Here is a 60,948-nt window from a genome sequence, read left to right on the forward strand (position 1 = left end):
TTCTATTATGCACTGATGAAAGAAAAAATCCTTTACTGTGTAAGATGTTTATTGTGCCTGCCATGAAACAACCCTCCTGAAGTGTCTTCAACACGGTCACAAAAATTCTGTCTTCCACTGATCTAATTTTAGCACACTGAGCATCTTATGACAAAGTGAGCCAAGAGATGTACCCATACGATGTAAACCTGGCATGCATTTAAGAGTGAAACGAATCGTTTAAGTTGAATTGAAGCTTTTGTTAACGGCTGAATCCTGGCCAGAACAAGCCAAAGAGAAGAAGAGTAGCGAGCACGCTATTTCGGTCATATGCACAACCAGTCACTGTCAAAAGAATGCTTTCCTTAGCAAACTATGGGGATGTTCCATTTTCTCTCCAGCAATTTATACAGATTACAGGATGTTCTTAAAGCACTACTTTAATTTGCCTACTGCACCCCTCAACAGAACATTATCCTTTCACAGCAAAAGAGAACACTAGATTCCTTGATGAAAGCATAACTGAACTTGCCTATAAATGCTTGTTTCACAAGAAAATGCTTCAAATGCCCATTCTGAAAAAAATAGCCTACATGTTTACCTTGACATATGACTAGGGGTCAAGACAAGCCAGAAAATTTACTATTTAAAATGTCAAAGTAGTAAAAACAGTTCCTAGCAAATACTGGTTTTCCACAAAACCCAGAAGTAGCATTTAAAAATTAATCTTAATTGAGAGGCTTTTAGTAGCAGGAAAACCCACCACACTACAGTTGTATAACAATTTAAAACTATTTGCACACAAGCCTAAATGTAAGAGGCTAGTTATAATGCATGGACAGCTGACTTGATAGCCCAAAAATAACAAGAACACAACATGTAGTACTGTGTGTATGAGCTACAGATAAAACGGTGTGTCTGCTGATGTCCAATTACACAGCATGTTGTGGAACTTTAGTGTTCCCAGGGATTCACAATTCAAGACACAGCCAATTAACAATAGTCTCCTCAGCAAAAAAAGTGCCTTAAACGCATTAAAATGGCAACTGTAAAATACACAATACTGAAAGTAAGGCCTGTGTTTTTCTGACAGAGGTCATTTTCATTTGTTTTTAATTAAGCTCATTGAGGAAACCCAGAACATTCACTGAGTTTAAGTGGTTTTTCGTTTCAGTAATAAACCGTCGACAGAGAAAGGCCTTTCTTTGTCTACCCATCCCTTAGAAGGTCTGATCTGAGGCGAACACTCTTGGCAAGCTTAAAGAAAAGAAAACCTGTCCACTGCAGCCAACTCTAACAGGAGACTCCCCCCTCCCCTAAAAGTGATTTTGTAGGCGCTAGATAAGAATGCACCGTTCTCACTTTTGGCCCCTTACCCATCTTCCGTCCTCTACTTAACTTGCCTTAAGTGATCAAACTGGCTGGTTCGTCTTGCTTCAAACACAGAATATTTGTCATTTCTAACTTAATTTGCAATGCAAAAAAATGGTGGTTCCAGTGCCCTTTTAAGAAAATGGGAATATACATTTTTTGCAAAATGTCCCAGGGACACTGCTTCCCAGTTTTAGGCAAGTTTTCTCACAGCAGTTATCACAGTTTAGGAACAGGCCTACATATCAGATCAATTAGTCTAAAAAGCTGAACTGAGCATTTGAAGCCCATGGCTTTACCTACATGACACTGAACCTCCATTTGGAAGCACGGAAAACTGACCACATGTACATGTCATTTTCCACAGTTAAGCTGAATGCACTGCGTAAATACAACTTCAAAAAATGGACAGTTTACAGCTAGTGAAAGATTCCACACACAAGACTGGACAGCAGCAGAGCTGGGTGGGTTAGGGGCGGGGCAGTGGGGGTTGGTGAGGGGTCAGACCCAGCAAATCATTAAATGGGGAATCACATAACGTAGCCTATATGAAGCATCAGGCCATTCCAGGACAAGTTTATTTCTGAACCACAGAGCTGCCAACTTGTCACAGATAAGGATAAAAATAAGCAAACAGACAAATATTTCCACAACTTCAGACTTGACACAAACAAAATTCCATCAATCAGAAATTAGAGAAACTGAAGTCTTCCTAGTTCGTAAGTCACATAAAACAGGACAAATAGGACGTTGGTATCTTTCCCATTCACCAGAACGGTGCTACTCTGCAAAGACTAAATTTCACAACCAATTCCTACCAGTGATACAGAAAGTGCCTGTTGGAGCAATTATTGGCCCTTTAAAGTCATGCCCCACTGCAGGTGTTAAGGTTTTAAACTGTAGCACAATCTCACCTACAAGGTTTTGCAGAGTCATGACAAACGTCACCTGAGGGCAATTAAGATCTCACTGCAAAAAATTAGTGTAGTGTGTGGCAGGCTTTAGTGAAGAATACACCAATGCTACGCATTTATATGATCCATATTCAGGATACTGTTCATCAACAGTTGAGGCTTGACTCCTGGTCGTTCTGTCACAAGCAATAAGAAAAAAAATCTTGGGAGGCGTTTCTTTAATAAAAAAACACTGGAATCATAGGTGTGTGGAGGGGGCGTGTGGAGGGGACAAAAACGCAGACTTGGTAAAAACATGCACTCAAAAAGGACTTAAAAAATGTGCTCAAATACCAAAAACACTGCAGAAAAGTATATGAAAGATTTTTGAACAAGTTACTAGGAATTTTTGGTTTAGAAGTCTTTTACAGCTATCCAAAACGCAGGTATCACAGCTTTAATAGACCCATAGCATGAATTGACTGAGCTTCCTTCGAATAAGCACCTGCATAATCACACACAAACACCACAACCAACATGCTAACAATGAGCAAGATTTACCATTAAAAAGCTGCATTCCGCAAAACCACTGCTCAGACCATCACTCCACATGAAGAGGAATCAAACCAGGAACATTCAGATCACAGCAAATGTCTATCACCGCCAATCAGCAATGATACCCTGCCTGTGGAGTGATATCATCGCTAATATGACCGCTAAGGGAATTCCTCTGCCGCGTTTCACGGAACGTGAGGGTTTTTCACAATGTCATATAATAGCATGAAGAACGTTTGTTTCATCTTAAGACCATTCAGGCTGTTCACATTTAATGTTTTACTAGCTTTTCTATGCATGTTCCATCATATTTTGCCTTTCCACTGTAAGATATTAAAGCCTGGTGACGCTCCAGGAAAACAGGACATTCAGACAATTGTAATACACAACAAATACACGACATTTCTGTCAGCATCACCTTAGTTAGATGAATACATGCATTTCAGTGAGCCTAAAATTCCAATGTGTAATCTTTTAAATGACCCTATTTATGGTTTTGTGGTCTCCTTATTTTGTTTTTTCTACAGTAGAGATCCAAAATGTTTAAAATGGGCACTCATCATAACGGCAATTTGCCATATGAACATATTCAAATTTATAGATTATAAGGTTGTTAGCAAGCCATTTCTAATTAATCAATCCCCCCCCCCCCAAAAAAAAAAAAACAATGAATTTTCCAACAAGTAATTTCAGTGCACACCAGTTTCTTGCTCGAGCAGTTGAAAAAAACATAGCAATTAAGAAACAAACATTTCAACATTATACTGGTAAACCCGACTTTGAGGAAAACTACCCATTCTTGTGTTCAGTACTCGTGCAGAGACCAGAAGCAGCCATTAAGATTTAAAAAAAATAATAATAAAATTTATTAAAAATTCTGCAGTCTCTAATCCCAGCCCAAGCTCTCTGGCAATAATTTGTATGTCCACAATTTCCTAGTAGTACACCACTTCACATAGCCTATAACGTTTAATTGTCTTCATAGTGTCTAAAAGCAAACCCCTAACTTACATTTAAGAGTCATCACTTAATTCAACTGGCATAACCTTTTTGGGGTAAAAAGCCCAATAGTTCCTCCGTTTCACAATATACGAATGATGCGGAGGGAAGGCAATAAAATGTTAGAAGTATGGAAATTAACCTGGAACGGTAATTAGAACGCAAGTTCCACCAACGCGGCAATACGTAGGCTATGCCACGCTCCATTTACCTACGAAACGAAAACAATTGAAAGTTTGCAATACTGATTGAGAACAAGACATTATCTTAATAAGGCCGATCATTTCAATTAAAACGTCAAAACAGTTTCAAAAATGGCTCAAATGTCTGACTTCTATTATTGATGATGCATGTGAAAGAAGATTAACAAGTAGCCTAGTTGTACGAGGCGGTGGCCGTTTAATAGCCCAGCAATGACATCTCGAGCAAGACGGTTTACCACCCACTAAATGTACAGTGCAATAAAAAAATGTAATGGTAGCATACACTTCAAACATGATCTTAAAAAGAAAAATTTCCCAAATCAGCAGGGAGTCACTGTACAAGCAAGCCGGGCAGCAGATAAATCGTTTATTCCAGTCCCTTCAGGCCACAGAAAGTGGTCAGGGTGGACCCAGTAGCCTACAGAAAAATGATTTCCCGTTGGAGAGATTTCATTTAAAACGCACCTGCCAAACGTCATTCTGTGCATATGAGCTTGCTATGACTGCTAACAAGCACAATAAATCAAATTACCCAGTTGCTCCGCGTTCAAATCAGAAGCAATCTACTCATACTCAGATTTAAAAACGTCCCGCACCATCGGTTGCGATTAACAAACACATGCATTTATGCCATAGTTTTGTGCTGGCTTCAAATGTGGCGCTATTCAAAACGCATACTTGGTTCTCTTTTTCATCACAGTGACATGTTACATTCGGACTTCCCTGGGGGTAGACGAATTCCAGCCAAATGTGTTTCCCCATAAAATTAGTTTAGCCAAAACCCTAAACAACTGACCGTAATAATGACACTCAAATCGTCACCAGTACATTTGAATGCTGTAATTAGAAAGTTTCTTATTCGCGCTTTCAAACCTATTCCAAGACAAATATAGCCAGCCGGTTTCCGAACAGGTACTACGAGACCGAACACCTACGCGACGTTACCCGTGCTGTACAGAACGTAAGTTAAATGCAGCGCTCAGACACATTACCAAAAACACAACGTGGAAAAGGACAAACGAGACCCTGATTCGTGGGAGACGAGAATCTCCGTATATTTCATATATTAGGTAACGCATGCTGGCCAAAGGTATGGGGATGGACACCGAATTAAATTCTCGCAATTTTTTTCCAAAAAGCAACCTACGTAGCAGCCCTGATAATTAAGGCTATTGCCTTTTAAAATGACAATTTGGGCCCAGCGACAATGTTCAGAGCAGTACCGGCCCAAAGCCGCTTAGAGTAAAGAGGAAACACACAGGGGTTGCACAGAAAACGATGCGTGCGTCTAAGTTGGCTAACGTTAGCTGGCTAAAAGCAGAATGGTCCACACAAGTCATGTTTTGAAAACACTTAATGAAAAGCTCACATCGTGTATTAACAGCAGCAACACAACAACTTGCAAGCGCTATTATTATTGGAATTCACCTTACCGCCAATCACGGAAACGAAATCATTACCAAATTTAAGGCATGCGCGAGTGACTACAACAGCCAGGCTACTAAGCAAACTTAAACGATTCCACAAGGAACCACAATGAGCTAGCAAACTAATTGTACCCAATACTAATTCTAGCCACAAATAAACTGTCCAAGTCCATAAATCTCCAACTTTTCTCCAACAAATGTTTCTAATTCTGATACGCCTATTAAACATAGTGCGTCACCTTTAAACCGGTTTAGGTTGCAGAATCTCAAAACTACCGGTTAGTAAACTAGTCTGTCCATTCACGTAAAAACACAATTTAGGGTTTTGCGTAGATGTACAGCAAATATCCACTGAACCCGCACAAACCACGTGTCTCACTGAACATCAGCTAGCTTCTAAAACCAGAAGCCGAGGTCGTCAGACCAGCCTTGTTATGCAAACGAAGCCTTCGCTCTGTCCTAACCATCAATCTAGTAAAGTAGCGCCAACGTTACACAGAACAAAGATCTAATGTTAGCTCAAAGCCCTCTCAAAGCACCAGGCGCTACGTGTAGGAAAAGTCCCAATAATTAGAAGCACTTGGATTTTACAGCACGGCATTTACCTGCAGTTACAAGTTTCATTGCATGAGTGAACGACGAATCCAAGCTGTCTTTTTCTGCCAGCAGTTCTGGAAGATATTTGCTTTCGTTCTCCATTTTGTTATTGTTACTACTCGCTTAATATGTCGAAAATGTTTTGATCAACACTGTTTTGTCCAGTCTTACGGCGTCCGCTGCACCAGGGTTTGGTAAGATTTCACAGACCACTCTGTAATGGCTACCTTCTTTCCTCGCTGCTTTGGAAATGGTAGAACAAAGCCTGCGACGGAGGAAAAAGAATTTGACTGCCGGATGTGGCGTCACAAAGATAATCTAGTCGAAGTAAAGACTGTCTTCATTACATTTTCAAAGACTTAAAGCGACAGAAAAAAATGGTTAGTTTGGCATATTGCTCTAATTGATATACAGCTGTTGTTCTAAATATCTTTGTTGCTAAAATAATTTACGCGACTTTTACTGTGTCTTGTTGGGAATAACCTTTAAATATGTTGCATTTCACCAAGGTTTATAAAACTGCGATATATATGGTAATAATCCATTTAAACCAATAGGAGATGATCCTTCCAAGAAAATAGCAATAGTCATGTGCATGTAGAGTCCACATACGGTACAACTACCAATTCAAGTTAGGCACTGCATGGGGAAATACGTGGATTGTGATCTGTGGACTGTGATTTGAGAATGCAATATGAAGTGAAAGCATCTTTGAAGATAGATAGTGAAATGAAGCTCATGTTTCTTTCAAGACATAAAAGAAAATGTGAAGTGCCAAAGAGCTCATTTCAAAGACCGATACATAGCTGTGATTCAATATGAAATATAAACCTCAACCCAGCAATAACTAATATCCACCAAACAAATGTTTACTTCACATAATGCTGAGAATGTCAGTGCCTAAAAGTACATAAAAGCTATTCCCATCAATTCTAATGGACCCAAAAGTCAACAATCAAATCAGTGCTATTCTCTGTTACAAAATAGGTCAGAAAACGCCCTTGCAGTATTACATGTGCATGTATGCCAGCTTTAATAGGTCCCCCTCTCTTCCAAATAGACACAATGACTATATGCACAGTATGTGTATATTTCATGTTAATAAACCCCCCAGGGTAAAAACCGTAAAACACCATTACACATAGTCATTTAGCACACACTCTTATCCAGAGTAATTCAGATAGATTACTTTTTTTTTACATACAATCCAACAGCTGGATATTTTACTGAAGCAAACCAAATGAAGTTCATGGGGTTTGACCCCACCAAGGTATCAAACCTGCAATTTTTGAGGCACAAGCCCAGTTTCCTAACCATTATGTACAGTGGCTCAGCAATAACTGAAATAGAGCACACCAACGCTATATTTAGACAAATGATAAATGGAAGATGATCTGAGAAGTGGTTCAGATGCCTTTACATTGGTTCAATCCCCAATGACAAATCCAGACGCTGTCGCTTGTATATTGTCCAGAGTTTATTTTGTCTGGGATGTGAACCCATTGAATGGCACTTATTGGCTACAAAAGGCCTCCTGCTCTTGTGTTTTTGAGGTTACATACCTACCTGTATATCTTCCAGCTGCCAAATGAATAAGCAATGAGCCTCTTCAGAGGGATCCAAAAGAGGTTGGAGGCATTATTCAAAGTGTGCAGGATTAGTGTTATAACTAAGCCTATCCTCATGTCTTTACCTTCTAAGTAATTTGCATCGAAATGAGGTTGTGTATTTTTTTCTCTCCAGCATCTGTAGCTTCTTCTGCGGTGAGCAGTGTTCTCATGTCACTGGTCATAAAGGGGTAGCTGTAGCATTCAAATTCCAGTCAATCTGTGACAAAATGAAATTGTGTGGTCAGCAGCATCTAAGGGCGAAGAAGAGCATGCAGGGAGAATTGGGGGAGGAGTGATCATTGAACAGGTGTGTTTGCGCCTGCTTTTCTTCCCTTTCTTGTTGGTGACACTTCCCTTGCAATGGTTACCTGGGCTTGAGTTGGACAGTCTGACCTTGAAGCCTAGAATATCTTCAAAGTGCTAAGTACAAAAAGGGGTGTGTGTGTGTGTGTGGGAACCAGAATCATGTGTGTGCATGTGGTCACCTGTCTAGTAGAGCCATAGTGGGAGCTCGATCGTGTGCAGATTACATCAATGTGCAGTGTGTGAGGTGCACAGGTGTGCTCACATGTGCTGTATTATTCAGGCTAGTCTGAGCATGAATGTTGTGTGGTCCTTGTTGGCAGGGGAGGTCAAATTTGTCTGTAAGGGGCCTTCTTCATAGGAGCAGAAGTGCAGCAATTTTTCAGAAAGGAACAAAGTGCATACAGTTACCCCATTATGTGACTCATGTAATTCATGAATTGGAAAATTAAGAACTAGAACTTTTAAGATTGAGGCGGGGGGGGGGGGGGGGGGATTATTGGTGCAAAGACTGGAGACTTACTCCTGGTTTGACAGATCACAGATACTGGAAGGTTATCTTAAGATGCAAATTCTGTACACTGATAGATGGACTGATATGCTGATGGCTGGTAATGACAGAGTCTTGACTGTACAAGTCATTCTAATGGAAACTTCAGCGGTTTTCGAAACAAAAGTCAACCTGCCTCCTACCAGAATGTAGCCTGGAAAAAGATGATGATGGTGAAAGCAGTGTGATCTCACTGCGACAGTGTTCTCAGTCTCACTTGTGAGGTCATTTGCACCCTAGTTTAGTGTTTGCTGACAGTGGTGCATGTTAGCGCCAGATGTCTGTTGTTAATTCACTGCTTTGGGTGATATTGCAGCTTCTTGCAGTCAAAAGCTGTGAAGTGCTTTGGGCTCTGTCGTGTTGAAACATTGTCATGACATGTTCATGTTCATAACATGGTCCTGTGGGGCCTGCCTCCTATGAGCCCTCTGCACATAAGAAGCAATGCACCCATACATGTTCAACATACATCCCATTTATACATTTCTTGAAGACAGCAAGGAGATAATAGCACCCAACCACCCCCCCCCCCCCCCCACCACACACACACACACACACACACACTCACACCACCACCACCACCATCACCAGTTATAGACAGAATCTGTGATGACCTTGAGGTATCATTAACATCATTTTTATTTTATGCCTGATAGGAAATGACATGTTATCCTGTCGGCCTGTAGAGCAGCAATGTTATTGTCCTCGGAACATTTTAACAACAACTCTGAGAGGCTATTACCTGGGGGAAAAAAGGAGAGCAGCAAGAGGAAAAACTAATTTTCATTACGAAGGGCGGGGAGCCAAACCTCAGACATTGTTAATTAAGCAGGCTTGTAAGTGCTCAGACTGAGCCTGCAATCAGGGTCTGGGGAGTCGTGTCCAGAGGAAAGGCCTAGCATGCTGATCAGAATTTAATTACGGTGTCCCACTTCGTCTTGACCTTGTGATCTGAAGCTTGTGAGGGCAGCGAGCAAGGAGGCCCTTGCCTGAGGATTAGGAGGATGATAGGTTGAGCCTGGATCATACTACTGTTTTCCAAGAGCACAGGGGTGAAGAAAGGAGAGACAAATTCAGGCTTATTTGAGAAACATATTTTGAACTGTGTTTCCCAGTCCAAAAAAAGATTAAAATATATATTTTTTTAAATCCTGTTTAAAAAAACTTAAATGTATTCATAGCTCCTTATTACAAAATGACATGTTTGTTGTTCAGTAAATAGAAGAGATCAGTTAATTGCATTTTTATTTAAAATAAAACTTAAAATGTACACATATGCAAATCCTTGAGTCATTATTGATTTGTAAATACACAAGAATGGTCAAATGCTCATTTGTCAAAACAATCACAAAGGCCTGCACTGTCCACTCTTGTGGAGGTACATGTTAATAAATCCCTTTGAGGACAAAGTGTTGATTAGGCAGTAAATGCATATTTTTATTACGTTTTCACAGATCTGGATACCTTGTCAGACGTTAAATACCTGCAAAACTAAACTTAGGCCAGTTCTCATTATTTTACCACAATCTACTCATTTTGAATATGATAATCTATAGATTTCAGACTGGCTGTCATAACCATCAGTCCTTTCATTACTAGGAATAACAGTTGGTTGGCTGCAACCTCTTCTCCAAGCTCTGTAACTCACTTGAGAAAGCTCTAGCTGTCTAAAACAGCTATCGAAGGTTTGGTGCACAACTCAGTGCTCAAATGTATGTCAAAGAATTCCACTATTCCTCAAGAAGAGTTTGCATAAAAAATGGATTTGTGATCAAAGAGAACTTGAAATGTATCACAGAAAAACAGACCATATACAGGAGCTTTATGTCATTTTTCACAAGAAAAAGCAATCCTTTGAAACCACTTCATTTGAAGTGTTTAATTTCATAACATTCTTTCTAAAAATATATGTGACAGTGCAGGATACTCTGTGATACCTGTTCTGCTAACTGGAGAAACTAAACACTTGTAAGGCTGTGTGTGTGCGTGTGTGTACACCAGATTGTCATTCACCATCATGCATGTGAATATTGGAATGGGTTTACCAGTCTCTCAGAGTTCTTGATTTGATATAATTATTTTTAAGCAAGTGTATGTTTTGTTCACAATATCAGAGCTGTTATTCTATGTGCTAGATTTAGATTAAAATATTAGGTTTAAAAATGAACTTATTTTCAGCCTTGTACCTCTCTGATGATATTGATTTTAAAATGATTTTTAAAAACTACATAAATTCCTTGGATATCTGCTTGGAAATCCCAACAGAAGGAGTGAAAGAGATTTTCTGCTGTCTTATATGTTTTTTTGTGCAAAACTTGGGTATGTTGTCTTGAATGTTAAAAACAAAACAGCCTTGACACACAATGGTGGTTGCTGTCAGAACTTGACTTTCAATTTGGCAATTGAAACCTATCATTTGTCCTTGCAGTATATGGACACAGACCACGCACACAGTCTTCCAACTGTGAGGGCTGCCAGGGACACACATCACAGATTTATGGCAAAATGAGCCCTGACTTAGTTTAACCCTTTAAGGGGTAATATTACAAATAAGTGATTAGAATGTTCTTAGCTGAATGCAATAATCACCACTGATAACAGAAAATAATGGAGTTCTAGAACACTGACTTATAATTTTGACGAAACATTCCAAAACACATACTCTTCAAACTTAAATGTTGTCTGTCCACAAGAGTCTATAGCTAGTTTACCATTAGAGGAAAGTGAAATCTGAACTAATCAATCTTTAGTGTCAGAAATGGTTAGAGAAGAACCCAAATGCAGTTGGCGTGTTGCGTTTTGCATTTTTATATTTGAAAAGCTACATATTTATATTCAACTTCTTATATCCATGTGGAGCTTCTCATTGTCGTCAGTATTTGTATTTCTAGAATGGGTAATTCTATATGTTGGCTTGGCCAATAGGATTCAGTAACTGTACCTGACTGCCAGTATCTACTGCTTTACTACAATGTTAAATATACAGTCAGGTCCAGAAGTATTTGGGCAGTGACACAATTTTCATCATTTTGGCTCTGTAAGCCACCACAATGGATTTGAAATGAAACAATCAAGATGTGATTTAAGTGTAGACTTTCAGCTTTCATTTAAGGATTTTGTCAAAAATATTGTATGAACAATGTAGGAATTACAACCATTTTTGTACATAGCCTTCCCCCCCCCCCCCCAATTTTAGGAGCTCAAAAATAATTGGACAGACTAACATGATCATAAATTAAATTGTCATTTTTAATACTTGGTTGCAAATCCTTTGCAGTCAATGACTGCCTAATGTCTTGAACCCATACTCATCACCAGACGCTGGGTTTCTTCCCTGGTGATGCTCTGCCAGGCCTCTACTGCAGCTGTCTTCAGTTCCTGCTTGTTCTTGGGGCGTTTTGCCTTCAGAAAATGAAATGCATGCTCAATTGGATTCAGGTCAGGTGATTTACTTGGCCATTGCAGAACATTCTACTTCTTTTCCTTAAAAAAAAAGTCTTGGGTTGCTTTCGCAGTATGCTTCGGGTCATTGTCCATCTGCACTGTGAAGCACCGTCCAATGAGTTTAAGCATTTGGCTGAATTGGAGCAGATTATAGCCCTATACACTTCAGAATTCATCCTGCTGCTTTTGTCAGTCACATCATCAATAAATACAAGGGAACCAGTTCCAGTGGCAGCCATATATGCCCACGCAATAACACTACCTCCACCATGCTCACAGATGAGGTGGTATGCTTTGGATAATGAGCAGTTCCTTCCATTCTCCATACTCTTCCCATCATTCTGGTACAAGTTGAACTTTGTCTCATCTGTCCATAGGATGTTGTTCCAGAACTGTACAGGCTTTTATAGGTGTTTTTTTTTGGCAAACTCTAATCTGGTCTTCCTGTTTGAGGCTTACCAATAGTTCACATCTTGTGGTAAACCATCTGTATTTATTCTGGTGAAGTCTTCTCTTGATTGTTGACTTTGACACAGATACGCCTACCTCCTGGAGGGTGTTCTTGATCTGGCCAACTGTTGTAAAGGACTTTTTCTTCACCAGGGAAGGTATTCTTCTGTCATCCAACACAGTTGTTTTCCGTGGTCTTCCAGGCCTTTTGGCGTTCCTGAGCTCACCAGTGAATTTTAAGAATGTACCAAATAGTTGATTTGGCCACACCTAATGTTTTTGCTATCTCTCTGATGGGTTTTTTTTTTCAGCCTAATGATGGCTTGCTTCACCGACAGTGAAAGCTCTTTGGACTTCATATTGAGAGTTAACAGCAACAGATTCCAAACGCAAATGCCACACTTACAATGAATTCTAGGCCTTTTATCTGCTTACTTGTAAATGAAATAATGAGGAAATAACACACACCTGGCCATGGAACAGCTGAGCAGCCAATTGTCCAATTACCTTTGGTCCCTTAAAAAGGGGGGGGCCACATATACAAAGTGCTGCAATTCCTACACCGTTCACCCGATTCGGATGTAAATACTTTCAAATTAAAGCTGACGGTCTGCACTTTGAGCTCATATTCATTATTTAATTTCAACTCCAATATGCTGTGGTAGACTTTGTCAATTTCCAAATATTTATGGACCTGACTGTAGTAGTAATTGTTTCTGTATGACTGCAGGTATGATTGATTGATCGATGCAGACCCCTTTACTTTACACCACATATAAAGATACAAGTAATTAATGCAGAGGACAGTGTATTGGTCAAATAAATACATAAATATTACGATGGCATTTATGCACCCCATCTTATCCAAAAAATGCCAAAGTGGCTGGTAAACAGAAGAATGGATGACATTGGAATTTTCTGGGCAAGCTGTTGCAATGACCTTTCAGATCTGTAAAATATTCACAGCAAAATTTAAGCCAATAGACAGCTAATAAATATAAATAAAAAAACTTTCGCTGCCAAGAAAAATAAGGCACCAAATTAAATATATGCTTAGGTTTAGAATAATACAAATTCTGTCATCTCGCTGTCCTTCATTACCGAATCGGAACACGATTACGTTCTAACAGATGACGCACAGGTTCCAAGACACAGAACATTTTTCTGGTTGAATTATTAGACATTTATTGACACTTATTTTTGAATTACTAGACACTTTTTCCCCCCAGAAAACCCAGATGAAAAATGTTGCCCTCCAATTAAAGATGTAGACAGGGAAATGCTACTCCTGTGCTGGCCGTTTTCTGAGAACAGCAATTTGTTCCCTTTTAGGACTGACGTCAAAGCCTTCAATAACAGTGTCATTCTGACTGTTACATTGCATTACATGTCAACATTTAGCAATGCTCTTATCCAAAACATTATGTATGTGTCTGAAGGAGGGACATGATTTCTCACAAAGAGTTACACACTCTTGTCTGTAATCAGAAGGAGGGGAAATTTTTCAGGCTCTTTGAAAGTGTTCCTCTTTATTGCAATTATCTGACCAGATTGATGCTGTTCTGTCCACTGTTTAAATTAGTTCATCAATCCCCTTGTTAATCCATCACTGATTAAACACTGGAAAAACCTGCTTGTCTTGTCATCTCTCAGATCAATACCTTTAGGTCCCATTATCAGCCATATTACCTACAGGCACAGCTTTTCTAGTCACCTTCAGTTGCAATTAATGCCATTCGTTCTTATTAACTGATAATCTGCACTGACCAAAGGGCTGTAAAGAAAAGCAGCACCAGTGGTTTATTATAGCCCTTCAAGATTTCAATTGTGAGCCAAAAATGCAGTGATCAGCTAAACACATTTTGTGTATCCACTTACAGTGCCATACAGCTTTTTGCATGTCCCATGTACATCAATACCACTGTGAATAATTTAAATGTATTTTCATAAACTATTTTAACACATTGTTGGAGGGAAAAGGAGAAATTTTGCAATAACTTTGTGTTTCTCAAGTGAAATGAAGCAGATCAATGATAGTTTGAATCATGCAGCATATTGTTTGTGTAGTCTGTTATTTAATAATCCACATTTAATTTTGTGGTTTTCACAGAAAGTTTATTTTTTATTTTTGGCTTGCATATTTGTAAGATTAGGGAAAGGGACTGTCAGCCACTCTTCATTAAGTCTGATCAGTCTGTAACTTGGAGAGATGGGCAGCCTGTCTCCAGTCAGTCAAATAATTTAATTAATAGGAAACCATTTTGGTGTCAAGTGTTTTATTTGAAAGTGTTTGAAACAGTGATCTATGTGAAACGAAAGACACCTGTCGTGAGAATGTTTTCTCTTTTTCCAGAAAACCCATTTTCACTTCCTTAGGCTATAGCTGCTTGAGAAGTGAGGAGATTCAAATATTACTTGTGAGCAGTGTGAATGCAACTTAAAGTAGACTCTTCCTTTCTTGTGTTCGAAGAGGGTGTGAACACATTAAGACTAATATTTTCACCCTTCTTGTAAATGTGAAGCAGAGAGTAGGAGCTATTTTTAGAGGACCGATGTACATGATCTTTGATTTACAACATTTTAAAATAAATACCTTAAATTAGTTGAACTGATAGAGGATTATAAATGATGAATCTGACAGGTGGGTGCTTAATTTCCTATTTTGCACTGCAGATGATGCAGAATTAAAAATATAGTTAAATATATTACTTCAAGTGTTATATAACAGGTATGAAACATTACTTGAAGATAATAAAGTTTAGATTTCCAAGCTTGGTAACTCAACTGACTCACAATTTATCCCAAAAATTCTTGTCTGTATAGTTATGACAGTTAATTATCACCTCTATTTCAGAAAATAACTGTAGTGACTGTGGGAAGAAGAGTGGGTTAAATCATTTACATTATGTGGAACTGGATTAATATTGAGATATTCCGCAGTTCCATTATGTTTGTATTCTGCAGCATGCATTCTGAGCTTCAAACTGAACCAGAACTTGAATTAATTTCCACAGTGTTTCTACCCCAGTTCTGAATTCTTCTGCTGTTTTATTCATAGACAGTACTTCATTCTCACAGAGCACTGAGTCTTCAGATGTGCACATGTACGAGTGTGTGTCTGTGGGGTTCATCTTGTGTGTGTGTGAGTGTGTGTGTATGTGTGTTTGTGTTTGCGTGTGTGATTGGGGGGGGGGGTGGTTGGGTGCTATTATCGCCTTGCTGTCTTCAAGAAATGTATAAATGGGATGTATGTCGAACATGCTTGGCTGCATTGTTTTTTATGTACAGAGGGGATACAGGAGGCAGGCCCCACAGAATATATGTTAATATGACAGTTTTGGCCAGTTAGTGGAAGTCGTTACTGTCCGGCACATTGTTGTTGTTGACTCACTGTTTCCTTGATGTGTGGACTCATCTCAATTACTTTATTTTTCTCTCCACCGCAAAAGTAAACAGATGGTTTCTGAGTACTTCATTGACCAAGATTTTCTGCATCAATGTAGCCAACTCACTAAACAAGGACAGCTTTGCCTGAACAAATTGCTTTCTCCATAATGATCTCAAACAGATCGCAAACCATCATTCAAGCAAGCACCATGCACACAAAAACTCATTGTAAATAGAAAAAAAGGGTGGTGGTGGTGGTGGTGGTGACTTGGCAAAACAACCAGTTGTTCAAAGACTGAATTAGAGCTCAGTGTAATCCTTGAGCAAATCAGCAGGGCTCTGTGAAACGATTCCAACTTTAAGGATCTGTCCCAGCAAAGAGCATCTCTCAGACCGCCGTCGGCGCCAGCTACTTGTCCGGCAGGGTTTTTCAAATCAGCGTTACAGCAGTTTGCCAACAGCAGGACCAGTCACCAACTGTTCTGCATTATCTGAACAGCTGATCTTCATCTCAACCGCCAGCGGCTGACTGGCAGCTGTGCCGATGTTGAGCATGTTTTGCCCTTACAGATTTAAATGAACGCTGAGCATTTAATTGCCTATCAAATGACCTTTGTTTGAATGCGATCCCACCCCGAGGGCTATAAACAACAGACCACAGCTCATTTCAGCTTCTTTGTCAGTGTGTGACAGGCACTTAACCTGCCTGTTTTTGTAAAATACCCAGCTGTATAGATGGATAAAACGCGTATGGCTAATATGTAAACATTTTCCACCTTGGTTAACATATAAGGCTAAATTACTGGAAGGTACATAATGCTACAACATACCGTTCTGGCAGTTTACTCAGGAGAACATTAAGTGAATTTATTTACTTACTGTGTCCTATATATATATATATCCCACAATGCTCTGAGCACTAACAATAGAGTTCCCTAGGAAATGTGCATCACACACAAAAGGGCACTCTCCCCCCAGGCAGTTTTCCCATTTATTATCCAGCTTCATCATGCACAACAAATAATATTACCACCTGCATAAAAAAATAACTTGAGAATGTGCCAGAGCAGACAGATTATGGCTCCACATAACACCCTGGACCCCATCTCCTGCATCCCACATTTAATTTGTTTTTCTAACTTGATTAATTAGTTTTATGATGGATGTTACTTTTTCCTTTTCTTCTTGTTAAGCAATTTCATAAATCTGGCATGCACATTTTAAAATAAAAACACAGCTCATGCATTATACAACACAAAGTTAATATATACAGTATAGTTAAACTTTTTCAGTGGATTTATTCAAATCTCCACCTTTCCAGATAGGAGAAAAAAAACAGTCAAAAGTGTACTAATGATGGACATGCGAAAAAAAAGGAGATGAGTACACTTAAGGCTTAAATCCTTTTTTAAAGCTAGCCATGCATTTTGGTTAAATTAAGCAGATGTCTAGGTGTAAATGATCTCTTTCTGGATAAATAGCACTGACACAAAAGTGCAATAGGACAAAAGGAAGACAAAAAGAGAAGCAATGCCTGATTCTGGAACTGTCTATCTGAGATGCCTGACATATAACAAGTTCCCATTCTCTGGGATTGCCTTTAAAAATATTCTGGCCAAAACCAATTCCCGCCCTTTTGTCACATAGAGCTGGAGAAAAAAAGAAATCTTGGACAGATTTGATTTAATTTCCAATTTATTTAATTCCCGTAATCCCTCAGAGATTGTTGTTTCTGAGAAATGACATTAATGAAATGAAAACTCTGATGTTTGGACTTGCTTGCAATAGTAGCCTGCCCCTACATGACAAAATATATCTCTGTACTCAAATTAATATCAATCAACATTTCTGATGTGATGTAGCGCATATTAAAGAGGATGTGAGAGAAAGTGTGGCAGGGAGCATTTCATTGAGATGACGTAAGGAAAAATCAACATGGCCTGAACTGAAAATGATATGCTTCAGCAAGAAAACATAGTTGCAAAAAAAAAAACCAGAATGAATATTTGATCAGTCTCTTCATGATTTATAACTATATTTCATTTCCTATTTAGCTGAAAAAAATTGCAATTCAGCCCACAAGGTGACACAAAGGACCTCACCTGCCACTAAATCATGGCTTCCCGGAAGCCATGATTGGAGGTTTTTTCCATCCATGGTAACAGCTAAAATCATGCAATTTAAACATAGATTTAAAGGTCCAGGAAACTGATATTTGTGAATTCTTCACTGATGTGTCGTGTTTTTTTGTTACTTTTTTACATTCACAAATGGCCCAGAAATATTTCAAACGGTTCTTGCAACAACAACAAAAAAACATAGAAAAGCCTGTGCCAAGATTGGTTTGCTTTCCTCCTTGGCTAAAGGCCAGGTTTTCAGTAGGTAGGGTTAGCTGGGTACAATGTATGTCACTAAAATGCTAATGCCGATGAAATTCTTTCTCCTTGTAATATGTAAATAATGCTTTGTGCAGGCAGGCCAAGGTTAGAAATGCCTAAGCATTGCGTCTACTCTGGATGCAAAGAAACTAATATGCTTTTTTCTTTTGCAAAAAATGAAGAGACCCACAAGAAATGGGTTTCATTTCTGGAGGCCCACGGGCACTGCAATATTGCAACAGTTAACATTTTGGAAATTTTGCCCATTTTGTCTTCACCAACTATTTACAAAAAAATCCGGCTTTGATAAAATGCTAGCGCTGGTGTATTTATTATAATTTCATTTCATAATTGGGTTAAGAACTTGAAAGAAATATTAAGAAGACAATTGCCACTTCTGGGAAATATAACCACAATTTGAATCCAGTTTCCTGGACTTTTAAGTATTGAGATACTTAAAAATACTTTCTGTGTAAAATCAAATTTAGCATCCCTGGAAAGAGTCTGGAAACCTACACAGTTTATACTATTACTACATTAGAAATACAGAAAGCTCTGGAGCTCCTGACAGTGTTGAGTGGAATCACCTTGGGGACCATGCTGCAGTCCTACAGACCTGAGCAGGCGTGACAGCCATGACGTCCTCCGTGGGGGAAAAACATTTCTCTGGCCTTGTAGCAGCGCTAATCTCAGAACAGCTACTTGACGACCTTGGTGCTCTGATCCTCTCACCACAGCACTGTTACCCTCAGCAGACCAGCAGGCAATGAAGCACTGTGTTTTGTGGGAAAATGATGGATGGAGCCCTTCCTGGACGTTTGTCCTCACAGAAGGGCACCAGGTACCTGACTATTTTTTAGCATGTTCTGTGGACAAACAGAGAATTACAGTTATCCTCAAAACATGGCAGGACTTGACTAATGTTGATGCAAGTCCTAACTAAGGAAACAAATCACACTCACGCTGAATGCAATTTTACAGTTTTCTGCTGCCAGTCAAACCTAATTTACGAATGATCAGAGGTAATGACTTTATAAATTGTATCTTCATGACATTTCTGCATTCAGCAAATTGCTCTTATGCAGAATTTTACATGCAACCCATTTATACAGGTGAACATTTTACTGAAGCAATTCAAGCTATATTCCTTTCTTAAGAGTACAACCGCAATGCCCTAGCCGAGAATCATATGCACAACTTTTGAGTTACAAGCTGTTGATTAGCTAAATAACCCACACACCGTATTCTCAAGGCTGCTAAATGAAAGGAGCCATAAATACCTGCGGACACTGCAGCCCTCCATTCGGGGGTGTCATTTGGTGATAAAGCACGTCAAGTGTTGTATAATGGTTTATTTTTGTTTTCAAGAAAAAGATTTTGATCGTTGGCCTAAGGTATGTCAAATGCAATAGTCTGCCATACCCAAACGACGTCCCTGCCTCTAGCCTTTTATTTGTCAGTCAATGTTCCAAGAAGTTTGCTGTATGGTAATAATGTTAATCAATACAATGGTGAGTTTTGACGTTCTCACCTTGTGCAGGTCAGGCTTGCCAGAATTTACATGGAAGCCTCATATCAGGTATCTCCTCTGGTGATGCTCTGGTCTGTACTGCAGCCATCTTCAGCTCCTGCTGGTTTAGAGTGTAGCACAGTGGGTAAGGAACTGGGCTTGTAACTGAAAGGTCGCTGGTTCGTTTCCTGGGTAGGACACTGCCGTTGTACCCTTGAGCAAGGTACTTAACCAAAATTGCTTCAGTATATATCCAGCTGTATAAATGGATACAATGTAAAATGCTATGTAAAAGTTGTGTAAGTCGCTCTGGATAAGAGCGTCTGCTAAATGCCTGTAATGTCATGAAGGACGATGGTTTTGTATGGAGGTGTGATTATGTAAGAGACCCAGCCCAGGAACCAGTATGGCAAGAGAGAGAATACAGACAGGGCCCAGACAGATTCAGGGCAGGTGTTGTTTTTTATTTATTCTCCCTGCTTTTGGCACTTGAAATAGGGCACATTAAAAAAGGCTACTGTGAAAAGTGGCAGCTTGTCACTCTCAAGGGTGAAGGCATAAAAGAGCCCTGAGCCTGCTGTCTGATTAATTCTTTAACAGCGCAGCAGGGTCGTGAGCAGCTCATCCTTTTCATTTAGTTTCTCCTGCTCTCAATATTCCAATGCTTTCTGCCGGCTTGGACATAGAAACCAAAGCATGGCTGAATCACCTGCATGTACACACATGAGGTGCTGCAGAATGTAAGAGGAATGCAGTCTGGGGGAGGTAGAGCACTTTTAAAAAGGCAGCTAATGACAAAAACACACAAGAGTGGTATAAGAAAGCTCAGCCTTCAGCTGTATCATTTCATTGTCAGCCTGGTCCCTAGACTGCCAGAGAACTCTCTCTTATTCTCTTCCCCTCAAAATCCTTTATCATGTAAACTGATCCATTATTAGACTTGACTCACACAGGTCTCCAGTATCCAAGCTCCAGGGTACCTGTTCGTTGCTTACCGTTCCAGCCTAAGGAGAGCGCTGGGCTGTGGGTTTGCGTTCCTGCAGGGTGGCAGCAGGCTCCGGTATTATCAAATGCTGCTTAGGTCTCATTGGGATGGTGTGGAATTACGGCCCCAGGCCCGTGATGAAGGGCAGGGGTGGGGGGGTGGACCCAACCCATTCCCAACCCATTCCCTCAGGATGATTGGCTCCAACAAACAAACAACAAGTCCTGCATTGTATAGTATTACCACTGCCCAGAGGCTGTCGGATCAGTTTTTCATTCATGCTCCACTATTCTGGCATTTAAGAGATTCTGGTAGGCAATGGATAGTTCTGGTACTTTCTGCACTGCTGCGATTACTCTCGATATTCTGTCGTTGGCTTCATGATTGCTTACAATGAGGTAGCACATCTTTTAGCTTCAACAATAGCAGACAGAATTTGAGACATTAGTCCAGGACTGTCCGCACCCTGTTCCTGGGGATCTACAGTCCCATAGGTTTTCATTTCAACCCTAATTTGGCACACCTGACTCTACTCATTTTTAGCTCATTGAGATTGCTGTTGAATGAGGTTTGCTTTGTTATGGCTAAAGTGAAAACCTTCAGGAGAGTAGATCTCCAGGTACAGGGTTGGGTAGCCCTGCCTTATATGGTGGAACCAAATGGTGCTGCCAAATAAGCAGCAGATTGTAGAAACGTATGTTCTTGCCACATCTTGACTCCTTGTGCTCTGCATCCTTTCTTAACTTTGGTTCTTGTGGCTTGTCACTGTTTCTCTGTTCTTCCAAAACCGTCAGTACTCATATGCTGCTGTGACTTACACATATTTTGCCAAACAGAACAGCTGGAACAAAAGCTGATGGTTTTTGAATGGTAGTTCTTCACAAGCTGTTTGAAGACTTTTCCTCGTGCTCATTAAACCTGATGCTTAGAACCCTTCTATCAATAAATAAATAAATAAACACACAAACTCTGGTTTGTCTGTTTTTCTGGCCCAGAAACTGAATTATAGCTTAGGTACTCATCATAGCTTTTAAATATCTGACAGGCTATGACATTGACAGTGTTCAGTTCGTCACAAAAGTATAACAGCTATTACCAGGGATATAATGATCACCATCTTACAGTTTAAGCTTAACCAGTTACTGTTTGAAAACTCAACCAAAGTTCTGAGGTGTTGATTCTCGTGGAACTCTACTGCTCTCTTGTGGTTAAATACTAACAAAATTATACTATTTGATATTCTCATTTCGGCTACCCTCATTTCGGTTTAATACTTCTACCCTCCACTGGAATATATGGTACTGCATGTGGTGAAAATGATGTAGGAATATACCCCATGCATTTTGAAATATGGCGGGTGGTCTTTATTTTTTTTAAATATGAAAAATTCTACAGGTCCTGGAGCACCTGTTGAGATGTGATCATGAACACCAATACGTACGTAAGATATTTAAATAACAAAACAATGCACCCCCCGCCCCCCAACAAGATATAAATTTTCATTTAAAAATCAAACTTTTGAAAGCAATCTATTTAAGATCAGCTGCTTATATGAGTATATATATTGCATAATAAAATATTAAGTGTTTATAGACAAGTTCATACAGTTTAAAGCATTTTTAATCATGAAAAAAAACTGGTTTAATCAGGTGTGTCCAAACTTTAGATTGGTACTATAGCTCTCAACTATCAAAAAGCGTTTACACATTTGAGTGGAGAGTATTCAACGCCTTGCTCAATGCTGCAATGACAGTCTCTGGTAGTATACTGGTACATTTGCATGAAATGCTTGCATAACAATTTCACCAATAAAAAAAAACTTGATATATTGCTGGCTTATGTATTTTTTGCCTACATACATAGCCAATATGCAAATACTGTTCCTTGACCACGATGTAGCTATGGGCTATAGCTCTAATAAGGAAGCGTACTGCGTTCATTCGGAATATTTTTTTTCAGCTATGTCCTATTCAGAATGAATAAAATACGCTCCCGTGCAGATGTGCCATTTTATTGTTTCGGTTCTTTTTGAGCGAGCAGTGCTGCACAGTTGGTTCAGCACAATAGAGTTCTTTGTAGGCTTTATATCTTCGTCATCTGACCTGAACTCCCTGTGGTTTCTGTACCGCGCAGCTAGCTGGATACACGGTGACAAAAGTTTTGTCAAGGTCTGGTTGAAATAGCCTACTTACAATCGGGTGCATACTGTCCCGATTGTCGCCTACACGGTAGGCTACCACTAACACGTTCTTGTTCAGTTAACTGAATTGTTGCATACAGGTGCAATGAAACCAAAGTTGTTAAATTTGCGTTTGGTTTTTTCCGTAGAGAACCGTTGGATCAAACTACCAACAATGCTGTTTTCACGGAGGATTTGCCGTTTGTTGTTTTGCATTTTCGTAGCATGCCGTTTTGTAACGTTAAAAGGTAAGAAGCTATTTTATTGTTCGAGTAGGCATAGAGCAGGGCCAGTTTCAACAGCTGGTGTCGAATCTAGAAATTAGAGCCCGTACTTTAAACCAAATTGATTTGCTTTGTAAAAACTCGGATGGCCTATGATATAGACTAAATATTAAAACGGACGTTGACCAAAATAAATGACTGCACAAGATAACATAACCTAACGACGTTTAAAAATAAATAAAAAAAGAAGGAATCCATGAGCGTATTTATTTTAATTTGCATGATGGCTTACTTTTGTCCACATTTACATTTATTTAATGGTAGTGTTAAAGGGTGGTTGCATTCTGACGTAAAATGCTTGCTGTGTGATTCCTGTGGATCTTTCAGATTCGATGGTAAACAACCTTCATGGTAAAGCATTTCGAGGCTGAAAATGACATTTAGCAGTTTTTCAAGATATGAAGTCACAATTAGAAATGTTCTCATAATTATGAAATAGCATCTACTATTTTAATTAATTAACTTCATTAACTTATGTATTTGGGGGGGGGGGGGTGTACAGGAACGGTATGGTATTTTGCACAAAAGTTTGACTCATATGTCGGAGTTAGGGAATGAAATACTAAAAGAGAGCTCATTTTTTGGGTCTTTTGATATTATGTATGCTTTTGATTGGCCGAAACAGTTCAGTGTGTTTACATAAGTTTCTTGGCAATGCCTCGTGGGCGCTTTAGGGGTAGGGGTTTCCTGGTCTAAATCAAGCAAAAACACTTCAGAGAACTCCAAGGCATCAGTGTTTTGTGTGAAAAGGTTGCATAAGTGTATATTACCCAGTTATTCTTCAAATAATGTTTATCTTATTTTTTGGCTGGAACTATTTGTAAAGTATACCTTTCTAAAGTATCCCCCTTCTTAATAATGAAATACGAGAATCAGACTTGTTGGGCATCAATTCTTTTAGTCTCATGCATTAAAATAACTAATTCATAGTGAATTACTCAAAATAGCCCACTCAGGTTTCCAAAGTTAGTGTTGCTCTTTTCTCCTTTGTTTACTGAATTTAACAATCATTGTCTGTAAACACTGAAACAAGTTTTGCTTAGTACTAGGCCTATATCCCTTTATACATTTAGTTTCCAGTGTTACTGGAAAGCTAAATTTGACTTCAGGATCCACGGACAATCAACAGTTTGAGTCGACATAACCATTATAAACAAGCAGGGGTTAAATCGGGGGTGGACGGCGTCCACAATTTCGTACTGCAAATGAAAATAAATGTAGGCTATAAGGACTAGGCTACTCGATAAAACTGCCTATTTGTGGACAGCTGGCTATATATGATAGTATTGAGTAGCATATTTTGTGGATTAATTGTATTGATACTCACTGCTTAATGATTAAAACAGATTTTTCTAAATCGCATTTATGATTTAATCTCCCTAACACAATGCGAAGAAGCTGTGTGTCCCTTTCCAGTTGATTAGTCAGATGTTTGCATGCTTATTAATCACTGAAAATTAATTAAAACAGTTTGAGATCAATGATTAGTTTAAAGGAAAGTTTTGCACCCCACCAAATTTCAGCTCACTAGTCGCCTCTGGTTTTATTTTGTTTCAATTCAGCAGTTTAAGAAAGATGGATAAAGGAGGAAGAAAGGGTCTTCGCAGATATGCAAACCGGGACGGCATATATGCAAACCATGTACTTTATACGCACTGAAATGGGAACACATATAATGGCACAAAATGACAGTTGCTGATAACCAAGGACAGGCAGCTCCAACGATGCTGAATGGTAAACACTGTATTTAAAAAGCAAGACAAATAAAGACCACTACTCTATAAGTTGAGAAAAGACACACAATCTAACAAACTAAGACAAATAAAAGGAACACACAGAGATTATTGATGTATTCCCAAAATTACAAAATGCCCATATGTACAGACTATGGTACTAGGAGAACTGTTAAGCAGATTCTCCCTGAATGTTTCTTTGGACTTCCCTGGCAATCCTGAACAACCCTTCCACTTTACACGCTTCCCTTCGTATGCTCAAATAAGGTCTGGACAGGAATGCCCACCACCAAGAGACCCCCACACTCTCCTTCAGGAAGTATACTCTCCCTCCACTGTAGACACAGGGGAACCAATTAAAATCTAGTGACAGTGATAAGGTACTTTGTACAATGGAACGTGATCTCATGCATTTATCTGTCATTCGCTTAGATACAACCAAATTCCCGACGACATGAAAATAGACCAAGTCCTGGTCATATGTTTATCCTCGTTCCAGCAGGCCATGAGTGTTGGTGGGGTTAAAAGGTCACAAGACTGTCCCACAGCAATCTCCAGGCACTGGGACAATTGTCTTTTCAGTTGTGTTTATGGCTTTCTGATCTTTACAACGGCAAATCATTAAAGTCCAGAGACTTAAAATTGCAGAAAAAGTGTGTGAACCATTGGAATTATGGAACCATACCATTTGGATTTCTGCATTAATTACCATTTAAATGTGGTCTGATCTTCATCTAAGTTACAATAACTCTAGGCTAATGACTTCTCCAGAAGCTAACTGGGGTCAGGTGTTCAAATCAATAAGATTAAATTGGAGGTGTGGCTTAGAGGTGCCCTGCCCTGTAAAAAAGGTTAATTTTGGTACCTGACAGAGTCTGCTCTTCTCAAGAAACATCTGGTCATATGAACCATGCCCTGATCAAAACTATTTTCAGAGGACCTTAAAAGGAGGAACGGTAGAGATGCATAAAGCTGAAAAAGTATTTCTAATGACCTGGGTGTTCATCAATTCACAATAAGAGTAGTTGTCTACAAATGACAAAAATTTCGTAAAGTTCTGTGCATAGGTTCTAAATCTCTGTCCTAGTAGCTGTGCAGCTATAGATTACTCTGTGGTGTTCTACTGCTCACCCCGTATGGTCTTTTCAATTTTCTTTCCCATGCTGCCCCAAATCCTGAGAATGCTGTCGTCTGGACTCCTCCACTGCTGCGGTCTGGCCTCCTCTTTTGTCTCCCCCTCCATTTTGCCCACTTTTGCTGCCACCTGCAGCTCCCCACCATCACCACCGCGCCCATCGTCATAACTACCAACTCAGAGGGCATATCTGCGAAGACCCAACCTCAAATTTAGCTTTCCAGTAACACTGGAAACTAAATGTATAAAGGGATATAGGCCTAGTACTAAGCAAAACTTGTTTCAGTGTTTACAGACAATGATTGTTAAATTCAGTAAACAAAGGAGAAAAGAGCAACACTAACTTTGGAAACCTGAGTGGGCTATTTTGAGTAATTCACTATGAATTAGTTATTTTAATGCATGAGACTAAAAGAATTGATGCCCAACAAGTCTGATTCTCGTATTTCATTATTAAGAAGGGGGATACTTTAGAAAGGTATACTTTACAAATAGTTCCAGCCAAAAAATAAGATAAACATTATTTGAAGAATAACTGGGTAATATACACTTATGCAACCTTTTCACACAAAACACTGATGCCTTGGAGTTCTCTGAAGTGGAGGATGACAGATTATTTTTGTGGGTAAAAAAATTCTCAGCATTAATGACACAATAAACTTGAAATATTTTATGTAAAAGCTTGCATCAATTAGTATACATTCTCTTTAAAACATTGTTTTCCTTAATTACAATTATGTGCACAATACACTAAAGATACAACTATTTTGAGCTGAGACATTCATTGGTTCATACCTTTTTTCCACCCACCTCCCACCGGATCTCAGGGTCCACCCACCTCCCAAATCCTAATTTAACCCCTGTAAGCCTTTAGGGCAGAGTCTGGATGTCAGGAAACCATTTTACCACATGTAGGTGTCTGTGGCATCACTGCTCTTGTTGTTTAGGCGTATTGCAAAAGAATTCTTGAAATTGCAGATTATTACAGTTTATATATGGATGGTGTCTGAGATTGAGTGGTAAAATACCTGAAACTAAAGGTACCTGAAACTAACATTGCCTTTTTTTTCTTTTCTTTTTTGTTTTGCTGCTTATGAAACTTGTTTTAAGTAAGTTACCAGTGGATTCTATACGGTCTCATTTTGCCTGGATTCTATTGAGCCTATTCATGCCTCAATGGTTTCTAAGGGCAAATATGCAGAGGCATAGGACTTCTAAATATTCCATTGGGTTTTGATTGAGTTGTTTACTTACAGCTTGAATATATTTAGCTTTCGGACGTCCTCCTGAAAAAAGCCCTTTAGCCCCTTTCTCCCATCATTTTGACTAGTTGTAGCGATATATGGTTTGAGTTAGGCTAAGTGTATATATACAAGGTCTTAATGTTTGAGTGTACACCCATAACCCCATCTACTACTAGGCGAAAAGTTAATACAGACTCCTAGGGAACTTTATATGTTTTAAAGGGTGATCTCAATCTGAGATTAAAAAAGAACTTATTTTTTCAATCTTATAGGGAGACACTATGTCTGTGAATTGGGAATTTGTCACCTTCAGCATAGTTGAGTACTCAATAGCATACTGAAATGCATTCATGGTAAATTATCTGATACTTGTTATGGTGAATGTTTGTGATTAGTTTCAAGATCAAAAAATCATTCCATGGCCACAAAAAGTTTGTGACGAAAGAAATTAATGAAAGAAGGTACCAAACCAAAACTTGTTTCTCCTAAGGTAATCCCAAACAAGACCAGGTCAAAACCTAGTATATGGCTGGGCCTAACACACATGATCCGGCCGACCAATGGTGTAACTTCATCTCTCAGTCACTCAGTCAGTCACAGACATTTGCGTTTGTAGGGCTGGACCAGCTGTTGCGGTCCAGCCAAAAAACCAAGACCAAAATTCAGAAACCCAATGACACAAGAATATTCCAAACAGCCAGGGATGAAATGTCAAACATGCCAGGTGAACCAAGAATGTCAGACACCATGCTAGCCTGAACACCAAAAACACCAGGTCCAAATGCAAGGCTCAGATTCCTCAGATGCCTACCAACCAAAATAAAGACAGGCCCACATTTTATGCACTTGCTAGCCCAGCATACTTAAATAGTCAGGGGAGGATGATTGGCCTGATTGGGGGAGGCTGAGTTAAGGTGTGGAAGGGGGGTAAGACAAAGACTGGCATATTTAAAGCTGATAAATTTACTTACTAAGGTGGTATTATGTTGTTGGAAGCAGGACCATACTATTATTATCAAATGATTAATGGTTTTAGCCTCTTTCTAATGAGACCAAACATGAATTATGAGGCATTAAAACTCTGCTGTTGAATACCTTTTAATAAAGTAATTTAGTTCAGGGTGAGGGGCGAGAAAATCGGTTAGCATTCCTATGGTCAGGTCAACGGGCTGGCCCGTTAATAACAATGTGATGTTGTGTGGACTATGGTCAAGTCATATTGTCTCTCTCTCAATGGCGATTATCTAAAAAATTAAATGTTCAATGGGTAGATTTAGCAAGTTTATACAATTATATTAAAATGAAATTGTGGAATCAAGTTACTTAGAGTCCTCCAATGCGATGGTAAAAAAATAAAGGCTACAAATCTTAAAGTGATCATTGATCACAATCTGTTTCTGTTTATTTCAAGTCGAGTCTACTGAATGGAAAATATGTATATGGTGATCTGATGTGTCTTATTTTGTTGGGGTCCCATTACAGGGCTCGACAGAGCTTCCATTTTAAGAGAATTTGCTCCTGAAACTTGATATTGGCTAACTGGACAAAATAATTTTGAAGCACATCAACTATGAGATGTATTAGTCTATATTTTCAGCTTAAGAGCACATGTGCTCCTGTAAAAAATGTTAGCGTAGAGACCTGCATTATAGTGTTGTGGTGGAGGGTTTAAAAAGTATTCTTTTTCTTGTCTGGGTTTTTCATCAGCAGCTTTTGAAGTTAAAGCCCCCAATTCAGAAATAGTGGGAGTGCATGGGCAGCCAACGCTTTTAGGGTGCTGGTACACCCCGAATTCTGGTCTGAATGGCCTGGTGATCACCTGGCAGAGGGTGGAGGACTCCCAGGTGGTGCACAGCTTCTACTACGGGAAGGATCAGCTTGACCGACAGAGCCTCCAGTACTACAACCGCACCAGGCTGCTTCCCACTGAGCTTGTGAACGGAAACGCATCTCTCGCTCTGGCACAGGTCCGGCCAGAGGACGCAGGCCGCTATCTGTGCTCTGTGAGCAGTCTGCAAGGGTCGGACAAGGTAGAGGTCCAGCTCAAATTTGCAGGTAAAAAACGTGGGTAAAATGGTAACCAAGCCTGGGCTAACTGCCATGTCCATAGCACCACAATACACGCCAGTCACAAAATGAGTTCTTGAAATGCCTTTTTGTGGGCTAATCAGTATTTAAAATATATATTTTTTTCTCTGTGGTGTCCTCCCATTAAAACCATTCTTGTTTAGTGATTGTCTTACAGTGGACACATGAACAGTGGCTTAAGCAAGTTCAAGAGATTTCTGCGATCCTTTGCTGTTAACCTAGGGTTCATTTTGACCTCCTTTAACATTGCACGCTGCACTCTTGCTGTGATCTTTCCTGGAAGCCCACTCCCAGGGAGAGTAGCAACAGTAATACCAAACCAAAACTTGTTTCTCCTAAGGTAATCCCAAACAAGACCAGGTCAAAACCTAGTATATGGCTGGGCCTAACACACATGATCCGGCCAACCAATGGTGTAACTTCATCACTCAGTCAGTCAGTCAGTCACAGACATTTGTGTATGACTCAAAATTTAGTCATATAATCCATTTCACAAACAAATGTCACAAAATATGCTTCACAGACAACCCTGGCCTAAACCCCCACAGGAGCAACCCTAAGACAGCACTGGCAAGAAAAAACTCCCTGGTTATAGATGGGAAGGAACCTGACTCAAGCGGGGAACCCATCCTCCTCTGGTTGGCTCAAGGTGTAGGTTTAAATGACCAATGCAATCAGTCAGTCACTGTTCACGTTAATCAAATTAGTGGCAGCTAGATGACAGATCCTGGGTTCTATCTTACACCCGGCGCAAAGCGGCAGCAAGTTTCAGACTGACGTAGTTGTCATTTTCCCGTCCAGCACTCGCGTTGTTTAAATAGCAAATGTACTTGCGCCCATCTGAGTGCCCATGGGCGTGTTGGTCTTAAAATGAGGTGTGGTCAGGAACATTGTTGGCGCATTGCTACCTTAAGGCAGCGGAAAGCGATTGCGCAGTTGACTAACAAAAACCTGGTCTGAAGTCAATGGCACAGTATTTTACTGTTATTTTAAGGGCGCATTATTAAGATAGTAATATGCTCCTACATAGGCAGGTGCACAACGCACGATATTTAAAAAATACATGTCATAATGGTTAGTCATAATATTTATCAGAATTATAATAGCAATCTGCCAAGGTGCAAGCGCACCAGGCTTTTAAAAGGATGGGAGATGACACTCTGATTGGATTATTTCATATTACGCCCAAAACACACCTATGATTAATTAAGAGACTAAGTACAACCCCTTTGAACCATGCGGCTTACTTTGCGCTCATATTATCCACCGTTAAACTAGTAAAAGTGGATTTGGACACGCCCTAAATGCACTTGCGCCATGCACTTTAGACCGTGCTCTTAGATCGTTAAAATACAGCCCTCTGAGTTGGTAGTTATGACGATGGGCGCGGTGGTGATGGTGGGGAGCTGCAGGTGGCAGCAAAAGTGGGCAAAATGGAGGGGGAAACAAAAGAGGAGGCCAGACCGCAGCAGTGGAGGAGTCCAGACGACAGCATTCTCAGGATTTGGGGCAGCACGGGAAAGAAAATTGAAAAGACCATACGGGGTGAGCAGTAGAACACCACAGAGTAATCTATAGCTGCACAGCTACTATGACAGAGATTTAGAACCTATGCACAGAACTTTACGAAATTTTCGCCATTTGTAGACAACTACTCTTATTGTGAATTGATGAACACCCAGGTCATTACAAATACTTTTTCAGCTTTATGCATCTCTACCGTTCCTCCTTTTAAGGTCCTCTGAAAATAGTTTTGATCAGGGCATGGTTCATATGACCAGATGTTTCTTGAGAAGAGCAGACTCTGTCAGGTACCAAAATTAACCTTTTTTACAGGGCAGGGCACCTCTAAGCCACACCTCCAATTTAATCTTATTGATTTGAACACCTGACCCCAGTTAGCTTCTGGAGAAGTCATTAGCCTAGAGTTATTGTAACTTAGATGAAGATCAGACCACATTTAAATGGTAATTAATGCAGAAATCCAAATGGTATGGTTCCATAATTCCAATGGTTCACACACTTTTTATGCAATTTTAAGTCTCTGGACTTTAATAATTTGCCGTTGTAAAGATCAGAAAGCCATAAACACAACTGAAAAGACAATTGTCCCAGTGCCTGGAGATTGCTGTGGGACAGTCTTGTGACCTTTTAACCCCACCAACACTCATGGCCTATTTGAGCATACGAAGGGAAGCGTGTAAAGTGGAAGGGTTGTTCAGGATTGCCAGGGAAGTCCAAAGAAACATTCAGGGAGAATCTGCTTAACAGTTCTTCTAGTACCATAGTCTGTACATTAGTTTGTTAGATTGTGTGTCTTTTCTCAACTTATAGAGTAGTGGTCTTTATTTGTCTTGCTTTTTAAATACAGTGTTTACCATTCAGCATCGTTGGAGCTGCCTGTCCTTGGTTATCAGCAACTGTCATTTTGTGCCATTATATGTGTTCCCATTTCAGTACGTATAAAGTACATGGTTTGCATATATGCCGTCCAGGTTTGCATATCTGCGAAGACCAGTGAGTGTACTACTGGCCTTATATGCAGTTCTGGGGTAAAACCGCAATCAAGGTTACCTCCTGGGCATATTGATTCACTAGCTGCAAGTGCAGCTGGACATTCTAGACTTTTTCCGAGCCCATCTAGTGCCCCTTTGTGGGGTGGTGCTGGGCTGTATGCCACAGTGTGGTATGATCTGCTTATAGCACAAAGGCCAGAGTGACCTTTTCTCCCAACCTGAAGTGGTCAATAATTGTAATATTTGGCATATACTGTTAGTTCTCTTGACAGGCTACTGATAGTATTTTTTTTCAATGTTTGAAAAGTTAAAATACTGAGTGAGTGCTCCTTCTGAAAATAGTAGAAGGAATGTAGACTTCATCGAAATGGATCTGTTTATCTCCTGTTTTTCCATGGTCATATTTAATTATGTATTTGTCTTAGATAACAGAAATAAAATTCTGTTTGCTTATATTAAATTAGGTGTTAGACATTCTGATTATTGTTTGTGTATACAGAGTTAGAGTTAACTTTATTAGTCATGTTTAAAAACATGAAATTTGTCTTCTTGGTGCACAGACAGGGAAATGTGTTGTTTCTGAGGCCATTAGAATGGAGATAGCTGGAATTAAAATAAGAAGGTAATACAAAAATGTTGGAAATCACACACACACACACATATGTATATTCACATGTATATTCCTACATACATAGTGTGTTAAGGTGAGTCCATAAACTAATTTTGCAGTTTGAAGAAATCATGTCCTGAAGTTTTAAAATGTAATAATTTCCCAATAAAGGTGGCTCCTAATAATGTTAGGTTGGCCTATTACACCCTTTGTCTCCAACCTAACAAGGATCATTTTTCTTTTCTTTTTATTGTTGCACAAAATCAACATATTTGTGACAGTGCTGATTTAATGGCCACAGACAGAGCATATCAGTAATTATCAGGTGTGTGTTTGGGCACACACAGGCATATACACAATTGGGTGGGCTAAACAATGGTAGCTTGAGGATTAACTCTGGTCTTCTTGTCCTGCACAGCTTTCTACACAGAGCCCCGACTCACTGTGCAGATCCATCCTACTAACATCAGTTTCCAGTATGAGAGCAAGGGCTACCCAGAACCAGAGGTCTGGTGGGTGGACCCAGAGGGCCAGAACCTCTCTCACCACATAGAGGTCTCCCCCGTGGAAGGAGATGATGGGCTTTTCTTCCTGCAAACTCACCTGGAGGTGGACCATAGCCATGATGTAAACTACACGTTCACCCTGAAGAACCGGCTTATTTACCAAGTCATTGAGAGGCCTGTGTCCTTTAACACTGGTAAAATACTGTGCATTTTGGCAGTCTTCCAGAACTGGTGCGCTTGCTTTGCGTTTTTGTGAATGACTCTTTTACATTTCCAGTGCTCTTTTCATGTCTTTTGGTGTTTTCCTACAATCTCATCTCAAGGTAAATAAGATGCAGTATGACACAAACCAGTAATATAATAAATATCATATATACCCACTCACAGCCTGATGAAGGGGCAGCAATGACAGCAGTTTTTGTAAGCAGCAGTGACAACTGGAGATCCCTATCATTTAAAAGTCACCCCTCTGAGAAGCAAGTGTCCACTCTTCTCGATACTAAGCTAGAATCGCAAAACTTTCCTCATGAACCAAGCTTCTATTTGCAGAATATTTCAAGCCTGTCAAACATCCACAAATGATTAAATAATGAAAAATACAAAAATAATTAATGATGACAACACCTCCAGTGAAAATCATCAGTTTATAAATTATAACCAATCTTTATCTATAATTCATTGTCATTTTAATTCTTGCCTCATTTTATATATTATGTATATAGGTTATCTTCTCAATGACAAAAAAAAAGAACCTTAAAAAAAAACTTTAAATCATCCTTTTTTTAATTCATCCCTTATTTCACCCGAAAGCCCCCACTGAGTTTGATACAATGACATTCTGTTTTTCCAAAGAACACATTTGAGGTGTGTTTGTTCAGTGGGTGTGTGCTACTTGGTCATAGATCTTTATTTTCTTTGTGAGAAAGTACAATGAAATGTACACACTGCTGCAAGTCTGTACTTAATCTATCCAAATTCTTTGATAAAAAGGAGGTACAAAAAAGATCCTTCTTTTTGCCTTTCCTGTTGGTCATGTTGTCCAGGTAAAATCTAGACTGCACACCACTAGATATATTACAACATGCGTAAATGACAGTTGGGAGAGAGCAGAAACATGGAATGTATATTGAAGGCTACTTTGTTACAGGGCCGTTGGGTTATAAAATGCTGAATGATAAAATGTAATGAGGCTTTTAAAATGGAAAGATCCCCAGCTAGCTTTCAGCTGTGGTTTACAGTAACAGTAAAATCTCAATCTTTTCAGTGACACTTTTCTGTCAAGAAATTCAGGTTCGCCCAATAAGCGTCTCGTTAGAGGAATTCAGTTATTTGTGACATCTTAGAGCTCATCGCAAAGAAACAACAAAATGTCTTGTTTTTTCTTGCTGAAAGCTTTGGTAGATTCAAGGAAAATAGAAATGGCTAGCACTTTTGATTCTGTAAGAATCCATATTATATTATTTCATTCTTAATGAAAAAATCTTACATTTCACTTACACGGCCTTAAAAAATAGTGGCTCGTATCGAGCTAATAACCCACAGGGTAAAGGCCCCTTTGGATTATGGGATTCCAGTAAGTTCTGAAATCCATTCATCAAAATGTCACGTGTAATATGTTAATGTGTTCTATTATGCTGATGTCTCTCTGCTTAATTGGCTACTCATTAATTTGGCAAAATTGCTTGATAAGCGATTTATTAACGTTTTAAATTATCCTTTTTTTTTAGCTGGCCTTGGATACTGCACCTACTGCCCCAGAGACAGACTGGCTCTCCTGGTTCCTGTTTCCGTAGCTGTACTTCTAGCGATTTTATTAGTCATCTCATTTTGGTGCCATTGGAAGAAATCGTGATTGAATCTCAGAGGAAAGCCGGTTGTTCTTACTTCAGTGAATATAACAAGCCAGTAGTTAATCCAGCCATGGCTTCAAGCTTCATTTGATTGAAAAAATGTATGTTCAGCTCTGACCTCAAATATAAATAGACTCCTTTTCCTGCTGACTGAGGAACACAGAAGTTAAAATGGCATAACTGAAGGACATCAGTATAAACTATATCAATAATATGGTTAGGTCTTATTTAACTGGCAGAACAAAATTCTCGTGTCTCATTTTACCAGTCCAGAGTGGTATCGTAGAGTAGAATACCATAGGGATCCTTTATAGCTTGTAACCAAAACTAATACAACACAAGAACAAGTGTTGGGCTATGTTCAGTACCAGTTCATTTTTGGCTGGACCGCAACAGCGGGGCCAGGCCTACAAACGCGAATGTGACCGAGTGAGTGACTGAGTGACTGAGTGATGAAGTTACACCATTGGTCGGCCGGATCAGGTGTGTCATGACAACCGAATAAACAACATACATAATCACAGCTGTAACCCAAGTCACAGGACGCAAAATAGCCGTTAGGGAAGCAGGTTGAAATTATGAAGCAACGTCTGCGCCATTGGTTTTAGTGGGTCGCAATGAGATAATTCCGAGCGTGTTGCTTGTCTTAAAGTTGATATAGTAAATAAGGCTGTATTAATATAACTAAATGTATATGTCTGAAGATGGAAGACTGTTAGACAGTTTATTATGTGTATTTTTACAGGACTTACATTTTAATAGGTATAAATGTCCAGTTCTCTCTAATAAATGACCAAGTAAATACACTAGCGGTTCAGGTGGTTGATGCACATCCCTCCCCTCGCGTGGTCGATAATGTGCGCTCGCTCTAATGTTACTTTCGATACAGAGAGGCTCAAGGTTCTTAGCTATGCCCCAAATTTTGAAGGGAAAGAAATGCCTTCTAGTTCTAAAATATGTAACGTTAGTGGTGGCTACTACAATATTTTAATGTTTTTACTGGTTGCGTGATCAACTATTTGAGATGTGAGAGAATTATCTAACCTTACTCATTCTCAAATGTAACCTTATTAGACAAGTACACAGGCAGGAGTAGTGGAGGCGAGTGGAGCAGGAGAGCAGAGTGAAGCAGAAAGTGATGAGTGGAGAGGAAAGTGGAGGAGGACAGGAGAGAGGAGAGAAAACGAAGACTAAGCACAGGCTATCAGGCTGGGACCCTAAATGGGTAGACAAGACAAGATTCCACCCATGGCTCTCAGCCAGGCTGAAAACTTTGTCACTGAGGCTAATATACAGTGCCCTCTGTAAGTAGTAGGTCAAAGAGGCATTGTGTATGAATAAATAGATGTCAATAAATATGTTCTAATGTTTGTTTTGTAGTCATTTTATTTCATATTTTTAAATGACCTATTGATATTCACTCCGACGCCGGCGGCGCGCGTGCACCACCCAGGTACAACAAAACCCCGCTGCTGAAAAAAATTCCTAGAGGAAACACTGTTAGGTCCAGCCATATACTAGGTTTTAACCTCGTCTTGTTTCACCTCTATTTGTCCTTGGAATAGTCGCTTTACTAGCTATTAAGCTATACCAGTTTCTAACGTTTATATGGGAAAATAGGATACAAAATGGTATCTAGTTAGAATGAACTAGGTATGGTACTAGGATGCAGTTACTAAGTGTACTATATTTATTTTTTACATTACTAAATCAAGTGGATAATTACACTTTTCTGTTGAACAATGTTTGTGTGGTTTATATGCTCATTTTTTTCTAACTTGTAAGGCCAGCATTGTCAGAACCACATTGCAATACGTTTTTAGAAATGCTTCTTTATGATTGTCTGGGGTAACACAAATTTTTATCATTTATGCAATTTACATATTTTAACCCAAAAATAAAATCCAATCCAAAAATTGTCACATTTGTTTAAACTGTCAATGTGTTTCCATCTATGGCTAATTGTTAGGAAGCAGTAAGTTAAAATAATATGTGCCTACATCCATCATTAAATTTTTTCATTAATAATATTTTCATTTGTTTTCCCAGAATTATTTTATTCTTGCAACGCTGGAGCAAAAAGAGAACTACAAACAGCATTGTTTCCTCTCCATTGTAGTTACCAGCCGCTGAACTTCATAGACAAGGCAAATCTGAAGGTCAAGTGAGAGACCTGATAGCATTTCAGAGGACAGATCTCCATCAGGATGTCATTTCACACTTTGACAGTGTAACTTATAATTAATCTTAATTGCTCTTGTCAGCATGAATGTCTGTTTTCTAACAAGATCTGAGATACTCATATTCTGTGGAGGAGGCAGTTCAAGAGAGCTTTGCTACTATTGAAAATCACAAGCGCTCTCCAAACTCAGAAGATGGCTGTTTATTTAATTAGATGATTAATTGCCAGCTTGGTGGCTGCAGACACTGCGACCCCTAAGGACTAAGGTTGAGTATCAAGAGTCTAAATGCAAACTGAATACCCTTTCCAGTAATTATTACAGAATAATTTGGGGGTGTGTTGAAGGTATGATAATCAGTCAGTGATTCCTATGGGTCTCACAAACATGGATTTAAATATCCGAAAAGCCTGGCATTTATTTATGTCGTCATTTATTTTGTTCCTGTATTATGATCTTGCAAAGTCCTATCAAGTGTTGTACTATCTGCGCTGGTGACAGTATCCAGTTGGTAATCAATCTCCTTTGAATACGTGCTGAGAGTTTTTATTTGCTTATTCTAAGATCATTTTAACTCTGGTGACCATAGTATTCCTACGCTTTCATTTTTGAAAGACATCGCCATTGTCTCAAGAGGAACAAAGATATCTTTCAAGCTGTTCCAGGACCGAGGCATAATACCGTATACAGAGCAGAGAATAAACACGTGGTGTTTCTCGCAAGAGTGCTGTCAGGCATTCTGTGTTATTAAGCCTCTGCTTTAATCAGCTGGATTTATCTGTACTGTATGTGAGAGACATACATGTTTTTCATTTCTGACTTTTTTTTTTTGGAGCTTGGCCTGCAAGTTACCATAAATACCTAAAACATAATTGTTATAGAAATAATTATGAAAATATAAATAATAACAATCATGTTTTTGAGCCTGTGAGTAATCACACAAATCATTTCTATGAACAAGGATGGCCAAGAGCCTCATTTCGAAGTTTAAGACTCAGTCTTATTCAGAGTATTTATAAAATCATGCAACATACTGTACAGACGATATAGAAGGTACAGAGAGTTCTTAATCTACTTCCTCCTGGGATGAATCCAGAATTTTTCAACATATTAATATATGAATAACTTAGCAAACATATGGACAATGTTAGTGTCTTAAAATTTTCATTGCTAGTCCCTCTTTGTCACTCATGGGTGTGCTGACACTGTGCTGATGCAGAATGTTTATTTGCATCTGAACAGTGCTGGAAATGGGAGATATTTACTGTGGGCATTGTATACTTATATGGAGGGGGGGGGGGTCTGGGGCATCGTTGCCTGGGAGAAGATTTTTAAAATTTTGACAACTAAATGCATCATTCTGACACACTTTGAGAAGAACAAATGGAGAAGAAAAGTGCTGTTTTTTATATTTAAAACCTAATTCACTCATATTTCCATTGAATGCCATAAGTGTCAGAACAGGCACAAGTCATAAATTAGGCTTGTGTGTGGCACAAAACATTCCTGTTTAAGACAGTGGTGCCTGCATGAATCTGCTTCATTCTGCCCATTAGAATTTGGGATGGGGGATCTGGCAGGTCACCTAAACTTTTTACATTACTCTATTTAGATTGTGTATGTATGTGTACACACACCCCTTCCCAATACTCTTAAATAGTTTCCTTTCTGATCTAAAAGGACATGGAAGGTGACAGTATTGTACCAGCACTACCTAGTTGGATTTAACCGACAGGGCTCGACATTGGGGGGTTATTCCTTTTTTACTGTAGTTCCAACTGGAGAGAGCCAGTTGGGTATTGTTACAGTTGAGGCCAAAAGTTTACATAGACCTAAGCTAAAGATATTCAAACTCAGTTCTGCACAACTCGGCACATTTCATGTTACCATACATTTCTTTTGGAAAGTCAATTAGGGCATCTACTTTGTTCACATCAGAGGTATTTTTTAAAACAATCGATTAGAGAAAGATTTATTTCAGCTTTAATTCACTATATCAGAATTCCAGTGGGTAAAACGTTTACATACACCAAGTTGACTGTCTCTTTAAACAGTCTGGAAGATTCCAGAAATTGATGTAATGACCTTTTAGAAGCTTCTGATTAGCCAACTGTCATAATTAGGAGTTAACTGGGAGTTAATTGGTACCTGTTGCTGTATTTATCTACCTTTAGAGCCACCTGGAAAGATCCAAGCAACTCTGCAAAGACCTCCACAAGTCAGGTTCCTCCTTAAGGAGCAATTTCCAAACAACTGAAGGTGCCACGAGCATCTGTACAAACAATTGTATGCAAATATAAAAATATTGGGACCACACAGACATTGCATCGTTCAGGAAGGAGGTACAAACGAACTCCCAGGGCTGAATGAACTTTGGTCCGAAAGGTTCAACTGAACCCCCCAAAACAACAATAAAGGAACTGGTGAAGGAGTTGGAGGCATCAGGTACCAAAGTACCTACATCCACCATTAAGAGAAACCTACATAGCCATAACCTGAAAAGATGTTGCGCAAGGATGAAGACCCTACTCCATGACCGGCATAGAAAAAGCCAGAATGAATGTTTGCAGGTGATCACCAGGACGAAGACCTAGCCTTTTGGAGGAGTGTTCTCTGGTCAGATTAAACAAAAATTGAACTGTTTGGCCATAATGATCAGCACTATGTATGGAGGGAAAAGGGTAAGGCTTTTAATCCAAAGTACACCATCCCAACTGTGAAGCATGGGGGTGGCAGAACCATATTGTGGGGGTATTTTGCTGGAAAAGGGACTGGTGCACTTCACAAAATAGATGGCATCATGAGGATTTGTCTAGAAATACTGAAGCAACATCTCAAGACATCAGCTAGAAAGTTAAAACTTGGTCGCAACGGGGTCTTCCAGCAAGACAATGATCCTAAGCATACCTCCAAAGTTGTAACAAAATGGCTTAAAGACTACAAAGTGAAAGTATTGGAGTGGCCATCACAAAGTCCTGACCTAAATACCATAGAAGATTTGTGGGCTGAACTGAAAAGGCGTGTCGGAGCAAGGAGGCCCACAAATCGGACTGAGTTACACCAGTTCTATCAGGAGGAATGGGCAAAAATTCCAGAAAAGTATTGAGAAGTTTGTGGAAGGCTACTCCAAGGGTTTGATTCAAATTAAGCAATTAAAAGGCAATGCCACCAAATACTAACAAAGTGTATGTAAACTTTTGACCCACTGAAAATCTGATAGAGTACATATAGACAGCCCCTATCTACTTGCAGGACATGATCCGATCCTATACGCCTGCTCGACCTCTTGTACCCCCTCTAAATCCAGGCCCCTTTGTCATATTCCCAGTATTTCGGTGAGGCTTGCATTCTCACGGGCTGTGTAGCCTATATACAACAAAAGCATCGTTGTGCACGACGCCAACTCAGAACCTGCTTCACAAGATGATAAACGGAGCATATCTGAGACTGAAAGGCGTCCACCCAATGAACTGTATATAGGAACAGTTAAGTGCGTCCACCCTCGATATTTACTACCCGGACGGATTCCTCACAGCCCCCCTTTTCCAGCCCGGCATCTGAATGATGTTTTCTTTTTTATTTTGTTTCTTTTGAATGATACAAAGGCCAAGAGTATGTTTATGGATCCGTTTACTTTTTGGCCAATCAACAGAAATAATAAAACAAGAAATTAATGGTTATTAGATAGGCCTATTCCATTTGAAAACGTTAGCCTAATTGTAAAACGATAATCAACTGGTAATTCGTGGTGCTGACTGATTGTAAACTTAAAATTACAGAAACTGAAATGGTCATTAATTTGTAACGTAACTCGTAGCTAATTAATTGACCGTTTGCAAATTTATGATAGACACTGCATTCCATCAATCCCTGTTTAGAAACTTACTCCGAGTCCGACGTCTAGCGCAACATTGTAGCCGACAGCGGGAAAAAAAACTTGAGCTAGCATACAAGCAATGAGCTCAGTGCCTACAAGTCACAAAGCTTCCTTTGTAGGCTACGTGATTAAGGTGGTTGGAGGACCTGTAAAAAATTGTTTTTAAATCGAATACCCATTAATTTCTTGTTTTTTAATATCTGTTCCTAAAACGGCAAATGCTTGACCAAAAAGTAGCCTACACGGATCTTTTGTATGGTATTATTTTCTCTTCGGTCTGCTACATTAATAGGTCTTTTGTGCATATTGAGGCATACATTAAAAACTGCCATCTTGTGGCAAAAAAGAGAGAAATGAGAATAGTAACCACCTGCTTTGATGCAAAATCTTTCTTTTGTCGCCCTGAATTTATTTACAGTTGAGCCATGCCAGCAATGTTAATAATAATCATACTAGTTTGATGAGAGATAATGTTAGCCTACGTAATTACTTATGTTTTTAGTAATGTACTCGAAAAATGTCGACACTGCAGTGCTTTAAAATAGCTATGATTGTAACTGCCTAGATAAAATTTACGATTTTTAAAATGAAAATTATGTCAGGATTAGCCTCATAGATACGAGCGGGGAAAAGCGGAATAGGCCTGCTTAGAGAACAGTTACTTGTCCAATGAGTAGCTCGAAAATAATCTATGGTGCAGTGCATTGCATTAGCTAAATTTCTGGCTACTTGTCCCTCTCTAAAACTAAATGGATGTCAGCTGAACCTTATCCATTTTTATTTTATTTTGCATGAGCAGCAACTGGCAACTGGCCATGGCCAAGTGGTGTCTTGCGAACCACACTCCCTCTTAAAATGTGTTAGACTATACCGAACCCTACTAACATTGCTCTTGTCTAGACATAGGTCATACAGTTGGAATAGCCGAGATACAGAGTTAATGACTTTCATGTATCTTGTTACATTTCATGTAGGCCTACTTGGTACTTACTTTATCACGCCGTTCATTAATAAAAAATATAACCCCCACCTCCATCCAAATAATACTACCCTACCCTATTAGAGTATATCTGATAATCAACATAACTACTTTAATTTTACAAACTTTAAACTTGTGTCCTACTTTGTTAACAAATGTGTGCATTCTGTGCACACATCAATTCTTCAGCCCCTGTGTAGTTTTGGAAAAAATACCAAAAGAATACCAGGCTGTAAAATAAATAAGACACTTGTCAAAACATATTTATTTTATTTTACGTTGCTAATTTGTTTCCTATGTGGAAAACTCTTCCGCAAGTTACGTAAATGACATATAAATATCCCTCAGTACAACAGATATTAAAAGTAGTCTAAGATGTAGATAGTTATGTCAACTTCCCTAGACTATGACACATACTATATAAAAATCTATCCAAGAAAATACCAATTTGTATGTACACTGCTATATGAAAAAAAAGGTTTATTTGTGTGGCATTCACTTCCTTTGGAATAGTTTCAAACGTACAGTATTAGGTAAACTGATTAAGACCTATTTTAAACACTTATCATGTAATTGTGCTAACTTAAATATATTTCTGAATTGAACCATTTTGGATGAAACAAATTTCTTAGTTTACAGTAATTCATGACCTTCAAAGTTATTTGGTGTTTTCCAATAAACATAATTAAAAAATGGGTACTGCTACCACATCACACAACACCACACCACAAAAAATCTGAAATGAGTATGACCCCACAAAAGCAATGGGTATGATGCCACTTATGCCACAAAATAATACGCAGTGAATGACACCACATAAGATAATAAACAGCTGGTATGACACCACATAAAGTAATAAGCAGTGGGTATGAGCACGACATAAAGTAATAAAAAATGGATATGACCACCATATAAAATAATGAAGACTGGATATGACACCACTTAAAATAATAATAAATGAGTATGACCATTTATTTTCATTGAGAGAGGACTGAGCTCCATCATGCTAATGATAAATTCATTCATCATTTATAAACGCAGGCTTCATATACACACCAAAAAACACTGATAATACGGATTTAAAAAATTGACATAATGCCGGTGCAATGTGCAGTTTTATATGTTTATTACTGCTCGTGGAGTACCAGACAAAGTTGGGAAAATTACAGTACAACAATCTATTTGACTCATATCTACCTCACTCAGGAAACTGGGTTTACTTATCTAACTCAGATTGCAGTGTTATGTAATCTTTGCTGTCCAGTGCTGTATTACATGTCATCTGGGTTTCTTGTCACAGCACAGTGAAATTTGATTAGGCATATGTATTCTGTCTCTACCACCAGTTTTATCCAACCTAATTATCCAATTCAATAAATAAGATTGAATTGAATAAAACGATGCTAGTTTTTGCTTCTTACTATCTGTTTGGCTTTTTTTCATGTTGTCATCTCAATAGGAGAATCTTTCAAATGGATATATTTAATGTTATACTTATATGTCCAATATCAAAGTGACAGGGAGTGACTACAAGTGTCAGGGGATTTTTAAAAAAGCAATTTTTAAAGCAAATTGAAATACGGTAGTCTATCGTAAAAATCCAGCTAACACAGCACGATACAGATCTTATCGCACAATGAAATACAATATATTGTCGGGTCTACCTCGAGCAATGGGACTTGCAACAAACGTTTAAAAAAACCAACAAAAAAACAGCCGATGTAATTGTCATATTGCCTGGAATCGGGGGGAAATCCTGCTGCATTTATGTTATCACGTAATGCCTGAACTCCTTGTTTCTTCAGATCTGGCGTACTAACCGGAACTTGTACATCTAACAAGGAAAACAGACAAAATACGTATTCTCGCTATACACTGGTGTTCCCTTTTCTTGATTGGATGTGCGATTTTCCGGGACTGTGACGGTGCACGGCGGCGTTGGCGCGAAGGTGCTGAACAAAGACCTGTCTGGCAATTTATATTATTGCATAAACTCCATACACTAGTGTTTAATACCGTCGTCATGGCTGATAAAGAAGGTAACTAATCGTTTATATAAACCTTTGTATTGCTATAGGCGAATTAATCCACAAAACTGTGATATGTCATTAGATATACCGCTCTACCAATAACAAGTTCTCCGATGCTTCTGACTACGCAGCCTGCAGTTCAGGTCCCGCCACGCTGGTTGCTAGCAGCTAGCAAGCAAGCCTTTGGCATTTGGTTGATTAGCATTTCGCACGACAATTAACATTAATTAAGCCACCAGATATCGGCGGCTAGTTAACAGATATGTTTGAAACTTAAATAGCTAGCGTGCTAACGTGATGTCGAGCGTGATGATGTAACGTTAGCCAAGACATGGGTTGTAGCTAGTTTGCTAGTTGGAAGACCACTTAGCAATGTAGCTAGCTAACTAACTAATTCGATATGATATGTTGTGTCCATTTATGTACAGAGCTGTCTGTTATGCCCTGCAGTAGTTTTAATGATAATAAAGTTATATTCATGACAAAAATATATATTCTGAATACAGTTTCACGTTATTGTGCGTAACATGAGCTAGCCGGTTGGCTTGGGTTCGTAACTGTTTGGTTGCTTTCTAAAGAAATGGCTCGACTTTTTAACCGACTAGGTGGCTAGCTCGTTAAGTTACGTATTTAAATTGTTACCAGTATAGGTGGTTTAGATTTAGATTTATTTAAGGGAACATACGTTAGCTATTTAGTAGTTAACAGACAAGTTGTCTCGTGTCTTGGAAAAATCGAGCACTGAAAAACCCGTTAGCCAAATGCATAAATAAGTAAATGAATGAAAACCTGGTTGTACACTTTGCAGCGGCATTTGACGATGCGGTGGAGGAGAGGGTGATTAATGAAGAATACAAGATATGGAAGAAAAACACCCCTTTCCTGTACGATCTGGTGATGACCCATGCTCTGGAGTGGCCGAGTCTCACAGCGCAGTGGTTGCCCGATGTTACCAGGTATGTTTAAACCTGTAAATTACGGTTCAGTTTCATCATGTGCTGCTGCGCGCTTGTTGTGTGTTAATATGGCCCCGAGGATGTTGTCGTTTGTGAGCAGGTTGAATATTGTGTTTAATAGGACCTCTGCAGAGAAAGCAGAATGTTTTATGTGATTTGGTAAATATAGGCCTAATGGATCAGCCAATCCATTATATTTATATTTTGCTCAGCACTTTGTAAAGTGCTGAGCAAAATGCATGGAAAGTTGCATTTTATTGTTCATTCATACTGGTAAAAATTCCAGACTTGCAAAGAACGTTTGGATTCAGTGTATTATATTTCAGCATTCTAGGTCCACTTCAGATTGTACTTTGCAGATGGCTGTTGATGGTCTATTTTGTGCCAGTGGTCTGAATAACAGAATTGACCCAGTGTTCAAAGCACACCATAGCTGCTTATGTGGGCTTATATGTGGGCTTAATAGAGACCAGCCATTGAAATCTAACTGCCAGTCATCTGAAAGGAGTCTTAGAATTATACAGAATGTAGTAAGATGGTTACACTTGGTTGCTAAGGAACATGGGGTGATAACGTGACCTCGCTGAAGACCAACATAGTCGAATCGCGAGACCGCTGAGCTGACGTAGCGTCTGTGTGTCGTCCGTAGGCCCGAGGGAAAGGACTTCAGCGTGCACCGTCTGGTGCTGGGCACGCACACCTCGGACGAGCAGAACCACCTGGTCATCGCCAGCGTGCAGCTGCCCAACGATGATGCCCAGTTTGACGCGTCACACTATGACAGCGAGAAAGGAGGTGAGGCCCCTGGCACCAGCAGGCCAGACTGCTCGCTCGCTCGCACCACGTGCAGTATCATTGTGGATTATGCCACGCCTTCTTTCTCCTTGGTCCTTTTCTCAGTGGAAAAGATGACTGGTTTTTGTCAGTTGTTGCTTAATGTGGAGACTTCACTGAGAAGAGCCATCCATTTTCATTGGCTGCAGAGTTTGTTGTGTCAATCTGATTGTTTTAGCAGAGGAATGCGTTTACCTGGAGGAGATGCCTATTTTGTGAAGGATTTAATTTGCTCAGCAAATTTTGTATAGTTTTTTTTAATGATGAAATAATACAAACAGCCTTAACGTTATCATGTATTTCACAAGAGAACAGCTGTAAACATTAGTAGAATGCCCTGGTGGTGATGCTTTCTTGACAGATTAGAGCTATTCTATGAGAGTGAACTGTGTCTCTGTGACGCTGGCTCTGTGAGAGTGAACTGTGTCTCCTCTGTGACGCTGCCTCTGTGAGAGTGAACTGTGTCTTCTCTGACGTGGCTCTGTAGTGACTGTGTCTCCTCTGTGAGAGTGAACTGTGTCTCCTCTGTGACGCTGGCTCTGTGAGAGTGAACTGTGTCTCCTCTGTGACGCTGGCTCTGTGAGAGTGAACTGTGTCTCCTCTGTGACGCTGGCTCTGTGAGAGTGAACTGTGTCTCCTCTGTGACGCTGGCTCTGTGAGAGTGAACTGTGTCTCCTCTGTGACGCTGGCTCTGTGAGAGTGAACTGTGTCTCCTCTGTGACGCTGGCTCTGTGAGAGTGAACTGTGTCTCCTCTGTGACGCTGGCTCTGTGAGAGTGAACTGTGTCTCCTCTGTGACGCTGGCTCTGTGAGAGTGAACTGTGTCTCCTCTGTGACGCTGGCTCTGTGAGAGTGAACTGTGTCTCCTCTGTGACGCTGGCTCTGTGAGAGTGAACTGTGTCTCCTCTGTGACGCTGGCTCTGTGAGAGTGAACTGTGTCTCCTCTGTGACGCTGGCTCTGTGAGAGTGAACTGTGTCTCCTCTGTGACGCTGGCTCTGTGAGAGTGAACTGTGTCTCCTCTGTGACGCTGGCTCTGTGAGAGTGAACTGTGTCTCCTCGTGAGCTGGCTCTGTGAGAGTGCACTGTGTCTCCTCTGTGACGCTGGCTCTGTGAGAGTGAACTGTGTCTCCTCTGTGACGCTGGCTCTGTGAGAGTGAACTGTGTCTCCTCTGTGACGCTGGCTCTGTGAGAGTGAACTGTGTCTCCTCTGTGACGCTGGCTCTGTGAGAGTGAACTGTGTCTCCTCTGTGACGCTGGCTCTGTGAGAGTGAACTGTGTCTCCTCTGTGACGCTGGCTCTGTGAGAGTGAACTGTGTCTCCTCTGTGACGCTGGCTCTGTGAGAGTGAACTGTGTCTCCTCTGTGACGCTGGCTCGTGTGCCTGCAGAGTTTGGCGGATTTGGTTCGGTAAGTGGAAAGATTGAGATCGAGATCAAGATCAACCACGAGGGGGAGGTGAACCGGGCACGCTACATGCCCCAGAACCCCTGCATCATCGCCACCAAGACGCCAACCAGCGACGTGCTGGTCTTCGACTACACCAAGCACCCCTCCAAGCCAGGTACGCCCTTACGTACACGGGGGTGAAGTTTGTTTTTTTAGCCCCAGAATTTCATAAAGGCCTTTGAGATGTGTACAGTATCATTTGTAATTTCACCAATTTCATTTGTAATTTGACCAAGCTCTGTCATGCTCAACCTGTCTGTTCACTGATAATCGTCTCCCACATGCTGCCATATCGAAATGCTTCAGAAAGTAAGATGTTTACATTTTGTACAGTGTGGCATGTCACTCTTATATATTGTATCAATAACACTGTTATGCTGAAGCTGGCTGTGTGGAAAGGGGCTGGACTCAAACGGTTTGCTGTCTCTCCCAGATCCCTCTGGGGAGTGCACCCCCGACCTGCGCTTGAGGGGGCACCAGAAAGAGGGCTACGGCCTGTCCTGGAACCCCAACCTGAGCGGCTGCCTCCTCAGCGCCTCCGACGACCACGTAAGGCCACGCCCACCACTGTTTATGAGTGCGATCGAACCCGCGCAGCCGAAAACTGAACAGTGGAAGCAATGAGAGGACCCGACCCAAAGCTACGTTTGTGTAAATGTTTGCTGCTGTGAGCTGTAGCAGTAATCCTGCGGTTGCCAAACGGAAGTCAGAAGTCTCGTATTTGATTATGGAACATTTTGCCCCTCTCCCACTGTTGTGCTGCTTGTTTTCCCCTGCATAAGTTTCCACCCCTCCAAGCCGCCGAGGCAAGCAGACTAGAGTTTGGCTCTCTGCAACCCTTTCAACCTTTGTCTCCCAGACCATCTGCTTGTGGGACATCAGCACGGTACCCAAGGAGGGGAAGGTGGTGGACGCCAAGACCATCTTCACCGGGCACACCGCGGTGGTGGAAGACGTCTCCTGGCACCTGCTGCACGAGTCGCTGTTCGGATCGGTGGCCGACGACCAGAAGCTCATGATGTAAGGCCGCCTCCCACCGCCTGTCGGCCTAGACTCGCAGAATAGACCCGCTTCGCTGGGATCCTTTAAGATGCGTCATTAAGGATGTGACGATATGATATTACCGCGGAAAGTAAAAATGAGGATTCGCCAGGTATACCGTTAAAACCGGTTGCATTTTAGGTTTTGAACATGCTGCTACCTTTTAGGGTGTTATGGAGGAATTGTGTGTGTTTAACTAGGAAGCCCATTGAAGGGAGAGTCTTGTTTTCAGTGGAGACCTGGCTATGAAAGCAGCATGGAAATGCAAATGTGCTCCACGTTAAAACAGACACAACATCACAATGACACACACAGAAAGTGGCTGTACTGACGAATGGGTTTTTAATTCATTTTGGTTGTACTGGAACGTGATGGTAAGGTTAGAAGCGGGGAACATCACCTTTAGCTCCCTTAATCCAGTGTATGAGGACTGAGAAATAGTTTGACCGGTGGAACCCCTTTGTTTTGACCGTAGCTGGGATACACGGTCAAACAACACGTCCAAGCCCAGCCACGCAGTGGATGCCCACACCGCTGAGGTCAACTGCCTGTCATTCAACCCCTACAGCGAGTTCATCCTGGCCACCGGCTCAGCGGACAAAGTGAGTGTGCGGTGGGGGAATGCAGTCGCCATATTGGCATTTGGTGTTTGGGGAGCATGGATTTAATGGGCCTGTTTTTGTTACCCTTCCCTGACCTTTTAAAATTCCCTAGATTATACCTTACTGCTGTCATACTTCAGTCTAGACTGAGACTTGATTAAGCTGTATGTGATGTTCAAGTTGACATTTCCTGCCCCAGTTGTGTTTTTCCCCTGTTGTTGTGAAGTGTGATTGCTAACAGTTCCTCCTAACTGACCACAGATGGCATATTTGTGTGTGACCCTGACCTCTGTTTATTTCTTCATCCAGACTGTGGCACTTTGGGACCTAAGGAACTTAAAACTGAAGCTGCACTCTTTTGAATCCCACAAAGATGAGATCTTCCAGGTCAGTCTATGTAGGAATACAACTTCTAAAGGTATTTCAGGAGCACAAAATGCTTTTTCTGTCATCTAGGGTTCATTTTTGTACATGGCCCATTTCTGTAGCTGGATATATAATGAAGCAATGGTTAAATGCCAGTGCCCAACCCACGATTCAAACCTGCAACCAATCTGGACACAATCTCCTATCTGTAGCATCATATGGTAGTAGATGTAACAAATCAATCACCTTAAGAAAAAAAACAGGGGTAATTGTGAGGGAGAGATCAGGGACAAAGATAGTTACAGATGAGTGGGGTAAAAACAGTGTAAGTACATGCTGTCCTTTGAAATCCTGTCCTGTCCCCCCCTGCAGGTGCAGTGGTCGCCCCATAATGAAACTATCCTGGCCTCCAGCGGGACAGACCGGCGACTCAACGTCTGGGACCTCAGGTATTAATAGTTTACTGTCCGTCGCTGTGGAAACGTTGCCGTTCTTAGGGTTCTCTTGCATCAGCGGATTGTAATCAGCCAGCACGTGAAGTTGTGCTTGAAATGAAGAGTGCACAGAACGTGTCCTGTGCTGGAGGGGGCGATGGGAAGTCTGTTTGAACCTTTTCCAGTAGAAATGCTCACTGCTCTGTGCCTCTGTGTAAAATGGACAGGAAGGTCAGGACTACAGTGGGCTCCTGTCTTGGGGAATATGAGCTGGAATGATTAGGTGGGGCTGGGAGGGTGTGGTTTTGTGAATCCTGCTGTCTCGGACCTTGTGATCAGTTTGTCCCCTCTCTATGCAGTAAAATCGGGGAGGAGCAGTCGCCCGAGGACGCTGAAGACGGCCCCCCCGAGCTCCTGGTGAGTTTCTGCGCCCCTGTAAAACCCCCCCACCCCCCTCCCCTCCTCCTTGGCAGCAGCAGGTCCCGCGGGCGTCAAAACACGAGCAGCCGCCAGGAGGGCTGAAAGCAGATCTGGGGTGTCCGCTCGGCACGCTATTTCTGCGGTCTCTCTAATGCGCCCCCCCCCCCCCCCCCCCCCCCCCCCCGCTCTGAGCCGTTCTGTCACCTGATTGTTTAGCGGAGCTGTCCAGGTGAAGCAGCGCAGCTGGCGGACAGTTTACCGCTCGGTGCGCGCGGGCGCCTTCCCCCGACAGAGTCCAGTGCGCCAGCGGCTGCACCGCGTGTCTTAAGGGCCACAGCCGGTTGACACGTTGTTCTCACTTCCACAAGACTTCACCAGCGATTCGGTGCTTGTGGAGAGGCGAGGCCTGCTTATTTACGCTTTCGGTTGTGCGGCTGTAGGCTCAGCATGTTGAGGTTTTGCACTCTGACTCGAGATGGCCAGTGAGCCAGTTGTATGGTTATACAACTTGTTTGAAAAGTGCAGAAGCAGCTGATGCCCCTGTGCTGTTTGTCCCCTCCACAGTTTATCCACGGTGGACACACAGCCAAGATCTCAGACTTCTCCTGGAACCCCAATGAGCCGTGGGTCATCTGCTCCGTGTCCGAGGACAACATCATGCAAGTGTGGCAGATGGTGAGTGCGTGCACACACACACACACACACACACACACACAGATAGGGGCACACACTACAGGTGACTGCAAGTGTGCTCATGCAATCCGCTGATAGTTAGCAAACAGATAATAGTATTTTATCATTGAAGAAGTATGTTTATCTCTAGCCTTTAGCATGGTTTGTACAGGGAACAGGAAAAATGCATTTGTTTTGTAGGGAAGTATACTCTAATTCTGAATTCAGTCTCTTGTTCTCTGCACATTAAAGCTGTTCCTGCAAAGTTTTGTCATCTCCTTAAAAAAAAAAAAAAAGATTTCTGGCCATTCTACTCTATCATATCTATGATCTTTGTCATTGAAAAAGCTGTATTGGTTTATTAAGCAAGGCGGTTGTTTTACCTTTAACGTTTTCCACATTTGAAATACCGATGCGGTCCCATTGACAGCTGAGCCCAGTCCATTGAGATCAGCGCTTTCACAGCCAGTGAGTCACAGCTGCTCACAGCAGTCTTTCTGGAGCTGGAGCTCCCGGGAGCACCGGGAGCCGCAATAACACTCGAGCCCCAGCTCTCCGCAGAGCGGCCGCCAGCGCCTTCCAGAACGTTCTCGAGCGTTCCGTCTGCCCCGTTAATCCTCGGAGCCCTCGGGCTGTCGGCACGTCCCGCCCGGGCGGGTGACTGACGCGCCTCTCGCTGATTTTCCAGGCGGAGAACATCTACAACGATGAAGACCCCGAGGGGGCCGCGGACGCGGAGGTCCAGGGCTGAACGGCCGAGCGAGCCGCACCCCCCGCCCCCGCCCCCGCCCCGCCCCGCCCCACCCCACCCCACCCACCCACCAGACCGTTTCCTTCCACACACACTCTGCAGCAGTCAGCGCATTCCCACTCGCAGAAATGCCACAGGGGCAGGCGCATTTACAAAGTGAAAGAATAATTTATTGGTAGAGCCCCCTCCCCCCTCCAACAGTTTTCTACTAGAATATAAAAACATATTTTTTTAATTAATAAAGAACTCAGTCACTTGCTCTTGATGTTTGAGAGAAATGGAAAACATGTGCGTACTGTTGTTAGAGACCAGTGTAAGCTCCTTTTCTCTTAGGGCTGTTTGATATTTAAGCTTTGTGGTTAATTAAGGATCAAGGCATTACTTTGCTCATTCGAGCAAATGGATCCCAGTATTAATAGATGAACTGCAGCTTGTTTTCTTGGCCGTGTCACTGAAGGACAAGTAGAGCTCTTAACACCCACACATTGATTTTTTTTTTCTATGAAAAACGGCATACACTGAAGAGAAAAACTGTATTTTAAAAGGAAGACTCATAAAATCAGCAATTGCCAAGTTCCTGATAAGCAAAGAATCTCCTTTCTCTTGCAAACGCATAAGCTAAAATGGCTGTTTCTCTCCCTGCATAAATGAGGGGTTTTTAAGTCTCCCAGGTGGGATCTGTATTTTCAGAATTGTCCATTAGTGAACTTTTTTCAGCTTCATTATCTGTAAGGGTCCTTCTTGTTTGTTTCTCAGTGTTGTGATATTCATGTGATTTCTTTGTTAGACCTCCCATTTCCCTTAAAAACCAGTTGTATAAAATGCATTCAAATAATAAACATGTTTTTTTTTCTTTTCTTTTTCCCCCCCCCCTCTATTTTTGGTTGTGCGTGCTGATCACTCCACACACGCCCCTCTGGCTGCTTGTCCTATAGTGGAGGATTATGAAAGCAGCTGAAGCCGTTCTGCATTTTTACAGTTCGCGAACAGAAGAGAAACAGGTTATTTTCGGCAAAATGGCCTCTTTGTAGAGACTGCTTCGGTCACGTTCCCTGGGAGGGGAGGTCAAGCATTCCTTGGAGTTCAGTCGTGCCCCTGAAAAGTGGATGAATCTTAATTTTAGCATCTTGGGACACTGGTGATTAGTCTTAATGGAATTTGGACAGTTGCCAATAAGAGGCCTTTCAGTGTGCTGCTGATACAGTAAAGTAAGACGTAAAGCAGTGTGGCAGACCCAGCAACAGAGCCAAGAGTGAGTAGGAGTACTGTTAAATATTGGGTTCTGTGAAAATGAAAAGCCAAGTGAAAGTTTGCACGCACTAAACATTACATTACATTACATTACATTATAGGCATTTAGCAGACGCTCTTATCCAGAGCGACTTACACAACTTTTACGTAGTACTTTACATTGTATCCATTTATACAGCTGGATATATACTGAAGCAATGCAGGTTAAGTACCTTGCTCAAGGGTACAACGGCAGTGTCCTTACCCGGGATTCGAACCTGCGACCTTTCGGTTACAAGCGCAGTTCCTTACCCACTGCGCCACACTCCGTCCTGCATAAACATTTACAGCCTAACTTTTAAGTCAAAACAAACGCTATCCCTGAGGGTCCAAAAATACATTTTCCAGAAAAAATTAAATTAATTCCAGGCTCCAGTTGGATAAGCTCTTTAACTGCACTGAAGTGAACTACTGGAGGTTTGTTCTAGAACACAGTGAAGAACCATTTTGGGTGGTGTGGGGTGTGAGGATTGTATAGTTGAACGGTAGAGCACATCTCACCGGAAAAGATCCAGTTCTTTTATGAGGCTGTCCTTCAAGGTTTGGATTTCCTTGTTTTTCTTCCTCTGAATCTGGAGTTCTGTCTTGAGTTCTCTGCTGCTCTCCTCCAGTGAGTCTACGGTGTCCTGATGGGAAAATAAGTTGTCTTAAAGGAGCAGTTCTGACTAAAGTTAGTTTAAAGCTCTATTGCTCAATCAATATGTGTTCTTAATGCTTGACTAGCTCTTATTTTTAGAATACTCAGCATTCAGTACTGAAAAATTGTGCCCTGAGTAATATAGCCTTTTACCCACTCTAAAAAAATATTGATTGAATTCAGGCCAAAGGGTTTCCTCCTCTTGTTTGTTTTACACAACATTTCAGTGTCTGGAGGAACTCTCATGAATGTGCTGTTTTGCAAGCCTCTGACCCATGTTAATCTCCTTTTAAATGAGTCTACTCATGTTTTCACCTGTTCTGCACTTCCTGTCAGTTCTTACAGCGGCTTGAAAAAGTATTTGCCCTCTTCCTCATTTGCTCTGTTATTGCATATTTGTCACACTGAATGGTTTCAGATCTTTGGACAAAATGTAAATATCAGACAAAGGGAAACTTTTTCAATAACTTTTTTCATTGAATTAGTGAAATTATCAAACACTCATATCACCCCTGTGAAAAAGTTATTGTGCCCTTAGTTTCTCAATCAACCATTAAACCAAATTTAATTTAAAATTAGATTCAACTAATTAAATACAGCTTGATTGCATCCAGCCCTGTTGAATCTAAAGCTCACTCATATTGAACCTTACTATCAGTGAAGTAGTCACCACGAAGTACACCATGATCAAAGAATGTTCCAGAAGAGGTGAGGAAATAAAGTTGAAATATATCAGTCTGTAAAGGGTTACAAAGCCATTTCTAAGGCTCTAGGACTCCACCGAACCACAGTGAGAGCTATTATCTTCAAATGGAGAACAATTAAAATAGTGGTGAATCTTCCCAGGAGTAGCTGGCCTGCCTAAATTTTTCAAAGGTGCAGCAAGAAGTCATCCAGGTATGGGGATGCTTTGCCATTATTGAAGGAACCAGAAATTCTGCTCACCCGAAAATAATTAAGAAGGTCCAGCCATCTCTGAGCTGAAGCGTAATTGGGTTAAGCTAATGTGAGTGGTTTCTGTTAATTCTTTATAACAGTCCAGAAGTTACCCTCACTTCCCACTTCAACCTCCTGAATTTAACCTGGTCAGTACCCCACACAATTGACCTTATTAGTTAACTTTACAGGGTTCTACAGTGCACCTGTTTTTGGAGTACTTGCTCCTGAAAAATGATGCAAACTGGAAAAATAATTTAGGAGCAAACCTAATTGGGATGCATTAGCGTGCTCCTGAATTTTTGAACTTGGAGTGAAAAATTGGATATGTGCTCCTTGGACAAAATACACTGCCCTGCTTTACTCTGATGCCAATTCTGCTTGTGTGTTCTCCCCTGTCCGTGCCCCTCCCATAGTATGTATTTTCTGATGGCTAACCCCCCAACAGCGGCTGCAGGTCCTACCCTGTACTGCGCAACTTTCCCCTCCCTTTCCTGCCGCATCAGGGCGATCTTCTCCTCCAGGTGTGTCCTCTGGTGCTCCAGTCTCTGCGCCTCCTCTCTGAGGGGCCCCAGGCGGGCCCTCAGCTCCTGTGTCTCGGCCCTGGTCCCCAGCAGGGCGTCGGTGGCGGCCTGCTTCCTTTTCTGCAAGGCCTGCAGCCGGGGCTCGTACTGCTCCTCCAGGGCCTTCATCCCGTCCTGCAGGTAGTTGCTCAGGTCCCAGGGGGGCTGCCGGTCCTGGGACTGGTCTCCCTGAGCCCGCGCCAGGCTCAGGCTGTCCAGCTGGCTCCTCAGGGTGTTCAGGCGGTTCTGCTGAGCCTCCCTCAGCTGGGCCATCTCCTCTGTGAGCAGCTGAACCTGACCCTCAAGCTCACCCTGAGAGAGTGAGAGAATGTACCTGGTAGATAAGGCCCTGACCCTGGAGCTCATCCTGGGAGTCACAGAGACTACAGAGTAAATAAGGCCCTGACCCTGGAGCTCATCCTGGGAGTCACAGGGACTACAGAGTAAATAAGGCCCTGACCCTGGAGCTCCTACAAGGAGTCACAGGGACTACAGAGTAAATAAGGTCCTGACCCTGGAGCTCATCCTGGGAGTCACAGGGACTACAGAGTAAATAAGGCCCTGACCCTGGAGCTCCTCCTGGGAGTCACAGGGACTACAGAGTAAATAAGGCCCTGACCCTGGAGCTCCTCCTGGGAGTCACAGGGACTACAGAGTAAATAAGGCCCTGACCCTGGAGCTCCTCCTGGGAGTCACAGGGACTACAGAGTAAAGGCCGTGGCCCTGGAGCTTGCTGTGGGAGTCACAGAGAGAGAGAGCACAGGGGGAATGAAAACCTGACTCTGTTCCCACTCATAAGAGAGTTGGAGAGAATCATAGGTTTAACTCAGAGAGGTTTATCTCTGACAACTGGGACAGAGACGTATATTTCTAATGAGACTCCTGCCATGTCTTTAGGAGGAACTGATGTCATGGTAACCCAAGGAACTCTGACTGACCTGATGAAGGACAGGAACCTCATGTAAGGTATTTTTGGTAGTTACACCACATCATATCCTGGACATTACTGAAATGACATGTTGCGTAAGAATAGGGGGGAAATCATCACTTTTGATGAAATCTGCCACTCATTCAAATCTGAAAGGCATTGCTGCCCTTTCCCCTGTGCTGCTGTATTTCAGCTTGCAGTGTGAATGAAAACCAGGATGTGTGTGTACCTACATGCTGCCAATGCAGTAATGAATAAATGTAATGCATATGAACTATAGTACACATAATGCCTGTTTTGCATCTCATACACTACATGGCCAAAAGTATGGGGACACCCAAACATCACACCCATATGTGCTTGTTAAACATCTCATTCCAAATCCATGGGCTTTAATATGGAGTTGGTCTGCCCTTTTATTGCCATAATAGCCTCCACTTTTCTGGGAAGGCTTTCCACTAGATTTTGGAACATGGCTGTGGGGATTTGCTTCAATTCAGCCACAAGAGCATTAGTGAGGTCGAGCACTGATGTTGACTGATAAGGCCTGGCTTGCAGTTGGCGTTCCACTTGATCCCAAAGGTGTTTGATGGGGTTCAGTTCACTGCTCTGTGCAGGCCAGTCAAGTTCTTCCCCACCATACTCGGCAAACCATTTCTTTATGGACCTCGCTTTCTGCACGGGGGCATTGTCATGCTGAAACAGGAAGGGGCCTTCCCCAAACTGTTGCCACATATTTGGAAGCACAGAATTCCATAGAATGTCATTGCATGCTGTGGCATTAAGCTTTCCCTTCACTGGAACTAAAGGGCCTAGCCCAAACCATAAAAAAACAGCCCCAGACCATTATTCCTCCTCCACCCTCTCATTATTTCTCCTCTTCAGCCCTCGTCGGTCCCATTTGGAGGGCTTGTGTGGGGTACCGCTTTGCAGCTGAGCTGTTGTTGCTCCTAGACATTGACTGGGGCAGCTCTAGCAGGGCTGAAATTTGACCAACTGACTTGCTGGAAAGGTGGCATCCTATGACATCCCACGTTAAAAGTCACTGAGCTCTTCAGTACGACCCCCAATGTTTGTCTATAGAGATTGCATGGCTGTACGCTTGATTTTATACACCTGTTAGCAATGGATGTGGCTGAAGTAGCCGTTCCCACTAATTAGGAGTGTCCACACTCCACATACTTTTGGCCATGTAGTGTAGTTACAGACTACTCCACCTGTAAATACCGTGTACCTGAGCTCATGTGTTACTGGTATGCTTCATGAATGTGAAACCCTTTCCTTGTGTTGCTATGATACACCTTCATTTTGACTATTTTGCACATCTCTGATGTAGCATATTCGCTCACAGACAAGCTGCCTGATGTGTGTGAGCCACAGGTTGTGAAAACCAGGCGAGGCGGCTCTCAGTACCTGTAAGATAGTGAACTGCTCCACCTCGTGCTGCTGCGTCTCCAGGGCAACCCGGCTCAGGGTGCAGTCCCTGGCCACGGCGAACAGCTGCCTCTTCACCAGCCGCCTCTCCTCCTGCAGGCTCCACCTCTCCAGCTCCGCCTGAGCGAGCAGCCTGCGGAGCTCCCCCTGCTCCGCCCGCAGGGCCTGCACGGCCTGGGCCATGGGCTCCTCCAGCTGCAGGAGCTCCTCCACCAGCTGGTTTCGACGCTGCTCCAGTTGCGCCACTTCCACGATGCTCTCCGCGAACCGAGCGCCCAGCTCCATCACACCCCCCTCGCAGAGCTCCCGCACCTCCTCCACGCGCCTCTTTAGCAGGCTCTCCAGGTCCTCCATGTCTTCACCCGGCCGCGGGCCCCACAGATCCGCACATTGCGCCCGGACCAAAGCGTCCTCCACGTCGTCCCTGGCCTGCTCTGTGAGGCCCTGGAACCGGGGCCCAGAACCTTCCGCGCACCCCTCCAGCTGGATCCCCAGCTCCGCCATGCACTGCTCGATCTGCGCAGCTATCTCGTCCACGCCGCCCGTGGACTGGGTCGCCACGTCCTCTGCGCAGTCCTCAAACCTGTCCCCCGTTTCATCCTCGCTCCCTCTGAACTGGGCCCCCAGCCTGTCCATGCACTCTTCAAAGTGGGCCCTGAACTCCTCCATGCAGTCCTCGAAGAGGTCCGCCTCCTCAATACACAGCTGCACCTCCTCTTCCTGCAGGGCCTCGTCCGGAGGGTCAACGTTGAGCCTAGCCTCATCGCTATCCATGACCTGTCTGAGGGGCATGGAGGGAAGGCGGGTTTTATTTTAAAATCACAGCCAGCCTAACCGGGTCATTCACATTGGCCTCACTGGGACTCTCATCCCGGATCCCATAGTATACACCCTGAGCAGTGGAAGGGACAGCCCAGAAAAAAAGGAAAGAATGATAAGTATTCATGAGCAACTGTTGCAGGCATCTTGCCAAGTTGCCCTACACAGGCAGCGAGACGAAGAGACTTGTGAACAAAGCAGCGGTGACGTCTGCACTAAGGTAGGGCCAGCTGGGTTTGCTCTATGTATAGTATCAGTGCAGGCAGATTAAAATGAATGAATTATATGTTGGTTGCAGATTAAACATGGTGTAGGTGTTGGACTTGAAATCGTATCTGTTTTGATTGCTTTCAGACCCAGAAACACGATACATTTGAGCGACTGGCATTGGCAGTTATCATCTGGGATGTAATGGTGGGTCGCAGAGGCAGCAGCTGCTGTGGAACTGACGCGTTTGACGGGTACATTCCAGCGCCACTACGTCGTCTTAAACTGAATTGTCCGTTATTGTGCAGTCCTTCTGGATCCTGTGTAACTGCTTTACTAAGCACGGTTCACTTCCCTTATGTCTTAATGAGGAAACTGTCATATTTTCATGTGGACTGTGACCTCCGAAACAATCCCTGAACAGCTGGCTAAAATCAGGACGTTAAACGTGCGAAAAGTTATCTTCGGTTCACATTTAACCACTATCGACAAATAAACAATGGAAAACTGATGTCGTATCTGTTAAAAATGTTAAAACATTTACACACGAAACTTAAAGCATTATTTACATGTGCAGCCTTTGCTCTTAGTGAGAACCAATTTACTGCTGTTTAAAAACTGTGACGTAATGCTCTGAATCTCAAAGAACGCAGAGTTTCCCCCAAAACTTCAATACTCAGAACTTTTTTCATACACTTACCCAGTGGATGAGACGTCAGCTCCTGCTCTTCCTGTTCTCCTCTCTCCTTAGACTATACCCGAAACCACTATGCCGGTGAGGAGATAACTCCCTCTTCTCACAACTCTCCCTGCTGCTGTCTCCAAGGTAACAGTCAATCTGTTTTGGTTTATTAATAAACAGTGGGGGAAACAGGACCCTCAGTTGTTTGTGGCCTGTCTCTCACCCTGTACCCCGTCAATGCCTCCCAAACGCTCCCCCTCTTCTTCCAAGTCCAGCCTACAAGAACATCTGAGACGACGCGGGGCACAGAAGGGGAGGGTCCTCTAGGAGCCGTTGACATTATTAATGCCCTTGCTGACGAAGCTGACCTATATTTAGTCACTGCACAAAGCAGAAAGCCATGGTATGGCAGCTCACACAAGTGGGTTAATTATGTTAATGACTAGCTGAACTGGAATCCTGCTTTAAGCTGGAGGTTAGGCCTAAATATGAATCACCAAAGTGTTTGGTCTATCCATTATCAGGGCCATTGTAAATGCACTTAGATTCACACTTAGGTTTTATTTCTTTTCTGTTTTCTTCTTTTTTAGTTGAGTTTATTGTCTGAACCACATCTTAAAATTCAGTGTACAATGTCTACTTTAATGATTTGAACAGATTTATTGTGTTAACCATGGAAATGAACAGAAAATTGTATTAATAGATGGTTGTCTTGGCACAGAAATGAGAGTAAATGGCAGGCATTACAGTAATATCGCCATGGATAACTTTTAGTGTGACATTTTCATTGAGTGCCATTTTCAAAAAATGCCAGTAATTGGGAGAGCATGAGATCACATAGCCACTAGATGGCACTAGAATGTCATTAGACAACAAAGTTTAGTGTTGAATGATTTTTGTATTACCATTTATTTCTGCTTCTCGTTCTTTTCAGTTTCAAATGGGGAATGCTGTTGTATATTATATTTAATTTCAAACTACTCTGTTCTGACTGAAATTATCCTCATTCTTGAAAAAGAAAAGAAAGGATTTGCTATCATTATATTCCCTTATTTACTCCTGTAATTTTGAATAAGATTAACTATTGCATTTGTTCACGCTTAAAACACATTAAGGGATTATTAAGGGTGCATGGGGCCTATGCATATAACCTGCTGTGCTACGCTTAGCCCTGGAATGAAGTATGGATTTTTTGTACCATCTGCCCAGACTAGGTGCCCAAGTCTGAGAACTGAATGTGATTTTCTGTGAAAAGGACAGACAGAGAACATTGTAACATAAATTGTAAGGATATTTACAGCCCCCTGAGAAGTGTGGATTGTCACATAAACTGTAGATCACAAGCAAATATATATGCTTATTCTGACATCCCCTCCATGCAGCAGTAGATTAATTGATTGGTGAGGATGATTGCTTTGGCCGAGCCTCTCAGGTGATACGAGGTGTTGATGTTAGCTTGTTCATTATCTTTCTTCAGTTTGTTTTTCTATTCAGATGGGAGTTTTTGGTTCATTAACTCTGCTGATTGGCTGACACCCAGACTGCTGTACCATCAACTGCAGAGATTAAGTGAGAGTAGAAGTGGGGTGGGGAGGGGGGATAGGAGCTTCTCTTCATCTAGGGCCAAGTCCGTCGGAGTTTGTGCATCTTTCCACTGATTTCAGAAGAAAGGAATTCGCTCAGGTAAAACAGTGCAGCTCTCTGTCTCACTCAGCCTCTCTCTCTCTCTCTCTCTCTCTCTCTCTCTCCCTCTCCCTCTCCTCTGGCTGCCGCTTAACTGCTCCTTCATCTGTCTCTCTTAAACCCCTCACTCTGACTCCCTTTCTCCATACTCTAGTTCACCTGTTCTTTCTCTCTCCACCTCTCCTTTCCTCACCCAGTTTCCACCCTTTCTCAGTTCCCTCTTTCTGTGACTCTTGTCTGTCTGGGTCTCTCTTCTTCAGTCTTTATTGGCAGAAAAACAGTGACACATCGGGTGTAATGGAGCACAGATAGATATGTATCTAGATATTTATGTATAGATATGTATATGTATAGATATTTAAATATGTCAGTTGCTGTGCTGATGGCGATGCACAG

General features: G+C 41.5%; 4 protein-coding genes and 1 long non-coding RNA gene across 13 annotated transcripts in view; 3 read left to right on the forward strand and 2 right to left on the reverse strand.

Moving 5' to 3' along the window:
* khdrbs1b (KH domain containing, RNA binding, signal transduction associated 1b) overlaps positions 1–6,298 on the reverse strand; it is a 21,782-nt gene extending 15,484 nt beyond the window's left edge. For 3 of the 5 annotated variants that reach the window (XR_010331880.1, XM_064347567.1, XM_064347566.1), the window contains exon 1: positions 6,033–6,298. Coding sequence is in view for 4 of the 5 variants with exons in the window: in XM_064347567.1 (XP_064203637.1) it covers positions 6,033–6,126 (94 nt within the window). In the remaining variant the exon portion in view is untranslated. The remainder of the gene's footprint in view (positions 1–6,032) is intronic. The other 2 variants (XM_064347568.1, XM_064347569.1) reach the window with 2 other exon arrangements.
* A 16,341-nt stretch (positions 6,299–22,639) lies between these two features.
* LOC135261348 (CD276 antigen-like) lies at positions 22,640–36,708 on the forward strand. Of its 5 annotated transcripts, none has more exons than XM_064347571.1 (5): positions 22,643–22,848; positions 22,972–23,068; positions 28,924–29,271; positions 32,849–33,130; positions 34,664–36,708. In XM_064347571.1, the coding sequence occupies exons 2-5, from the start codon at positions 22,996–22,998 to the stop codon at positions 34,786–34,788; spliced, it is 828 nt and encodes a 275-aa protein (XP_064203641.1). In that variant the 5' UTR covers positions 22,643–22,848; positions 22,972–22,995; the 3' UTR covers positions 34,789–36,708. The 5 variants fall into 5 exon arrangements, with proteins under 5 accessions (XP_064203644.1, XP_064203641.1, XP_064203640.1 ...); XM_064347570.1 differs by having other exon boundaries at positions 22,644–22,869; positions 22,970–23,068; XM_064347573.1 differs by having other exon boundaries at positions 22,644–22,848; positions 28,927–29,271.
* A 6,992-nt stretch (positions 36,709–43,700) lies between these two features.
* rbbp4 (retinoblastoma binding protein 4) lies at positions 43,701–52,230 on the forward strand. Its single transcript, XM_064347585.1, has 12 exons — positions 43,701–43,861; positions 44,661–44,808; positions 45,458–45,603; positions 47,029–47,202; positions 47,521–47,636; positions 47,947–48,107; positions 48,604–48,730; positions 49,040–49,117; positions 49,469–49,545; positions 49,890–49,947; positions 50,515–50,625; positions 51,311–52,230. Exons 1-12 carry the CDS (start codon positions 43,846–43,848, stop codon positions 51,371–51,373), a joined length of 1,275 nt encoding a protein of 424 aa, XP_064203655.1. The 5' UTR covers positions 43,701–43,845; the 3' UTR covers positions 51,374–52,230.
* An 11-nt stretch (positions 52,231–52,241) lies between these two features.
* Positions 52,242–59,026, reverse strand: sync (syncoilin, intermediate filament protein). The gene is made up of 5 exons (XM_064347583.1): positions 58,888–59,026; positions 57,141–58,053; positions 54,701–55,111; positions 53,165–53,289; positions 52,242–52,468 (listed from the first exon to the last, which is right to left on the reverse strand). Exons 2-5 carry the CDS (start codon positions 57,951–57,953, stop codon positions 52,417–52,419), a joined length of 1,401 nt encoding a protein of 466 aa, XP_064203653.1. The 5' UTR covers positions 57,954–58,053; positions 58,888–59,026; the 3' UTR covers positions 52,242–52,416.
* On the forward strand, positions 57,937–59,023 carry LOC135261353 (uncharacterized). The gene is made up of 3 exons (XR_010331882.1): positions 57,937–58,200; positions 58,335–58,441; positions 58,939–59,023. It is a non-coding gene; the product is annotated as an uncharacterized LOC135261353 (long non-coding RNA).
* Positions 59,027–60,948: the final 1,922 nt, after the last annotated feature.

The sequence above is a fragment of the Anguilla rostrata genome, chromosome 8 (assembly GCF_018555375.3).
Source record: "Anguilla rostrata isolate EN2019 chromosome 8, ASM1855537v3, whole genome shotgun sequence".
Lineage (NCBI taxonomy): Eukaryota > Metazoa > Chordata > Actinopteri > Anguilliformes > Anguillidae > Anguilla > Anguilla rostrata.

Excerpts from the sequence above, each read along its gene's own strand:
- LOC135261348 (XM_064347571.1), top strand. The coding sequence starts at position 22,996 with ATGCTGTTTTCACGGAGGATTTGCCGTTTGTTGTTTTGCATTTTCGTA. Across the intron at positions 29,272-32,848 it reads GGTCCAGCTCAAATTTGCAG|CTTTCTACACAGAGCCCCGA; the intron begins GTAAAAAACGTG and ends TGTCCTGCACAG. Across the intron at positions 33,131-34,663 it reads GCCTGTGTCCTTTAACACTG|CTGGCCTTGGATACTGCACC; the intron begins GTAAAATACTGT and ends CTTTTTTTTTAG.
- rbbp4 (XM_064347585.1), top strand. Across the intron at positions 49,546-49,889 it reads CTCAACGTCTGGGACCTCAG|TAAAATCGGGGAGGAGCAGT; the intron begins GTATTAATAGTT and ends CTCTCTATGCAG. Across the intron at positions 49,948-50,514 it reads ACGGCCCCCCCGAGCTCCTG|TTTATCCACGGTGGACACAC; the intron begins GTGAGTTTCTGC and ends TCCCCTCCACAG.
- sync (XM_064347583.1), bottom strand. The coding sequence starts at position 57,953 with ATGCCCCTCAGACAGGTCATGGATAGCGATGAGGCTAGGCTCAACGTT. Across the intron at positions 53,290-54,700 it reads GGAAAGTTGCGCAGTACAGG|GACACCGTAGACTCACTGGA; the intron begins GTAGGACCTGCA and ends TTTTCCCATCAG. Across the intron at positions 52,469-53,164 it reads AAAGAACTGGATCTTTTCCG|GGGCACGACTGAACTCCAAG; the intron begins GTGAGATGTGCT and ends TCCACTTTTCAG.